The 72,089-nt window shown below is 37.6% G+C and overlaps 1 protein-coding gene across 3 annotated transcripts; it reads left to right on the top strand.

The window, feature by feature from the left end:
- Positions 1 to 6,265: 6,265 nt before the first annotated feature.
- rhobtb4 (Rho related BTB domain containing 4) lies at positions 6,266 to 57,592 on the top strand. Of its 3 annotated transcripts, none has more exons than XM_038269807.1 (12): positions 6,266 to 6,400; positions 7,029 to 7,138; positions 42,460 to 42,661; positions 43,459 to 43,562; positions 47,905 to 48,090; positions 48,261 to 49,080; positions 50,213 to 50,432; positions 51,266 to 51,384; positions 55,558 to 55,708; positions 55,921 to 56,009; positions 56,183 to 56,288; positions 56,525 to 56,703. In XM_038269807.1, the coding sequence occupies exons 3-12, from the start codon at positions 42,470 to 42,472 to the stop codon at positions 56,701 to 56,703; spliced, it is 2,166 nt and encodes a 721-aa protein (XP_038125735.1). In that variant the 5' UTR covers positions 6,266 to 6,400; positions 7,029 to 7,138; positions 42,460 to 42,469. The 3 variants fall into 3 exon arrangements, with proteins under 3 accessions (XP_038125735.1, XP_038125736.1, XP_038125734.1); XM_038269808.1 differs by lacking the exon at positions 6,266 to 6,400 and adding an exon at positions 6,488 to 6,941; XM_038269806.1 differs by lacking the exons at positions 6,266 to 6,400; positions 7,029 to 7,138 and adding an exon at positions 32,666 to 32,694 and having other exon boundaries at positions 56,525 to 57,592.
- The last annotated feature ends 14,497 nt before the right edge of the window (positions 57,593 to 72,089 follow it).

Below are 72,089 nucleotides of genomic sequence, written 5' to 3' on the forward strand. Positions count from 1 at the left end.
ACCACAAAGTGCTGAATGTTTGAGGTTTATTTAATGTGAATATTTACACAGACAAGATGAAGGGTGTTCTGGGGTATATTTTCTTGAACAGTCATATTTACTTTAGTTGTTTTTCAACTATTTGGTGGATTGTGAATGTATAGCAGGTGTAGCCACAATCAGGGTGGATGCCAGCTATGCTGTTATTAAGCAGACAAAGTATCTTAAACAATAGTAAGCAGAAACTATTAGTCACTTGTCAGTCGTTAACAGCATGTGGGGACTCTGTTAGTGATTTCCCTGGCAGGTTTCTCAAGCTATGCTTGATTTCTTGAATTTGCCAAGTCATTCTGGGAAGTGGAAAAGATTTAATTGGAAGAAATGAGATGGAAGTTTACAAAAGGTAGGTAGTATCCAAAAGTTTAGCATGTACTTATTATTAGACAGCTACTTATTTGAAACTAATATCTGTTTACAATGCTCTTCTAGCCCTGATACTGCTGGAATAAAACTTCAGTCTCCTCTGGAGCAGCCCTCTTAGGATCAAAGAGCTGGCTTTTGAATGTACTTTCTGTTTCGTTTAACTGTAGTGATCTCAAGTAAAGCTTCCAGTCAGACGAGACCAAACAAAAACACCCTTTCTCTTAACAAACATGAAGATTTCAAAAGATAAGGAATACTTTGAGGTCAAAACACTTCAAACAAAGGCGCATTTCCCCCCCAAAACCAGAAAAAAATAAACAAAACACAATGTAGTATTATGCATGTTTAGACTGCTCGGAATGCTGTCTTGTTACTTGCTGGTATTTAGATGGTTTCTAATTGTAGCCATAGAGACGTCAACTTTTCCATCCTATTCAGAACGTAGAGTTAAAAGATAAGCTATTGTCGTTGTCCAGCTTTGTTTGTTCTATTTCCAATAGAGTTGTTTTTGATTATTGCTCTGACTAAAGTTAAGAAAGTAACTGTTGTCTTATAGCTGTTGCATATATTACTGAAAATGAAAATTTGGTCAAATGAATTGCTTCTTTTTTGTTCTCCAGTTTTGAACACAGACTTAAAAGAAATATGGCTCTTTGTCAAATTGCCACCCTTGGGAAACACTAACTAGAGGGTTCTGGCTATTTTACTCAACAGTGGCACAGGAGATTTGGGGATGGTAAAGTCAGTATTTCCCTACATGTGATCATTGTTCCCTTTTAAAAAATGCACTCAAAATAAAGATTGGCTTCCAGAGAAACATAGCGAGAAAACCTACCATCAGACTTTCATGTCGGCTCACTGTCACAAAACAATATCCAGAATGTGGTAGAGCTGGCAAGAAAGCTTGAGCCATCAAGTCAGGGTCTCTTTTTGTGCCTGAATTTTCAAGCTCAATTGATGCAACAATAATAAAGCTTTGTTTGAGAGATCAGGCAGAAGAAAAACATAGGCTCTATAGCAGATAGAGCCCCATTGTAGTGTGTCAGCACCCAAAGTTAGGGGGTATTGTGGTCATTTAATGGCCTGTGTCAAAGGCCATTGTGTTGTGCAACTGTGGACTTAAAATCAGTGAGTGCCAGTCAAAGATTAGATCTAACTGTGCAGTCTGGGATTTTATTTAGTTTTTGGCTGCAGATTATTTGTTTTTGCAAATGTGTATGAGCTGGAGGTGCAACACCTCAAACCAGTTAAATGTATCTGGAGAAAAGTAGCTGATATGAGTGTTTCATAACCACTGGGATCAGCGGTTTAGCCCCCTCGGAAAAAGAGGATGACTGAGTGAGGGCCGAACCACGTGGATCCCTCATTGTACCTCTATTGTGCCCATGCGGCTCTATCAATAGTGCTATTGCCGTGGCTACAGGCAATAGAAAAGTGCTGCAGACAACACTTTGAGATAATAGCTTGGTACAAATAAAATGAAGAAAAGTGGAGAAGCCGAGCTTAGCAAAAGTTTGGACTTTACTCAACTAAATACTCACAGACACTGGTACTTTTTGATGTGACCTTTGACCTACAGTTGTCTGCTGGCTATTGCTCAAAGTCGTTATCCTAAACAGATTGGATAAAAAGTCACAGCAGGATATTTTGCTACTAATTTTTAACTAAGTTTGTCTATGTGTATTTTTATATGTGTTTGTCTGTGTCCATGTGTGCATGAGATGATTCCAAGCTTGAGGGCCACAGCTTAGGGCGGTTGCTTAGAGCCTGCATCCAGGCTGTTATAGGAGCAAGCCTGGGCAGGCTGCTCCATTTCTTTCACAGGACAATGACTGCTTTAATTATTTGGCCACACAGGAGTTTAAGAGGATATCAGAGAGACGTCAAGAGGTTCATAACATCAAAATAGAATTCAATTTGTTGTTTTAATAAAACTTGACAAAAGAACATTTGCTTATTGAAAAAAATTATTAAAAAGTTAAAGACTGTATAAATACTTACTTTTGTTTTCTCTTGTAAAAAATCAGTCCAATGTTTGGCTTAAGAGCTAGGCAAAGTTTATCAGTCTAAAATTGTATGACTCCACAGCTACACAAAGGAAACATCATGACATGAATTTTTAGTTAGGCTGTAAGTACCAAAAAAAAAAAAAAAAAAATCTTCATAAATTTTATATTTTAAAGCCACCTCTAAACTTACACTGTAAGTAAATAATACTGTTGCAAGCAATAGAGCTGATAGGTCTGCTTCCACTTTGCAATGGTTCTTTGTAATAAATATTCCAGCTTGTTACAGTTATGCATATCTTTTTAGCTCTAGACTGAGCTCCTTTTAGCTGTGTTGGTTCTGTTTTGGGTCATTTAAAAATAGAAAAAATAGAACGTTGATCTCACAATGGAGAAATTAACTCTGCATTTAATCCATCCCCTTTGATCCATTTGGGGAACAGTGGGTTGCCACTGTGCAGTGCCCACGGAGCAATGTGGGGTTAAGGGTCTTGCTCAGGAACCCAGAGTCTAGGCTGTGGGGATCGAACAGGGTACTTGCAACCTTCTAAGAGCACAAGCGCACTGTTCTAACCATTAGGCCAACACTCCCCATTTAGTGTTATTCACAGGATGGAAATTTAGGTAAAAATGTCGATTAGTTAAAATAATCTATTGCAGCTGTTCTTTATCATTCTCTGCTTGATATAGTTAATGACCCTCTCCCCCTGACTTCTGTGTGTGTTGTGTTAGTCTGTCTGTTCAAAATGGTAAATTGATAGATTTTTTATAGTACCTTCTAGTCATGCAAACAACACAAAGCGCTTTTCACTACAACCACATTCACATTCCATGTGCAGGCAACTGTGCGGTTTAGTGCCTTGCCCAGGGGTACATTGAAATGTGGTACGGTAAAGCTGGAATCTAACATAAAGCTTTCAGATTGCAAGACAACTACTCTTCTCACAGTTCCTCCAAACAATATTAGGAGCTCTAAGGATAGAGAGGTCCAGAATTGGTAAAAGAAAAATAAGTGTGAGACATTAAGGTAAAATTTGGAAAGTAGGGAACTATTGACTTGAAATGATGGTTTACATCTCCATATTAATTTTACTGTGTGAGTTTAGAAAAACTATTTAGGTTGGGCTGACATAAGTAAAACAGATACCAAGCAAAGGCACCTAGAAAATAGTGCTTCACAAAAGTATGAATTAATCTTGAAGATTTATTTCATATGTAATGATGCCTCAACTAAAACTAAGAACTTATCTGTGGTTTATTGCGAAAGTAATGAATAATGAGGAAATTAGAGGAAAATACTCCAATGTTTCCTGTTTTATTTTTTGTTTTTTAAATATCTAAATTGGGAACCTCTATTCAGCTCTTCTGAATGAATATTTTTTATCCATCTTTTGCTGCAATCACAGCTTTACATCTAGTGACTTCTACTCAATTTTGTTTTTAAACCAAAATGACTAAAGCGCAGCCTAGTTAAAGGAACATTAGGTTATCTATGAGCATCTATGACTAACAATTCCATTTAAGTTTGGACTAAAACTTTTTAAATTGCATCTAATACTTAGACCTAAATCCTTCAATTGCTACTTTGATTCTGATGTATTCATAGGTATTTATATTGTCTATCTATATGAGTCAGAAGGTTCAACTTTGATATCCAGCTGTTTAAAATGTCCCTAAAACTTGGCCAGTCTTTTGGCCATAATGTCAGTGACTCATTTGTCTAAGATATTATGTCTTCTCATTTGTGGTGGATGAAATATAAATGAGTTTGAACCAAAAGTGCAACATATGAAGTATATAAAACAAAAATAATTAGACATAACACTGACTAAAAAACTGTATTGGAAACCATATAGTCATACTGTAGTGCTGAAGAGTGACTGATGTGTTCCTGCTCCTACTCCTAGTGCTTTACAGCATAAAACCACACACACACCCACACAGGGTGACTACACCTGTGCTGAGCTGACATCCATCCATGGTCCACCCAGTAGTTTCAAAATGTTTTGCATCAGCATTGACATAGATGAAACATAAGCTTTGATGTATTGCACCTTGGTTAGTGGCCTTGCACAATAGACTGACTTGGGTGGACATGTTGAAGTTAGAAAATGTTCACAATGCTTTGAGCATAGGCATGTCACCTATAGAGAAGCTTGAGTACTCATCTGTCCCAGTGAACGATGGGCAAGGTTTTATCATACATTCCACGTTTGATATTCAATTCATGTTTTTCAAATGGTTTACCCTTGCATTAAATCACATTAACTGTTAATTAAAGCAGCTAGCATGGTACATGACATGACTTTTGGCTTAAATGATTAAGTTTGGAACAAACTTTTTATTTCAAGTAAGAAAAATGTCAAGAACCTTCAAGATTGAAAGATGGTTTGTTTGGAAGAATGGATTCAATTCAAACCTGGGAACACATTTGACTGGTTTTGAAGGAGACAAAACATTACCAAAAGGCTGGGATTACTGATAGAGGCATTTTCAGAAAGTATTTGAAATAGTCCAGTACTTATTCCTTGTTTTATTCCAGATATTATTGAACTATACTTTTCTTTTTTATGTATGTGTTGGTTATTTGGGTTGTAAATTGAATAGAAAAGGACAGAAACTGAACTTTATTGATCTCACAATGGAGAAATTAACTGTCTGCATTTAACTCATCCCCTTTAATTTATCCCGTCTGGGGAGCAGTGGGCTGCCACTGTGCAGCACCCGGTGAGCAGTGTGGGGTTAACAGTCTTTGCTCAGGAACCCAGAGTGCAAGCTCTGGAGATCAGCCGAACCACTAGTCCAACACACCCCACTATGTATGTCAATGGCCAATTAAACTATCTAAACAGTAAAAAAGCAACAACAACAAAGAAAAAGCAAACAGTGACATGCTAAATAGTCATCCATCCATCCATTATGTTACACGCTTGTCCCAATTGGGGTCAGGAGGGGTGCTGGTGCCTATCTCCAGCTGTCAATGGGCAAGAGGCGGGGTACACCCTGGACAGGTTGGCAGTCCGTCACAGGGCAGCACAGAGACACACAGGACAAACAGCCATTCATGCACACACTCACACCTAAGGACAATTTAGAGAAGCCAATTAACCTAACAGTCATGTTTTTGGACTGTGGGAAGAAGCCAGAGTACCCGGAGAGAACCCACACAGGCTCAAGGAAAACATACAAACTCCATGCAGAAAGGGAAGTGAACCCAGAACCCTCTTGCTGCAAGGCAGCAGTGCTACCCACGGTGCCACTGAGCAGCCCACTAAATAGTCAATTTTATTTTTTCTCAGCTTTATTAATTGGGATTTATCATGTAGAATAAATAATTTGTTCACTCCTTCTAATACTCTTAAAGCAGCTTTGCCATGCATTTTTTCTTATTGGGGCTCATGGATTTACTGTATTTTTTTTCCTTCCACTTAACTTTCCATTTATATTTTTAGATACAGAGGATGCTGTATCAGAGGAAGCATCCTCTTGGCAGGTGATATTTAATTTTAATTTAATATATTGTGAGAAACTTGTTTTTTTTCGATTGCCATTGGCTGGAAATCATTGTTAAAAATAAATAAATCTTAAATCACAAAGCTGCACTGTATGTGTGAAGGGATCTACAAGAAATCATATGATTACAGAAGTCATTAGAGTAGCACAATCATTGAACACTAAATGATGCATTATCTCTGTTACCAAGCTCCAAAGGAGCGCAATGGAAATAGTTTTGCCTCCTCTCTTCGTGGGCACTGTCTCCAAGGGGCAGGCCCTGGCTTCAATTTATGAATGGATGGGTGTGGCAAGCGTGTCTATAATGAGGCTGTCGTCACCGCGCTGGCGTGCTTAGAGTGAAGGCTGGCCCTGGAGTGAAACATAACTGCAGCTCTGCCACAAGCTGAAAAGAGACAACGAAGGGAAGGAGAGCAGGAGCGCAGCAGGGCGCCTTTACGCACTCCAGCGTGAGGATCAAACTCCTGGGAGGAATTCTGGTGAGGACACATACAAACGGTGCTCCAAAGCAAAAGAGAGACCGAGTTTTCCTTTGATATACTGTACGCTCACTTTATATTTAAAGTCTCCAAAGTGAAGAAAAATTGTGCTTCTCTGTTACTAGCTGAGAAATTCACTCTGCATTGGATGGGATATAGGCCTATAGGTAAAAAAATGTCAGACAATAGAAAGTGGATGGGAGGTCCCCCTTCTCTGCTGATCATCCCTCCTTGTAGGTGTGACAGTAACAACAAAGGGACGCGGAGAAAACTCGCATCAGGACCACAAGCGGGACAAGTCAACCAGACGGAGAGAGGGCGGGGTGTTGGGGGGCTGCAACCAGCGGCGCGTCTTTTGCAACATGCAGCAGTATTCGTGTAATTGCATTTCCCTTGGCGTCTCTCGGCTGCAGAAGTCGGGAATATATATTTTTTTTTTTGCCTGTCTGCTCTTGCAGACTTTCATCAAACACGAAACTGAGCCGATCATTTAAAGAGTTTTGCAAGTCCGGGCTAAATGGATAGCAAATAATAGCATTATGTGAGGTTTGATCTCAGATGGTGTCATTTTGGGAGGGATTGCCTTTAGGTTGGGGATGTGGCGATCTCATTTGTTTGTGCTTCGCAGTTTAATGGGGAGAGGCGAGCGACGCTCGGAGTAAACTGAGAAGAAAAGGAGCAGAGAGGAGGTGTGGATTCACAGAGGACGGCAAGAACACAGGCTAATGTGTTAAAGAGGTAGGATACACCTTACTTATGATCTTTGATTTATTTAATCCTGCTCTTCAGCCTAAATATAAACATAAACGTGTGCAGGACAGAGCAGACCACATGTGGACAGGAGGGCGAGCGAGTTGCATAACGGTTCAGATAGGGCTGTTCAACTATTGACAAAGCCTCACTGGATAAACCCGCTGCTTTGGAAAGTTTTACTCCAATTTAGTAATTTTTTTTTGCCAAAGTTTGAATTCTTTTAGGTTTATAGATGGTTTCAGTTTGAGTTTTGTTTGTATTAAAGTTTTTAAAAATGATTTGGGTGCGTCACTTGAAATGATTCCAAGACAAAAAACTGTATGAATGTGATAACATGGGGGACATGTCATAATGGTTTCAAAATGTAGTAAATCTATGGAAGACAAAAAGTGCCACAATGAATTAAATTAATAACAATAACAAATAAATAAATAATAAATTATTATTTAAATAATAAAAAGAAGAGTATTTCATTGAGTAATTAAAGGGTGCAATAGCTCCATTGATAATATATTTTTAATACAGAATCGGATAAGCCTGCAATACATACTAAGCCAGGAGTAACCAATTAAAAATCCGTGGGGTCCGAATAAAGAAAATCAACAACCAGTAAAGGTCCGGAGACATTTTTAATTATAATCTGTTACTTTAAACAGAGTTTAACACTGAAATAAAATGCATTCATGTTATACATTTAATTTTTAAATAAAAAATATAAATAATAGAATGTTTTTCCATTTTGAAATCTAAATTGTTTTTGAAGAAGAGAAGAACAGTCTTTTTGTTTGGTATATAGACAATTTCCTGACTCGCTTTTTTTTTTTTTTATAAAACACCTAAACTGACCGTTTTTTAAAATGTTTTTTTTTTTATTGCTTAATCAGAGCAGTGGGCTTTAGGCTGCCCTGCAAGCCTTTAAACCTGGGTTTGAGTGACAACAAAGCTATGCTCAAGAACACATAAAGGTGATAATTCATAGCCTGGATCAATATTGATTTTTGATTCTGTTCATGGTGGAGAATCCTGCTTCACAGCAGTAGGTCGAGCCAAACGTACTCAAAATAAGCAGGGTCCTCTTTGAGCACACCATTTCACTTTTCTTTCACCAGCTCACCGTGCTTCTTCCAGCAGTCCACACTTTCTCTGCTCTCTTATTCCTCATCGTCTTCTCTCTTTCCCATTGCCCAGCTTGCTACAGGTTTGCCTGCTGTGTCTAAAAGTAGCTAGCAGGAGCGACCCTGACTGACAGCTCATTGGCTAATTTGTATTATGTGCAGCCTGGAGCCGGACGCTCCGGATGGCTTCACCGTACAAACAGGAGAAGCAGGGCAAGTAACGTATAGACACTGTCGTCAGACAACATGCAGTAATTTATAAATGTTTTAAATCAGGTTGGGTCAAGATTGGCAAGCAGGCGGGTCTGGATTTACATTTCTTTTTTTTGTTGTTGTTGTATTTGAACTTGTGGGTGTGTTAATATAGTTTTCGCATTAATGAAAAACAAAACCAAATGACTCAGACCCCGTCCACACGAAGACGAACCCTGGCCTAAACGCACAAATTTTTCACCAAACCAGCCTCTCATCCACACGAAGCCGGCGTTTCGGGGGTCTGTAAACGATCTTTTTTTTATTCAGCCTTCAGAGTGGGAAGATTTCGAAACGCCGTTTTCGCGTTTCCATCTTTACGCCCTAACCGCATATTTTTTTTTACACGCATGCGTCATAGCGTCGCCTCTACACACGCATGCGCGACCAGTATTACAACAACAATGGCGCCGTTGCTAATGCTACTCACCCCGCTGTCGGGCTTACAACAGAATCTTCTTCTTCTGGAATATCTCCAGGAAGAACAGAGCAATATCGACGACATAGTTCAGCACCTGAATTTCACTTAACCACGAAAATGGACCCGCAGGGCAACCATGTATAAATATTAGTGCACATGCCCAACATTTCGTCGCTTATTTTTGCTTTGGCACCACAGCGCCACTTACAGGCCTGGCATACATTTTGCAGCGTTTTCATGCATTCGTGTGGACGCTCACATTTATTTTACGTCTGCGTCTTTACGGCAAACGTTTTGGAAAATATCAGCGTTTCGTGTTCGTTTTGACTTTGTGTGGACGGGGCCTAAGAATGAAGGAACTGATCAAGCAGCCTAGTTTTTTAACTGAAGATTTTACGACTGAACACAATCACTGACAAAGGGTTTTATTCCACATTGTCTATGGGCAAAAATTGTCTGCTTGGCCACAAAGCCTATATAATGTAAATTCTGTCAACCATATCTGTGAAAAAGTGTCTGCTAGGACTGACTGATGTGCATTTCAGAGTTTTGGGACCATGCTGGTTGCTGGCACAGAAAGTAATAGTAAAACAGAAAAGTATGCAATTCTCACTACAACCATTAGGTTGTAGTGAAAATTGCATATCTCCTATGGATACAATGTAACGGAAGCAAAAAATATTAAAGCAACAGTCTGGAATGTGAGATCATATGATGAAGAGTTAAAGAGGACTTGTACTACAATGAGAAGGAATTCAGGACAAATGCTGTTCATCAGGTGGTGGGATGGACATTGGACTAGTTAGAACCTGACTGAAAAGAAGCCTTTGATGTGGAATGAGTTTGAGGCATGAATTTAGTTTGCTGAGCCTACATACTTAGACTTAGAGAGACTTAGACAGATTTTATTTTGTCATTTTGTACACACAAGTGCATACAAAAAGAAATTTCATTTAGTACCGCTCTCTAGACTTTTTCATTTTTTTATGTGCAGCCTTACCAAAGGTAAGCAGCAGTGATAAAAACACTGTGGTGAAAAAAAAGTGATATAAACATACAACTGTTCCTACATTCAGGTTTTTATTATTATTTATTTTTATTTAATTTTTTTTTTATAGTACTTGTTATTGTAAAAATCACCTGAAGATTTTACAGTGTTGTTTTACAGCATATCTTTATGGTAAATAGTAAATTTGTCAAGGTTTTAGTTTTCTAATCACCATCATTTTGAATACTTTTATGCTGGACAGTGTTACATTCATTTTGACTGATGGATAAAATTGCACCCAGCAATGTATTTTATATATTTTTTGCTCTATTTTGCAAAACAATTAGTTTAACATCTTTAATAAATCTAAAATGAAACACTTTCACCCTACTTTAGTGAATTGAGCCCCAGCCTGAAGCAGCAGCTAGCAGTAGAGTTTGTCAGTGTTCACAGACTACAGTTTGGATTACTGCAGATTTTTGGCCAAGCATGGAAGGAAACTCTGTATCTGTGACAACAGCAAAAACACATATATCCATGCTACCTGCATAATATTTTTCTGGATTTTTTTCCCTCTTGCCTTCCTTTGTCTTCATCATTCCTTCCCTGCTAAGCCCAGAAAATGTAGTGGGTGTGGGGATGGTTGGAAAGCTGACATCAGTTCCTCCGCTCCAGCCCACTCCTCAATGTTTTTCTATCAGCTGTGGAATTTAAACCATTCTGTCTTTTGGGTGAGGCCGTCCCTCTGTCTGCCCCTCTACTCAGAGGAGTGCGTTGTTTCTGAAAAGCCTGTCTGTGTGTATGTGAGTGGAGCTGGGTAGGTAAGAGTGGGGCTTTCCAGTTGGGTTACACACCAAACATTTCTGGCTGTTGCATAGGCATCTAGTGAGCCAGATTCACACAGCTGGGAGTCAAATAAGAAGAAGAGTCTTTGTGTGAGCCGATCAATGTCCCACATACATTTAGAGTTTTCTTTAGAGCACTCCTTGAATTGCTTTTGCATGTCTGCATGGCTGATAATTATAAATACAGGTGTGCAGAGAGGCTGATTTGTAATTATTAAAGTTGCAGTATAAAATCCATATACATTTCTGCATAGGCTAAAATTCACTAGACGAGAGATAACTAACAGAGACTCATAGTGATCGTGCACTAGAGGCCTCCTTTCTCACCCAGACCACATGATGCTTTTCCTCTTGGTATGCTGTGAAAGAAAAGACGGAATAGAGAGGGAAAACAATAATAAGAGGAAAAAAGTAATTATAGAGAGAGTTTGTTTCCTACTAGGGTCTTAAATGCAATCTCAGTGAGCAAAACTTTGAATTTAAAGAGTAAAAAGTTGTGCAAGTCAGAATGAAGAAAGAGCAGGGGGTAGCGTCCTAAGACTGAAAAAGAGAAACAAATAAAACAGAAACCAAGCTGTGGAGGAAAGAAAGAAGGGAGTGCAGCCGAGGGCAGATCTAGAGGAAGGGGGACACCAAGGGGTTTTGGCTGCTGGAATGTTGGTGTCGAAGTTGTTGTGGTACTTGAAAACAGACAGCAGGGGAGAGCTTTGCAGACCTGATATGATTGTAAACATGATAAATTATAGAGAACTTTTTGTTTGTATGGAATAACTGATCTAGTCTGTGATGGTAAAAACATAATATACTCTAGAAAAAATTGCACTTTTTACCAACCAAATATAAAATAGACGTTGGTATATATGTGTCAAATTTGGTACAGGGTAGATTATATATAAACAATTTAGGACCTAACAGAGTAAAATGCCATAGTACCAAGCCCACAACCTGGAAAAATATGTAATTTTATTGGATCTGATCCAATTTTGATCCAGTAAAGTGGTTGAAAGACAGTCACCAATGATTACAAATGCCATCTTTCGTTGGTGGGCGGGGCTCAGGTGATGTCAGATTTAATTTTGTCTGAGACTAAATTTGAGTCATTCTTGGAGAGTCTGGTATGACTTTCTTTCCAGGAGCTGAAACAATTTTGTCTTTCATATTATTTATCAGAATCAAAACCTCTTGAAACTTCAAAAGTGCAACATTAAATAAAACATTCACATTTCCTGAGGGATGAGAAATACTTTGGCATTGAATATAAAATGGGCACAAATTGTGAATTTGGTCTAATATGGCTTACTTTCTGGATTTATTTTTTTGTAGCTCTGAAGGTTATACATAGTACCAAATATGCCTCAACACACAAGCAATCCAAATATACAGGGGATTGTTGCAAATTCAAAGCGGAGCTCACTCAGCCTGCCCAAATAAATCCCTGGATTTAAAACATGAATTTATGAATGGATGAAGTCAAGGCCTTGACAGCTTGTGCGTGATGATTTTTAGCAGCCTCTGTGGTTAGAGACACAGATAAGGAGGCGTTGCCTTATGAGCATGGACAGGGAAGGCTAGAACTGGGCCAAGTGGGTATGAGAGGATAAAAAAAATCCAGTTCAGTTGGGAGTGGTTGTCCCTGTCCAGGCATGGCCAATGAAACTGCTTTGAGCTGGAACAAGGCCAGAACCTGAGAGGGGTTGTTTCAGGGGTTCAGGAAGACTGCAATGAGAGAGAGGAGTATTACACAACATCCCTATTGACAGCACCTATTATGTTGCATGTTGAGTAATCAAAGTTATATCTGGATATCTTTTTTTCTCTTATTATGATTCTAGAATGATTAATGATGATCAGTTCTTATAAAGACACGTCCTCCATTTCCGTCAGATTTAGTATCATTAATTTTCTGCACTTTAACACTGAATAATTTCTATTTGGCCATAGTTTCGGCATTGCCTAATTTTAAAATGACACGTCATGAGAGGTCAGGTAGAATTACTACTGAAGATGAGTTCTAAACATGGCGAGGAAACTAATGTTAAAAACAGGCCTTGATCTATCTTTGGCTCTAGGGTTTTAGCCTGGAAACTCCTTCTTATCTATATAAAATGTTCTTAGTTATTAAATGAATAGTACACCCAAAACATGATTAGCCTTCATTTTCTACTCACCCCCATGCTGAACAAAACTCTGGAGTACTTTTTTGATATCTCAAATGCATCTGGAGATCTGGGAGGCTTCTTGCTGTCTGCTGACATTCAAATAATGGAGGTCTATAGTGCCCGAGACAGAAAGGTCCACAAAAGTCCACAAAAACGTGTCAATATTCCTCCATACTGCTCGTCCAATGTAATCCAAGTGTCCTGAGTGGGTAGCATCCAGAATTTACTCGAAACAAAGTCATTTAGAACGTTTTAGAGCCTAAACAGTAGTGTATAGGATTTCCTAATAGCGCCCCCATGCGCGCTCACGATTCTACGGAAGCCGGCAGACCAAACCGGAAGAAAGTGCGCATTCAGCGTCTGGTCTGCCGATAATGCAAGCGTAGAAGAAGAAATGTGCTGTTTACCTGTGCAAAGAAAGAAACAACGAAAGAAAAATGTCTGAGGACTTCAGTGTTGAGGAAGAGCATGAGTTCTTTGCCGAGCTGAATGCGCTGGTTTGGTCTGCCGGCTTCCGTAGAATCGTGAGCGCGCATGGGGGCGCTATTAGGAAATCCTATACACTACTGTTTAGGCTCTAAAACGTTCTAAATAACTTCGTTTCGAGTAAATTATGGACGCTACCCACTCAGGACACTTGGATTACATTGGACGAGCAGTATGGAGGAATATTGACACGTTTTTGTGGACTTTTATGGACCTTTCTGTCTCGGGCGCCATAGACCTCCATTATTTGAATGTCAGCAGACAGCAAGAAGCCTCCCAGATCTCCAGATGCATTTGAGATATCAAAAAAGTACTCCAGAGTTTTGTTCAGCATGGGGGTGAGTAGAAAATGAAGGCTAATCATGTTTTGGGTGTACTATTCCTTTAAAGTGGTCATGAAGTTAGGCCTTGCTGGAATTATTTTCTATATATTTTTGTTTAGAATATTTTGAAATCTAAGAATTTGCTGGTATATGTAAATTTTTTTTGCAAAGGTTCTCTTTTAAGGTTTGTAACATTTTATTGCACTTTATTTTTTTTTACACGTTTATGAGAAATGAGAAAAGGACTTGTGTAGTGATAGAAAAATGATGTGTAATGTAATGATGTAAAATGTTTTACTAGTTAAAAACCTAAAGATGTAGCATGCATTTTGCACTTCTACAAATCTTAAGAATTTCAATAGCTTTTAAATTATACATCTATCTGGTATTGAACTGGAATGTTGTAATTCATTGTTATGCTCTATTCTAACCCATCTCACTCTAGCTCTTCCAGTATATTTAAGGTGGAGGAGATCTGTACCCCTGTCTTTAGAGTTAGTTGTATTTAATGCCAACCATCTTCCCCTTAAGTGTGATTGCTTCCAGTTTCCTGCTGATAAAAAAACAAAAAAAAAAACATCCCCACAGCATGACACTACCACCACCAGATGTCACAATTTCTAAAGGATATAAGGAATTAGCCTAAATCGGGCTGCTTAGTGGAACAGTGGGTAGCACTGCTGCCTTACAGCAGGAAGGTTCTGGGTTCGATTCCTGGCCAGGAATTTCTGCATAGAGTTTGCATGTTCTCCCTGAGCATGCGTGGGTTCTCTCTGGGTACCCCAGCTTCCTCCTACAGTCCAAAAACATGATTAATTGGCTTCTCTAAACCCCTTAGGTGTGAATGCTTGTTTGTCACTTTGTTGCCCTACGATGGACTGGCGACCTGTCCAGGGTGGACCCCGCCTCTTGCCCAATGACTGGAGATAGGCACCAGCACCCCTCGTGACCCCACTTGGGATAAGCGTGGATGGATAGCCTAAATCAAATGATCAGAGGGCTTTATGTAAGGATATAATAGTGAAGTGGTCTGCATACAAATGTTTACCAACCTCTTTTTAAAGATACTTTGTACAACATGTCTCTCAATCTCCACACAAGAAAGAGTTGTGCATTATGGTACAAACACCAAGCAGCACTAATTTGCTTCCCTTTATTTTTGTTTGTGTTAGTGTCAATGTATGTTTGTGCAGGTGTAGCACAACAACAAACATATCCTCCTCTGTCTATATCCGTGCAAACTCTATACGCAATTTGATCCGAGGCCGTCTATTTTTTGGCATCTGCTCCACTCATTATGGCAGAAAGCTGATCCCATTGCCTCAATTGGTCCCAGCATCATATGACTGAGGGAATGACAACTAGGAATTCAAATGTGTGTGTTGAGCTTTCTCAGACTGAATTTGAGTTGATATGAAATTAACTAAGTTGTTTTTTTAGTTGAAACTGTACATTGTTGCTTATAGCAATGGGCTTGATTACAGACAAACAGGTGCGATTGTGTCCCCACATCCCCTGCAGGACCCTTGAAGATGACCCATACACCATGTCTCTTTGCATGTCTGCATGGATTCTAACGCTCACATATGTCTGGCTTCTGTGTTGTTCACACAGTTGTAATCTCTAGCGTCTCATTTTTAGTGCCTGTGAGCCTTGGCTGTCTGTCGGCTTATCTTCCTGTTTGTTTTCCCATCTTGCCTGCCTGCCTATCCATCTGACTTTCTTTTAAAATGAAGCTGCAGAACTCATTAAACCAAGAGTCAAGAGAGCCGCAATTAGCAGATATAGCAGCATTGATGGCATCAAGTAGAGAGGAGACGAGTTAGAAAAGAGCAGTATTTGTTACAAAATGTCAAACACAGATTTGGCTTTCTTCTATTTTAGCATTATTATGACTCTTTCTGACAGTATCAAGGTAATCTCTTAAATCATGCTATATCTGCATTTAAGAGTCCCACACCTAAAAACAGACACAATGACACAAACAGTAAAATATTTTAACTCTAAAACCAACAAACCTGTTGATATTGTAATGGCAATAACACAGTGAGACATACGTGCTTTCTTTATTTGTGGTCACTGCTAATCTGTGCTTCAGTAGATCGGAGGCTTAAAACTAATTTCTAGAGAAGGAAACACCCAAGGGTGTCATTCCAGTAAATCAGGGTTAGACTCGTTCTATAACCATCCCATTCACGAACCACAAGTCTTTAATCTTTAATTGTGATTGTGCTTCTATAAATATCTGCTAGTTAAGGTGTTTCCCTATTTGCACATGTTATTTTGGGTTTGCCTTGTTTTTTTAATGCAGTTTCAGGGTGTTAATCCGACCAGGTTGCCACCTCATCATCTACCTCTCAGCTTCCCTGTCTTATTCTCACACATTCCTAAATGAATGAGTCACTTATGGAAACCAATAGTAGCAACTATGAGGAAGAGCGCTCTGTCAGGGATTATCAGTAACTGCTGGGATCAAGCCTCTGTGATTTTCCCCCAAATGAGTCTTTGAAATTGACATAAAGCACATATGTGGAAACATTCACATTTTTAATAGCATACATTTTGAGATATGAAGCTCTTAATTGGACCCTCATCTTAAAAGGTCAACAAAAATGCATGGTATCTTTGCAGTGGTTTGCATACATTTTGTCATTTTAAACCGATAAGCCTGCATCAATGTATTTCATTGGGATCTGATGTTATTGGATATAAAAAAGGTGTATGAAATAGTAATTTATCAGCAAACAAAATTTGAAATTTACAAAAAATATCTAAAGAGTGATGCTAATGTTCACAAAATCTTGTGAGTCTCAGAAATGACATTTTTAGGACTTTCCACAAACTCAAAATTCGTATTCTGTCCTCAACTCGGAGATATTCCAAACCATAAATATCTTATCTATTAAAACTCTTCTATTAAAGCTCAGCCTTTATATTTTTGTTGTTGTCCTGTAGGAAAATAAAGGTCTGACCCAGATGAGATGTGTTTTACTCTCTGAATCTTTCTTTCTGTACCGCATTACCATTTGTTTAACTGAATCAATGTTCTTCTCATCTCAGATCAACTTCCCTAATCTTGTTGAAAACAAACACCCTGCAGCATCAGCGTTTCATAATGGCAAAGCCACTCATTGGGCGATGTTTAATAGCAACTAACTGGGTTGTGTAAAACTGCTAATTTGTACAGTGCACAGCTAATGAGTCTTCTGTAATTAAATTCTCATATCCGAGCTGTTGATGTCTGCAGCTACTTCAAGGTGCTTGTTTGATGGCATCTCCCCTTGTCCAGCAGTTTAGACGGTAAACACACCTTTGTTAAGTTTGCAGTTATACCATTCTTCTTACGTGATCTTTCATTGCTCTGTTGGATGTTTAGGTTTTTGGGGGCATAACTTACCCTATCTTTAAACTTTTCCACAACTTTATAGCTGACTCGTTTGTTGTCTTCCTTGGTCTTTATGATGCTGTCCTTGTGATTCTGTACAAACCTTTTAAGTTTTTCATAAATTATCAGCTTATGCACTGATATTAATCTAACAAAGGTATGCTTTATTCTTTTATGTGTTACTATAGCACCTTTCACTCTGAGGCTTAATGGCTTCAAAGTCCATCCATCCATCCATCCATCCATCCATCCATCCATCCATCCATCCATCCATCCATCCATCCATCCATCCATCCATCCATCCATCCATCCATCCATCCATCCATCCATCCATCCATCGTCTTTCTCTAATCTGAGTTAAGGTTGCAAAGGTAGCAGATTCAGAAGACTAAAGATAAAACAGTTACACAATAGTGTTACACTTATATACTATATATACTTATATACTATATATACTTATAATACTACTTGTATTACACTTTTAAACTTTACAATCTGATTTATTGGATATTTAAACCCCCCCAAATAAAAAAAGGCTGCATACTTTCACTTTGTCTTTTTCAATACATACATTTCCAGGGAAAGTTTGTATCACATGAAAAGTTTGGGCAAATATAACCCTTTGTCAGCTCTTCCTTCTCTTGTTTGTTTTTTTTATGCTACTTGGCAAAAAAACACACAAACATGCAGCCACAGTATGATGTAATTTTGTCAGGCTGTGTAAGATACCATGCAGCAGTGCAGACATAACTGGACACTGGTATAGATTTTTCCATCAGACTATTTTTAGGATAACGCGCAGTATATCAGCTGTGTAGATATTTTCTATCCATGTCGATAGAAGATCTCAAATTAGAGACTCATGATAATTCCCTTTCAGCTGATTGAAACTGAAGGTATTACATTTCATTGTATTGGGATTTTGATATTATTTCAAGCCATCTGAAGGATTACTTGCTTCTTTATTATTATGACCACATAACATGGCCACATAGGATTACAAAATCCACTCATAGCCCCTTTGAATAGAGTTAAAGTGCATTGCGTTTCAGATAAATGCCTTTCATCTCACAATACGTTTGATTTTTGTTTGTTCCAGTGGAATACAATATGAGGAACTCAATTTAGCGGATGGACAAACAACTTGCTGGCTATTTAAAGTTAGAAAACAAAAAAGGGACCTTCCTGTTATACCTTGTCTCTTTTTAAAATAATTTTTGTCTCAATGTTGCAGATATTTTTGCTGTTTACACTCTTATGGCACTTCCTCTTCTCTCTATTTCTGGATGTGTGAGCAACAGCTGACAAAAGAGATGAATATTAGATTTATGGGATAGGGATGCAGAGCTGCATAGCAGGGAAAAACATTTGAAATAGCTTGCTACGTCGAGGTTTCCAGAAGATGCCAAAATAACAGTGTCAGAGACTGGCATCCCCTGTTTGGCAACTTTGCACACCGTGAATATATATTTGTTTTTTGGAGTAATATATTCTGCATTAAAACAAATAACATTTATTGATATTTTTAATTTATAATTTACAGTATATATTTTTTTAATTTACTGGCACATTTAGTTTAGTATAGATTTCATAATATTTACTTATGTATTGAAGAAATAAATAGTAATTTATGTGGTTCAAGGGGCCTTTAATGTTACATTTATGTGTTTCAAGGAAAATTCAGATTTATTAAGTCCATGATATATTCATTTATTTAATATTAGCCCTTTCAGCTTTACAAATGCCTCAGGTTTCACATCACAATGATTCTGAAAATCATCTTGAGGGCCTTTGTGGGGTCCTGACTCTAACTTTGGGCAGATCTGCTTGGATTAATGACTTTATATGTTTTACTTTGAATTACTGAAATAAACAGACTATTAAATTATCTTTTTTGTGATTAAGCCATATGCAGCTTGAATGCAAAATTGGAAGTAGTGCATGCTGATAAATACATTTTAATGGTAGCCCTCCTCTTTTACTGTCATAATGTATAACCCTACACATTTAATAAAAAATAAGAAAAATCATAGAATCTAGAAAAAAAAAAAGAATCCAAACTGTCCAATAACTGAAATAATGTACTTATAATCACATCAACCCTTGATTTGGATACAAAAGCAGTTTTATTTCATTTAAAGGTGTAGACAGTGGATAGAGGACCTCTGAAAAGCTTTGCTCCATTGGAGCAGTGACCGTGTATGGAACCATCTCGGCCGAGCTAGAGCTCAGCTTTTCTGTCCCAGACTGAAGTCCAGAGGTGTTTGTCTTGGCTTCGCTCTCTGTTTGATCAGGCTGTTTAGAGAGTACTGACTGACCTGTGTTAAGGCCAGATATGTTGCACTCTTCACAACTTGTTCATAGAACCTCTTTTTTCTCAAGGTAATTTCTACTCTGATCAGTACTTTTCAATTATGTATTATCTATCTATCTATCTATCTATCTATCTATCTATCTATCTATCTATCTATCTATCTATCTATCTATCTATCTATCTATCTATCTATCTATCTATCTATCTATCTATCTATCTATCTATCTATCTATCTATCTATCTATCTATCTATCTATCTATCTATCTATCTATCTATCTATCTATCTATCTATCTATCTATCTATCTATCTATCTATCTATCTATCTATCTATCTATCTATCTATCTATCTATCTATCTATCTATCTATCTATCTATCTATCTATCTATCTATATCTATATATATAAACTAGGAATATTTCTGTTTCTCTTGTTTTTCCATATTTTCTACAATTTTTTTTCTACCAGTCCAGAGAGGGCACCAAGAAACTCTGAAGTTGCAGCGAGCTCTCAGTATCCTCCAGAGGAGAGAAAGTATTGTTTGACATTGTTGTTTATCATTGATCTGCGGTTAATGCACTGGTCGATAGAGCTTTTAGATGTGTAGTCTAAGCTGCACTGCATGAAGTTGGAGCCAACCGGGAACTTTCCATGCAGAAACACAGATAACTGCTGGTTTATCAAAGAATTTAGAAAAGGGTGCATTATTCCTAAATAAATGAAAAAAAAATTTTTTCCAATGAAAAACACTTTGACTGCATTATTGTAATGTAAATATTAATGTAATATTAATCATAACTTTTTTTGATTAACAAAAGAATTTTAGGAAAAATAAAGCAAATAGAAATTATATATAAAAAATTACAAGGTAAAGATTATACTATGTGTAAAATAGACATCTTAGCTTGTAACGTAAATCAAATAAATCACATCTAAATTTATGGAAAATAAATAACTGAGTGACTCCAATGTCATTTCTAGTGATCATGATTTTAGCCAATTCAGTATTTGGAGCATATACAAAAAAGGTTAATCAAGGAAAAAACTGTGGTTTACTACAGAAATAAAAAAAAAAAAAATCTTTTTTTTGCCTTTCTGCTCTCTGTTAAACCAATAACACATCTATGATGTTTGGTGATATGCTTTGATTTCTTGGCCTTGGCATTTTCTTTCATTTTGTAATTCACCAATCATATACAATAAAGGGAAAACAATCTCTGGTTAATTGATTGTTTAATGAAATCCATGTCACCGAATTCATTTACACCTGTTTTTTTTTTTTTTCATTATAGACTTTCAATAGTAAACGCTATGGTAGAAATTGTTGTTCTGATTTTATTTTATTTTTTTCCATTAAGAAATTGTGCATTATAATATTTTAAACAGAGCCCAACTTAACTCTAAGGAAATAATAAAAAGATTAAGATGAATGATTTTTCTCAGATGAAGTAGCTTAGTCATATTTCGATAACAGTATGTGTTTATTATTGACATGCACTAATACTGACAAATTTAGTCAATTTTCAGGATTACCAGAAGTGACTGTTAATTCCTTAGTTAGAAACAGACTAAACCCTTTTAGCTAATAGAATGTGTAACTGCAAAAAATGTACAGCATGGAGCTTTAATTTAATTAAATATTATTGTCAAATAAAGGTGTTTAAGGATATAAACGAGAGGAAAAACATAAGATGTAGGAGCCATGACTGCTGTTACTCAGGCCCCTACTTTTAAATAGGGAGTCAACTACTGCTCCTATTATAAATAATCATGACTCATAAAGGGAAGTCTTAAAAAAATATTTCATTGATTATAGTTCTTCAAGATAAATCTTAATATATCTTGGCTAAATTGGTATTGGCTGATCAGAAAATTGGAGCTGGACCCGAAAACCTTGATCAGTCCATCTGGTTTTTCTGTTGACTATGTTTTAGAAAACGGTACTGTGTGGGGGATAAAATGTGGATACATGACTGGTATAAAATCAGTTTATATGTCTCGCTCTGTAGGATGGTAAAGCTGCCTGCCTGCACTGTTATCGGCATCAGAAACATTTTATTGCCAGGCACTGTAAGAAACATTTTACAGGACTAGGAAAATACTGTGATAAATACTGCAAAAAAAAAAAAAAAAAAACACAAGACAAACTCAAAAGCGAAAAGAGATAATCTATTTAAGTAGACTGTTTACACTTGTACAGTAATGGGATGATGGAGTGGAGGTGTCAGCGGGGAGGGGGGGAGTTTGATCACGGTTCAGCATTAGAACTGCAGCAGGGCAGAAACTGTTAAGGTAGCATGTGGAACTGGTCCTGATGGACTGGCGTCTTTTGCCTGAGGGAAAGGGACTAAAACAGTGAGTTTAGGGTGAGTGGATCACTTAAAGCAGAAAAAACACAAAGCAATAAAACACCACATTCATATTTGACCCAGATAACTTCTTTTTTATCTGTTACTTAGTGTTTTTTTTATCATCACATATGCACTTAATTTGCAACACAGGCAATTGAAACAATTCCACAATGTGCAAAATAGGCAATGATTGCAACGTTGGTATGTGTGACATTGATTATCTCTTTTATACCCATTTTTCCCCTTCTCTTAGTTTAGTCTTCAATGGATCCAGCAGTCCCTTAGATTGCCTTTTTAGTTAAATGATTTAAATACAAATCCTGGTCTTATAGCAAGCCTGTTGACTCTTTTATCATACATTACAGATTGTCTTCAGGTTGCAAAAAAGCAACCAAGCTAAAATAGCTGCATCTTTTCAGCACGATCACTTTAAGAGTTTAGAGAAACAGCTGAAGAGAGTCTTAATAAGATTAGCCCTGCCACTTGCCAGCCACAGCTTATGATGCACCTCTACTGACCTTTGTGTCTCCATCTAGCAGAGATTGTGCCTGGGTGTTTGACGGAGAGCCTATTATCTTAGAGTGCTGGTTTAAAAAGGGGAATTAAGGTACCTGTTTCTTTTGCCCTACTTACACATCTGATTAACATGTCTGATTAAAGCCAGATATTTCCATTTTGTGTTTTCATTATTGCAAAGGCAAAAACACAGTTTATTCTTCAGCTCAGTGTTGTTGAGTTCTAAAAGCTTGCAAAGCACCTTCCATATTGGGGTTGAACCACTGATCTCTATTTATTCACTGGATTCCTGATAGGTCGTTGTTAGTACATGTTGCTGTGAAGTCACCAGCCGCCATATTGGTACTCCCTAGGTGAACCGGTTGGAATGTAAACAATATGTGTGCTACAGCATCAACCAACAATGATTTTCTCATAAAAAAAAAACTTACTTAAAAAAGAAAAGATTAATTAATCACTTGCTGTTTTATAGCCTCAGTAGATTACTGTAATTAATGGTAAAAAAAAAAATAGGCACATCACATTGCATAGTTAGTATGGAGTCTATGAAGTCTATAAATAATGTAATATAACATATACAAATCCATCACAACAAAATTTGTGCATTAATGGAGCATAATGATACTGTGGTCAGATATTAAGATTATTACACATGCACCCTCATCTCAAAAGTGAGATGAAGGAGGCTCCATCAAGACCACAGAGATGTATTTATCCCTTAATATTAACAATGGAGAATGAGGTTTTGAGAACAAAGAACATCTAACCAAGACTGACAATGTGGGTGATGTTTGAGCAAGAACCCCTCTTTACTGACGGTTCTGATTTGTACAGTAATTACCGAGCCTCACAACAGGACGACATTGCAGTTCTTAACGCCCATTTGGAAAAGTATCTTATCCAGGGAATTAAGATCCCTCCTTTTGACCATCCTGTACCCCTGTTTTAAATCTGACATACGATATTTGGTGATAGATGAAATGGGAAACAAACAAACACAGGTGCGATTGATGTAGCTGTTTTTCCCCACATGGAGCCAGAATCTTGCCAGTAATCACCTTATAGGCTAATCAACTTTAACTTTTGATAATCCAATGAATGTCCTGTTTAGAACTGAAAGGCTTTTTTTCAATCAGTTATAGAACTTTTTTTTCTCTTGCTTCTGTTTTGTAAACAGGTTGAATTGACAACCTGGTTATAGAAGAGCAGGACAAAATATGAAAATTATCCTTTGTTTCTGAACATAAATAAAAAATTATTATTAGTTTTTTGTTTTTAAAACTATAAAGATTAAATTTTACTGCGTATCATGAGTATCTATGTTTCTCTACATGAACTCAAGGACTGAATAATATTTCCATGCAATATCTTTTATATACTATGAATAAGTTAGCCTTGTTCAGTGAAGACTTATGTCACTAAAGAATTTAGAGCACCCATTCAGATCTTCACTATAATAAAAAATTGATGCCCATCTTGATGCATTTCAGCCCTTCTCTTGTCTCAGAATGTTGGAGAAGTTTAATACAATAATCCAAGATAAATAAAATAATAATAAAATAATAAAACACAAAACCAATTCAACAGTAATAAAGAAAAATGTTGCATTTTTGTGATTTTCTTCAGCTAACCTAAACTTCACCCTGAAATTTGTGTCCCACATTGTACCCACAAAGAAGGCTGTTTGATTTAATATGTACTGATGCTGGGTGGGTGGGGCTGTCTAATGATAGTTGCAACTGCACCCCTGATACTCCCGAACTCTTACAATGTTATTTTTTTAAACAGTGTGTTAGAAGTTTAGCATGATTCAAAATATACAGCACGTCTTGGTCACTCCAAATACCTATAGCTATCTCCCTTTCTATTTTATCCTGGCCTCTGTCTGCTATCGTCTAGCCTCATAGTCTTTGGAATCATACTTGAAGTCACTCTGCATTCCTCACATACTCCCCTATCATGGCCATGCATCACCAGCAGAACTGTATTGCTGATCATACATCACATTGATATTTTCAGTGAAAACTTAGTGGGATGGACTTATAATCTGCTTAAAGAAATAATACTTAATAGAAGAATTGTCTATCAGACATGCCTCCCAAAAGCATTCATTAAAATATTTCTTTTTTCTTCTCTCAATATTGCAAAAGTCTGTGATTTTACTGAGATTTAAAGTGACAGACTACCAAAATGTTTTGCATTATGATGAAGTGGAAGGTATTTATTTTCTTACAAATAATAATGAAAGTAGCTTTGACCACTTTACTTTGAAATACTTCATAATACGGTAAATCAAATGGAACCAAATGCCTTGAGAAAACACCTGATTAGTGAATCCACCTGTGTGTTCAGTTTAGTCTCAGCATAAATCTAGCTGTTCTGTAAAAGCCTCAGAGGTTTGTAAAAGAACATTATTCAACAAATATAATCAGAAAAACCAAGGGACATAGGCGACATAGAAAGAATAAAATTGAAGGGAAGTAAGACGCAAGGCTTGGTCATAAAGCAATATATATGAAGCTTTTACCTTCTTAAAAAGAACTATAAAACCTTGGTCTTTGCAGAAAAACCTCCTTAGAAAACATTTATTTCATTTCTTGTCTTTGATTGTTTATTCTGATTCAGCACTTTCAAATGTTACACATTTTGATCACATCCCAAATTCCATAGAAAAACACTAATTGTGATTTAGGAAAAGAAGAGCGGAATGTTGCTGGGTTTTTTTCTTTAAATCGATATTGATATTTTCATGCATTAATGCACCAGAGGGGCAAAATTTACATGAAATTATTAGCTATATTTTGTTGATTTTCTTTTTATTTTAATGCTAAGGACCTCTCGCATACCTTCTAACCTAAAACATTGTGTAAATGGCTAAAAGATTGGATCCATTTGGACCGGGGATCCTATGGTTGCAGTGTGACTTTTGCCTTTTATAATACTCTGGAGCGTCTGTTTATTTTCACCTTGAGGAATGCAGTGACTTCATTAGATTATAATGAGGCAACAACAACCAGAGTTTTAACAGACGAGTGTAAAAAAATAAATAAAATAAAAACAGGCTGCTGATAAGGCTACAAGTAAACAATACCATCAGCCACTGGCTTTCTATACTTCTTCAACCTTATCTAGCACTGAATTATTTTTCACTTAAGCTCACACTGTGCTACATGCTCATCATCCATTGCCAAAACATACTTGGTTTCATGACAGGGTGCCGGCTCTGGTAACAATCAGTCACATCTACATGTCAGAACAGTGTGGGTGTGATCCTAGCAGATGTGTTTGAATTTCACAGTACCGATTCATTTACAAAGGCTTTCCCCCACTAACAGTGTGGTATTTATTTTTTAATACCAAGCGTATTCATTTCTCAGTCATTTAATTCTCAATATTTAGATTTAACCTTTACAATTTCCTTATTAGGGAGCAAGGGAGAGCGCATGCTTCCCATTCTTTTTAATCCCTCTTTAAAACAAACCGACAAACAAACATTTCTTCAAATCTGTCTTGGTAAATGATGCTCTGAAGACAAGCTCAGACATGAACTCAAAGTGTGCACGTGTGTGTTTGTTTGTATGTGCTGATGTCAGGGCTAACAGTAGAATTCCATATTTGATATTGTTATCAGTTTCACAGGGATGAGGTGTGTGTGTGTCGGACCCACTGCAGCTCTGACCTACTTGGTGCAGTGATGGGCTTCATGGAGCCTGTATTTGTTGAGTGTGTGTGTCCTTGTGTGTTTGCTAAAGCTCTGGGATGGTGTGCGGACACACAGAGTGTGAGAAGCTGGGTGTTTTGACAGCTTTAGAGTAGTTCCAGCACAGAGCTGGGGCAGAAGGGGAGGACAAGTGGACCTGTTAAGGGTTTGGGTGAGCTGTGGGGGTGAGAGAAGGGTCAGTGGGGGAGCGGACAGGAGGGGGATCAGATGAGGGCGAATATGTTCTCCTAGAATGCTCTGTGGCCATTAAATTGCTACATGATATCTGTTCCTCGGTGATGGATAAACTCATATCATCCGAAGCGCTTCTAGGTGAGCCTCGCCTGTGCAACAATGAAAACAATGTTTTTACTGAAGCACCAGCAGGAGTAAACGGATATCAGTGAATCTTTCAAACCCATAAAAATAGAAAAATATGCTAATTGCCATATAAAACTATGAAGTTTATGTTGTAGATATAATCTTACTAAACATTTATAGTTTATAATAGAGCTGAAATCAGATTAATCGGTTATTGAAATAATCATCAACTAATTTAGTAACTGATTAATCATTAAGTGGAGTAGAGAGACTCTAACACATGCCTTTAGCTGACAGAGCAACTCACTTAGAGCAGTAATTATACCAAAGTTGTAAAACAATATATAAAGATTTTGCAATTAAGATAGAAAACCTTTTCATTTGGCAATATGTTTAGCTCAGAACTCCTGAAGTGGGAAAGTTTTAGTTTCACCTGGTTTTATTTTGTAAAAAATATTCTTTAAGGAACCTTTGGCTATCTGATTATTAATCGATTAATCAAAAAAAATATCGACAGATTAATCAATTTTATTTTTATTAAGATATTTTCTGATGGATTGAAACATGGCCCTTATACAGTTGAGAAAAAGGATCTAAAGAAGGTCAATTTTTAATCTAATCTTAAATCTTAAATAACATTGAACTGCAACTAATTGCCTTTAGAAACTCAGTTGTTTTTTCTGCGTGCCGGCTTGGCTGGTGGCTGCAGTTACCTGCAGCGTGTCACTCATGATTCTCATTTTCTCATTCTGCCTCTAATTCCTTTAGTAAAAGCTTAAAAAAATGCCAGGTTACAGAACAATATAATTTTATATCTTACTGAGCGAGGAACTGAAAGGGAAGGGATGTGGCACAACTGCAGATCAACAGAGCATGGCTGTTCATCTTACTGAAATTCTCGGTCAACATTAACCAGACAAGAAGCTTAGTGGTCTTGAACCCTCTGGGGGAGCTGCAGAGATCCACAGCTCAGGTAAGTTAAGTAGTTTACAGGATAATTAGTTCTGCAATCCACTAATCTAGTTTTTATAGAGGTATGTCAAGAAGAGAGAATGAAAACCTCTATAAACTGCAAGAAATTAATACTGCAACACCATGAAAGAAAATAACACAGAAAAAGTAGTGGCCAGATGATGCTTTGAAAAAAATTTTTTCAATTGGAGCAGGGATTTTAGGGTTAATGGAAAAATGCAGACACTGAAAGCAGGTTACAGAGAACTTGAGCAAGATATGAATATTTGCCTTTCAGCAGGATAACAACCATAAATACGCAGAGATCCACAGTGGAATGGTTTAGATATTAGTATTTTAGAACAGCAAGGTCAAAGTCTAGACTTAAAGCCACTTGAAAATCTTTTGCATACCTGCAAAATTGCTGCTCACAGATGTTCCCAATTCATTATGACATGGGCCATTCTTCAAAGAAGAAGGACAACAAGTTTTAAGTTTTTAAAGTCCGGTGAGAAAGATTTTGTTACAAATGAAGAGTAATTATTAACTATTTTACAGCAAAAGGCCATTCTAAGTAAATAATTTTTCGGGACCGGTAAATCGAAATAGATGCCAATTTTTTTTCAGATAGTTTTTTTAAACATTTAGTTTGTTTATTTTACTACTTTCAAAATCCCAGTCAAATATTCCTTATTGGGATTGTGTTGTTTGAGACATGTTAAAAATTTCAAGCAGGAATATTTGCAAGCTGTTCTGTCCATCCATCCATCCATCCATCCATCCATCCATCCATCCATCCATCCATCCATCTTCTACAGCTTTATGTATCAGGGTGGTGATGGGGGTGGTGCCTCCAGCAGTCTATGAGCAAAAGGCAGGGGGTGCCCTGGTCAGGTCGCCAGTCAATCGGAGCAAGCCAATGATATATGAAAGTTTACATACCCTCCCATTTAAGGAGATGAAGTGACTGAAGAAAAGTTTGTAAAATTAAATATTGATATTGAATTTTAGTTGAAATGACAAAAAAAAACCAACTGTCCCAGACCAATACATAGACTTGCTCATAAACAGTGAACCAAAATATCGGTCAACAGGTGCAGAAGTCTAACTGAACATTTCCTGCAAAGGAATGAATATATATATATATATATATATATATATATATATATATATATATATATATATATATATATATATATATATATATATATATATATATATATATATATATATATATATATATATATAATTTTTTTGTTTTTGTTCATTTTTGTCTTCCAGCCACCATTTTCTGAACTATTTTTTTTTTTATTTTTTTTAAAAGCCCCACAGTCTTCAAAGTCAGAGATGACTATTTTATATTCCTTCATCAAACAAGCCATCTTTTACTGTTATTCAGCTATTTCAGGCTATAATGGTCTAATCTGTCTGCAGAATCTGCTTTTGCAAACCTTAAATTAATCTTTTCTTTTTCATTAGAAAAAAAAGCCTTATAACCTCTAAGATTTATGTCGTTTTCACAGAAAACCTTAATTAGGTCTTATGCCCGACGTTTGAAACATCTTATTTCACCAGCATCTGAACGTAGCAAAAATTCACTCAAACATTAGTGATCTGTATTTAATTCTGTATTTTCTTTGAATAAACAAAATAAAGTTTGGATTCTTTCAGTTAAAGGGCAGTTTTCGTAGCAGTACTGCTTCCTCTCCCAACATCAACACACTCTTGTTTGTTGTTGAAGTAGTTCTGCCAAAAAGAGACCACAGCTTATTCACCTAACTTCAGTCTCATCCCAGTGTAGGATCTATGGGAGCACATGTCCCACTAAGTCCATAAAAGAGCGATAAAACCAGTGGGAAAAAGAAGCAGCCCTTTTTGTTCTACTGTAGCTGAAAAGGCCAGACATCACCTCAGACTGCGCGGCTCGAAGGTTCTCACAGAAGTTCTGCTTTCCAACAAAGGGGCTCCCTCTCCACGGCTTTAAGCCCTCTCAGTGCCAGTGGTGCTGAACCCCTGCTTTCTACCAGCATTCCTGCCCATCTTTCACGCTGTTCTTTTCTGACCATGCCAGCTAGGTCAGGGGGCAGTATTTTCTCAGGGCCACAAGACAGAACTGGACAAGAAGATTAGAAAATAAAAATGCCTGGCAGCAGATTTAGGCTCACCTCCAATTGTACAAATTGTGTGTTGTACAGCGACATTTGACGCAGCAGGGATGCTGTAAATTAAACAAAGAGGTCATGTAAATAAATAGATACGTTTTTGTTGTGCTATAAGCACATCTAATCTACTCTAGGATATACCGGTTTCTGCCAGTAGATGGCTGTCTTCAGTTTTGCTCAGATATTTGAATAGGGTTAAGAGAACACTATACAGATGCAACCACTAATTATTACAATACAATAAAACTACACATCTATTTGGTCTATTCTAAATGTAATGTAGCTCAGTTGTATAAGTAGAAACGAGAAAATAGTTCAGCCAAATTTCATTTTGATGATTGTCCTACTCCCTTTTTAGGCTTAAACTGGGTCAGTTAGAGCGTCCACGGCCTGTGCAAGGGAGGACGTGAGTGTTCTGCTAATTACAAACAGTCTGTTTAATGGTATTCAGAGAAAACGGGACAGACAAAGGAAAGTTTTGTGGATAAAATGCTATCTGCTCTTTGCAATGTGATTGGCTGCTGCATCCTGTTTTCATGGAAAACCTTGAAATGGCTTTCAGAGTCATCACACAATGATGTATCTAGGACAAGGGCTACAATTGAGGCATTTCTTTATATTAAGACAAAGGAATTTGACTTTTTTTTTTTAATTCAAGGTCTCAGATTGTGGTTGAAAAGTGGAGCAGCATAGAAACCTAGCTAATTTCCAGTTCGGTGTGATGTCCCCGCAATCAGTGAGGTTTTGTGGCGCCGTGTCATCTGCTGGTGTTGGTTCACAGAGCTTTATAAACTGCATAGTCAGAGTAACAATCCAACTGGAACTTTTGGATCATATAATGCTTCCATTTGCTATATGGATTTATTAAGATTCTAGTTATATTTTCTAGCAGGGCAGAGCACCTGGACAGAACTGAAAATCAATAGTTGGATTAGCCAGTAAAGTTATCCAACCCACAGCATGTAAAAAACAAAAACTGGGGAGTATTGTCAAAAGAAAAGTGGGGGAAACCAGACTTAACGGTGCTGAATGGCAACATTAAAGCAAGGTGTGGTTCCCTAACAGCTCAGTATAGCCAGAGGCTGATCACCTACAAGCTGTAATGTAATTCATACAGAAGGATCTGGTACTGAGCCCCTGTACACTATGAATTACAATGTTAAGATTAGCATCTGGAAGGTACTGCTGTATTAGAACTTTTTTTTTGTCTTTATGATTTTTTTTTTTTTTTTTTGGAGAAACTGAGTTGCATGATTTTTTTTAGCTGAAAGGCATTTAGTATGATTGGAAATAAATGCTGGAATTTTACCACTGTGTGGTGAATCTATATAAAATATATGTTGCACATTTTTTATGGAATTACTGGCACACAAACTTTAAATTATATTTTGATGAAAGCACTATTACATACATATAGAAAGTCATTGAACTGCACCTGCAATTTAGAATATTGTAGTTTGGTCCAATCCAGAACAATGACAAGTCTACGTACAGACAAGAGGTGAGCTTAAATGATGAATGACAGTGGAGATAGTGGTAGACTATTGTAGAATACCCCCCCCTCTTCCTCCCCTCATCCTCCGCAACTCTGCTTAAATTCACCTCTAGTTTATCGAAACAACCTTTCACATGACATGACCTAGCAAAAACTGTACTTCCTGTATTTCTCAAGAAATAAACCCTTCCAGTAGCTGCTGTTCAACTTCAACACTGCCATCAGTCAGTCTGTGAGATTGCAATGAAGAATTAGTTCAGCAGCGATGTTTACTCCATCCAGAACTTGTACTGCTCTAAAAACAGGGACACCTCTATCATCTCTGCAGAAAACACACTTCCTCCACATTAACTCTTTACATGTTTATATTAAGGTTGATGTTACAGACCAGTATTTGCAAAAAAAACACCTGCAACTGAGGAGAGAGGGTGTCTTTCCCAGGCTCTTTAGTAAACAGTGTCGCCAGAGTGTACAGATGAATACAGTTTTCCATTAAATGAAGCTCCTCTTCCTGTTTTCTAAAAACTCTGTACAGTATATATCCTTATTGAAAATTAAAACATTAATTTTCATGTCCCTTCTCACATGTTTATAAATGAATGTTGTCACTCAGTGCAAAGTGTCATCACAGGTCAATTTGCTTTACAAACCTGGTTAACAAAGCTGATTCTTAGCAAACAAGATTACAAGCATTTGTTTGGGAAGATGTGTCACTTCTGTCAATATGTTTTTTTGTGAATTGTCATTTGTAATTGGATTTATCAGCATATACTTGGGATTAAATCAGAATGTATGAAGAATATTTTGAATCTCTCCCTTATTTTGATTAATTTTGTCATTTTAGTGCCTGAGAAGATCTTTCTAGTGCACTAATCTGCATAAATTAACTGAATTAAATCGGATAAACTGAAGCATCAGGAGTCTACAAAGGTCTTTTTAAATCACAATAAAATTAAAGTACAAATTCATTTTTATATAAGATGCAAGGCAAGGCGGGCAAATTTATTTGTATAGCACAATTCAGTACAAAGACAATGCAAAGTGCTTTACATGATTAAAATATAGGAAAATGAAACAGAATGCAAGTAGGACAAAAATAAAATAAAAAATGCAGAAACAAAAAGAATATTAAAAACAGTTGGACTAAAGAAAATAAAAAAGTTGATCTAATTATGTTTCAGTACAGCTGTAAACAATGTTTTTTGAGTCAACTAGAATGAAGTTTGGCTTATTTAATCTTTATACGCCTGAGTTGCTTTTAAATGGCTTACTTTTGGATTGTGTTTAAGATTGATGCTTCGTTTCCTACCGAACGTGAACGCCTCACGGGATGAGTTTGGTGTCTGGGCGGTGACGTAGCGCCGTGGAGGCGTGTCTCTTGTGAAATCAGCTGGGGCAACAACAACACAAAAGGGGGAGGGCAGCGGGGCTCAGACGATAGAAATCAGTCGACAAGTTGCGCCCATATGTCTCTCAGAAAGAAACAAATCAGCAGATCAGATTTACGGCAGACTTTCGGTACTTGCTGAGCTCAGGGAGACACTAAAAGAAAGAAAAAAGAAGGTAGCAGAACGGAAGAAGAGGAGGAGAGGGAGGATGTTTCAGGGCAGAGGTCCTATCCGCAGCTTTCTGTGCTCCTTGTCGAAGAACGGAATCAACGCGGTTGTCTGTTAGTTCTCAGCGCGTTTCTGTCCGGTTTTCTGACCGGCTGAACCCCCAGCAGACTGGCATGTGGGTCAACTCCGGAACCGTCGGAAGGTAGGGACCACACCTCCTGCAGCCAAACCGAGTCACATGCCCCTCTTTCCACCCTCTTTGTGCACAAAGCAGCCCCCTAACAAGGTTTCCACCCTAAATGTGTTAAATAGCGTTTTCCTTTTTGCCATTTTCATGGTATTTAAATGCATATAGTCGCAAAAAAATCCGTTTGCAATTGAACTGCAGGTGGTTTCCCTAATGTAATTATATGTTGAGGAAATATTGTTATTTCTTGGATGCCACAGCGACCCTTAGATTCTCATCCAGTGTCATTGAGAAGCGGATGGGCTTGGCTCATTACGCAAGACTCCTCACCGCATCACTTGGGATGGAGAGGCTGCTGCACCTGCTTCGTGCTGCATCTGAAGGCTGGGTGATTCAGCATGTGGAAGGATAACAATAGGTTGCCTGTTTTATCGAGTCACTTAAAGAAATGAATGGGCCAGGTGGTTATGAATGGGCAGCACATCTTTTTCATTGATAACTGTAATCATCCAACAGCAGACTATTTACTGAAACCATGCAGATCACAATTAGCACAATAGATAAAAGGGCTAAAATCCTGCAAGATGCACCCATTATTTGCAGAATGCACTCACATTTGCATGCTGTAATGATGATCCTTGGGCTATGACGCCATCAGTGATATTATGTTACGCAGGTAGCGGTGTGGCTGCTGAAGAAGCCTCTCACTTCCACCTGGACATAAATTAATAATGTTCTCGGTGAGGCGTGCTTCTATGGCCTTTTTATTAATCTCCATTCAGAAGCGCATGAATCATATTTTGAGTTCTGAAGTTGCATAAAGATTTGGCAGAAACGGATTATTGCACAATGCTCGTCGTTTAGCCAATTGGGACCAATCTTTTCCCTTTGAAAACTGGTGGGACTCAGTGTTATCATTGGATCATCTAATTTTGTGCAACAGTCAGTTTCTATTCTTTTGTTTTTTCTTCATGCAACTGCAATTCTGGTCAACCCAGCATCCTAATTGTGTGTGCACGCACATATTTGGGAAAATGGTGCAATTCTTGGCCGTTATATCAGAACTCCACGTAATTATTTAAAAGATCGTATCCATGATTAAATGAACTGCCTGGTAGTGTTGTAACAGAGCTACCTATTGTTCTGATTAGGCATTAAGCTTTGACTGTGTCAACAGTTTTAAGGTAACAATGTGCTCCACTCACAAGCCCACATGGAAGAGTGAGCCTGCATTACATGGCTGGCTTGAATGTTGTGACCCTTGAATCAAGCTGCCGTGGCAGACACACGGGGGTAATAGAGCTTCAAATAGTGCACATGCTTTTATATGTCTATCTTTTCCTGCTTTGAAAACAAAAAGTTAATGATCAGGGTCCTCTTTGCTTTTTATGTGTTACTGCTGACACTATATTCTTGCAGATTCACAGTTTCCACCAGGTTCTCAGTTTTACTTTTTCATGTTTTGTCACATTGTAAGTACAGATCTTATCCATTTGTTTCATGTTGTAGACCAACACAATTAGTGCCATATTATCAAGTGTATTAAAAGGTATGCATGTTACTTTTCTTCCACTTTTATAAATGAAAATCTGAAATAAGCGGTGTGCACTGGTAATCAACCCCTTTGGCTTTTATATACCTAAAGAAAAGGCGGGACACCCCAATCCATAAAGTGCTAAATACTGCATGTGGTATATATATATATATATATATATATATATATATATATATATATATATATATATATATATATATATATATATTCCTAATGTTAAAAAAAGAGATTTTTCTTTAAAAACAACTCAGTTGGACACCTCCAACATTAATTATTTTATGGTTTGCAAAAACTGGGTGCAAAAATAAGAGATGTCTACAGAAAAAAAAAAACTCTTGGACATTCAAGTGTGGAACAGAAGGGTTGTAAACAGATATAGCACGATAAATGAGAGGAAAGAGTAGGTGGAAAAAATGGACAAGGAAAGGGGAGGATGAGCAGAAGGAGGAGGAAGAAAATGAGAGCACCAAGAGGAGTCTGCCTGTGTTTACAAAGCAAATAACATTCTTTTTTTTCTCTAGATCAAACTAATATCCAACTCTTCTAAATAAGAAAAAAAAAATTATTCAAAATCATCTAGATGTGCAGATAACACTGTCTGCCTCTGGCTGGTCATTATTACCGATACCATCTGTATAGTGGGTCAGACAAGTACATGCAGGCATTTGTGTACATGTCTGTGTGAGTCTGAGGTCTACTGTCAGCCATCCAGGGAGGGATGCTGCAGCTATGAAGCTACAAACCAGGTTATGTAACCAGTCTGTGCCAGCTGTGCCTGTGGCAGTCAGGATCTCAAACATCCACACACACACTGTCACACCTAACTGTTTGAGCAAAGGTTTGCGGGGAAAGATAAGAACTTTAATTATGGAATGTATATTTGTTAAAAAAAAAAAATAGTATTGCACCATAACACATTGTTTCCGCCTTTAGTTTACTTCACCTTTGATTCTGTAGTCAAGCCAGTACTGCAAAGTGGTCCATGCATCAAAAGAGTGTTTGATGTTTGGGTGACAGGGAAAAAGACTGGTGCGATCTTTAGCGCCAAGAAAGTAGACAGAAAAGCTGCGAAAGGGAGGCATGCAAGGTTTAGGATGAGTGGCCGCTGACAGTAGATCACTGAAGTTGTTACATAACAGAGAGACAGAGGAAGGGTAGGTTGGGACGGCGTGGGAGTTTTTTTTTTTTTTGCTACATGTCGCTTCTTGGGTACAATTGAAAAAAAGTCTGAGCTCACAAATAGGCAATGGGATGCAAAGGTTGAACCCAAAAAACAAATATTGGAGGAAAAGATTAATACACTGGAGTGATGTAAAGAAATGAGCTGGAGCCTTATGTGGAATTACGGTTAAGTAGCTTCAGCTGGGAAGGTGTCAACAACTAAGAATTAACTGTGCAAAAACTGAAACCAGAGGTTGGGATTATGAAAGACTTTTAACCATCTGACAATTCCTATCTGGCCTTGAAATAAATTTGCAATGAGACACACTTTGGGCACATTGGATTTCTTTGCTGCTTTCCCTCTGAGTTTGCAAGAAAATCTGTAAGAGAAGAGTGAAATCTATGAGATGACAGAGTAAACGCAATGCCTTTGTTTGTGTTATACAATCATGTCCCTCTATTGTCATTTTCAAACATTTTACTGTTACACCTCTTTGTCCTTGACGCCTCGTTTTACTGTCTTAGTTAGAGCGAGCCAACAGATAAAGTCTAGACGCCTGTGAAAGGCTTGTTAACTGAAAATGAAACCTGATCTGTCCAGCTTCTCTTTCTGCTGCACTGCTCCCTTAACATTGCCTTTTGGTCTCTGCTCATGTACCGCTCATGCATAAAAAAAAGTAAAGTATGAGCAGGCATGAGAATTAAATGAGTGAAGAACTATTGTGCAAATCTGCATTGTCTTGCAAAAGCATTCATAACCCATAACTTATCAATGGTTCATCACAACCAACAGTTTTGATGTATATTATTGGTATTTTATATCGTACACTAATGCAAAAACGTACATAATTTTGATGATCAAGGAAAATGATGCATGATTTTCTATTTCTTTTACAAAATTGAACCCTAAAAAGATTGACTTTATATGTATAAACATCTAGAACTCACTTTCTTAACTATTCTTCTCTGTAGAATAACTCAAGATGAACCAGACTAGATGTATAGTCTCTCTAAATATCAATTATATTACATAAATTCTCAATTTGTTTTGGCCTGTGCTTTGAATTGGCTGCCAACTAATCAGCATTCTATCTAAATCATTCTATTGTATGATTAGGGTCAGGATCTCAGTAGAACAGGAACATCCAGCTATTAACTTGCGTGTTTTGCAACTTCTAACAAGTTTTCTATAATTATTACCGTTATTTGAACTCCTTCCATCTTCCAATCAAATCTGACCAGTTCTCTTGTATCTGCTGAAGAAAAGCATCCTCGCAGCATGATGCTTCCACCGCCATGTGTTACCATGTTAAGAATATCTTGCTGGGGTTGGTGATATGCATGGTTAGCTTTCTGCCACATACCAAATTTGCATTAAAACCAAACAGTTTTATTTAGACTTTTGGTGAGTTCTGAAGGCAATTGGTTTCACTGGATTTAATTTAGGTAATACGTCCAAGGCTGGGTAATTAATTGCAATTGCGATTTAACAAAACACAATTTTCATATCACAGAGGAACTCAGTTTTGGTCATATTACATTTAACCGAAGTAACACACAGACTTTCTCACTCCAGTCCTGTAGGTGGTGTTAAAACACTTAAAGCTACAGTGTGTAATAATTACAGGGATATACAGTCAGAAATGTAATATATTATACATAACTATGTTATTTATCATCATCTACGAGCTCAGCCTCTTAACCTTAATATTTGCGTTGCCTTAGAATTCGTTATTTATAATTACATAGGAGCGGGTCTCGCAGCCATGGAGGCAGACATCTTTGCGCTATGGCAGTGCAGAGCCAACAAACTAGCGATTGCGAGATCGCCCATTACGCTCGAAAGTAACTACGGCAAGTTGAGAGAGATGAACTGAAATCTATACCCTACACAGACTAATGAAATACTATCTGTAAAATTATCTATGAAAACAAACCTCATCACTTGAGAAGGTAGGTGATGCGGACGTCGTGGAAGACATTTTGTCCCGTAACGCTCGCCGTACTGTATGGGGGAGAAGCAGTGGGGGGGGGGATGTTCATGTTGCTGCGGTCTGCAGTCTGGACGTTAGATGTCGCTGAAAATTACACACTGTAGCTTTAAAGCTGGTTTTCTGCCCCAAAGAAGGGTAGAAAGAGTTGCAGTTCACACAAAGATTAATGCTTGCAAACTTTTCAACACAACAGTGGCAGTAAAGTCCTTGGACGATGGACAAAAGCATATTTTCAAGGTCATGAAAACAATAAAATTCGGAAGAGAAATTTCTACATACTTATCGTTGGTGTAAAGTAACATCTTTATAAAATCCCAGTTAAAATATTAGTTAAAAAAAAAAAGATTTTTCACAAAATCTCCTGCCGCGTTTTGTGAATAATTATCATACAATTACCCAATTGCAAATCCTTAAATAGTTTAAAGTGCCCTGCAATGGACTGGTGACCTGTCTAGGGTTTACCCCGCCTCTCACCCATAGGCACCAGCACCACTTGTGACCCCAACTTAGACCTAGCGTGACAGAAGATGGATGGATGGATGGATGGATGGATGGATGGATGGATGGATGGATGGATGGATGGATGGATGGATGGGATATATGCCTAGGAAACCAAGGAGCTGGCTGAAGTTCGAGGACTACTGGAGTTGGGCATATAGCCCATTGGGCCTGAACTATGAGCTTTTACTTTTATGTGGTAACTGATGCTTAGCTGTGACATCCCCACACTGCCAGCGCTGCCACCTTCTGGTAACATCACTGCACTGATAACCCTAGGCTCATTACCACACTTGAGCACATGCATCTCTTGTATGTTAGTGTTGACTTCCAGACTCAAAATGGGTGACAAAGGATTATAGACTGCACTCTTTATTTGACTTCTCTACTTTTCTCCATTTATTTCTCTACATGAGGGAATTAAAACTTTCATGGAAGAGACACATTAGATTGAAAAGCTGGGATTTGTTCCCTTGTGCTGCCTTGGTTATTGCCAGTCCTGCGCTTTTGATCCCCTTTGGCATGACTTAATTATATCTATTGTCAAACAGGAAGAACTGGGATTTAAGCAAAGTAAACATTCTCTTGCCTGGGGTCTTTCAGCGCTGGTATCATTTTCTCACCACTATGATGTGTCCTTTCAAACAGGTGAATAACACAGAGCATCATTTGAACAACTGTTGCTTTCATAACTTGTAGTTCTTGTCATATTTTCTCATAACACAAAGATGAGTGCTGCATTGGCACCTGCCTTCAACATTTGTCTTACTGCTGTTCGATAACTGCAAGGCTGCGCTACTTTTATTGCATCTCCTGTCTCCCAGTAGTACGTGCCTCTAAATGTGTCACAGCCACACAGGTGGCAAAGGGAAAGGGATATTTATAACTCCCAAAGTCATAGTCGGGCAACGTGCTGGGAAAAAAAAAGCACCTTTTGTTAACTCTTTCTCTTCTTTACCAGATAGATAGGTATCATACACTATATTGCCAAAAGTATTTGCTCACCCATCCAAATTATTGGAATCAGGTGTTCCAATCACTTCCATGGCCACAGGTGTATAAATTCAAGCACCTAGGCATGCAGACTGTTTTTACAAACATTTGTGAAAGAATGGGTCGCTCTCAGGAGCTCAGTGAATTCCAGCGTGGAACTGTGATAGGATGCCACCTGTGCAACAAATCCAGTCGTGAAATTTCCTCGCTCCTAAATATTCCACAGTCAACTGTCAGCTGTATTATAAGAAAATGGAAGTGTTTGGGAACGACAGCAACTCAGCCACGAAGTGGTAGGCCACGTAAACTGACGGAGCGGGGTCAGCGGATGCTGACGCGCATAGTGCGAAGAGGTCGCCAACTTTCTGCAGAGTCAATCACTACAGACCTCCAAACTTCATGTGGCCTTCAGATTAGCTCAAGAACAGTGCGCAGAGAGCTTCATGGAATGGGTTTCCATGGTCGAGCAGCTGCATCCAAGCCATACATCACCAAGTGCAATGCAAAGCGTCGGATGCGGTGGTGTAAAGCACGCCGCCACTGGACTCTAGAGCAGTGGAGACGCGTTCTCTGGAGTGACGAATCGCGCTTCTCCATCTGGCAATCTGATGGACGGGTCTGGGTTTGGCGGTTGCCAGGAGAACGGTACTTGTCTGACTGCATTGTGCCAAGTGTAAAGTTTGTTGGAGGGGGGATTATGGTGTGGGGTTGTTTTTCAGGAGCTGGGCTTGGCCCCTTAGTTCCAGTGAAAGGAACTCTGAATGCTTCAGCATCCCAAGACATTTTGGACAATTCCATGCTCCCAACTTTGTGGGAACAGTTTGGAGCTGGCCCCTTCCTCTTCCAACATGACTGTGCACCAGTGCACAAAGCAAGGTCCATAAAGACATGGATGACAGAGTCTGGTGTGGATGAACTTGACTGGCCTGCACAGAGTCCTGACCTCAACCCGATAGAACACCTTTGGGATGAATTAGAGCGGAGACTGAGAGCCAGGCCTTCTCGTCCAACATCAGTGTGCAACCTCACAAATGCGCTTCTGGAAGAATGGTCAAAAATTCCCATAAACACACTCCTAAACCTTGTGGACAGCCTTCCCAGAAGAGTTGAAGCTGTTCTAGCTGCAAAGGGTGGACCGACGTCATATTGAACCCTATGGATTAGGAACGGGATGTCACTTAAGCTCATATGTGAGTCAAGGCAGGTGAGCAAATACTTTTGGCAATATAGTGTATCTTAACATCCAGGGTTAGGTTATTTGACTTGCTTTAGAGGGAAATCTATAAACACAAATATGTCTCAACTTTTGATGAAAAAGGTGTTTCAGTAGAATGAAACACTGTGTTTTGCAGATTGAATGGAGGTTCTAAACATACAAAAAAAAAAAACTAGGTTATGACTGGATAACAGGATGCATGGTTTACATATCCGATGAATAATGCTCATTTTTAGCTACTAGTGTCTGTCACTCCTGGACCGGGTTCAGGCTTTGTGCTGGCGTTCCACGTCAATGGAATAACTAGTGAAGTCCTTTATGAATGTTTTAGTTGCTCTATTTATGGGGTCCCGCTGTGGCTCTTGGAGCGAGTTTGGAACGACGGATGGGCTGACTAGATGATTGCAGACTTTGAACACGTCTGGGGTGATTTTTTTTTTTTTTTTTCTTGTGCAGCCTTTTTTATTGTCAGGAAATCTTCAAATGGGCAGCATTAGAGAGTATTTGCACATGTCAGAAATGTTTGTAAGCTGTTTAATGATAAGTGGATTTTGATAAGCTTTTTACAGCGTTTGTGCAGTTTAAAAGAGGAAGTCGGTTAGGCTGTGCTTCTTCCACCTTGGACTGAGGTTAAGCTACAAGGTGCTCAATCATGCATTCATTATATAAGTTTTCCTTTAACCCTTGAGAAGACGAATACCCGGACGCAACAAAGTTTTGGAAAGTGTAAAGGAAAACGACAAACATAACTTTAAGGTGTGCATAAATTTATTTTATGGATTTATCACATTTTTTTTAGTTTTTGTAAAATCTTTATTATTTTTTTTTCAACAGCTCAGTGATATCCATTCTTCTGTCTTCTCATTACTGCCAAACTAGCTCACTGTATAAAACTAGTAGCTGCTGGTATGCTTTATTTTCATTGATTGGTGTAAAACATGATCTTCTTAAAGGGATGTTTTACAGATGGAATTTCGTTGTCCTTTAAATTTAGGTAAACGCCCGAAAGAGATGTTGATATGTAAATTAGTTTTTAAAAATAACATCTTTCATTTGTCATCTGCTATTATGAAATTCTAGGGAGAAAGAAAATCCAAAAAACTATTAATTTTAAAGCCATATTAGAACAATTTTTGCATTTCACATTGTAGGATTAGACAAACTGCATTTTGAAAAGATAAATGTACTTCTAAATTTTAATAGTCTAAATCATAAAAAAGGTTATTATATTATATAAAGTACTTAGTAGCTTCGATAAGATAGAAAATATATTTAATGAGTTCTTCAGCCCTATTATGCAGATGCTAGAGATTCACATTGATCTAAATACAGTAGACTTTCAATGATGTGGGAGGAATAGAAAAAAAAAACTTTTACTTTGTAAAATTTGTGCATATATATATGCATAAGATATAAATGCATATATATCAAATATATATGAAGTTTCTGCATATATATTTGATAACTATATTGGATCTAACAATATAACTGCATAATTAAAATTTCTACTCAAGTATTTTTATGTAGTTGGACTATTCACTGTTTCCTCACACTCTCATAAACTTCCTATCTGTTCCTACCTGGTGAACTGTATTATATGTAGCTAAAACTAATGAACAACTGTTAAAACTACTGTTATGTCACCTGTTTTATAGTAAGGTGGCCAGCTGTCCCCTCTCCTTTCAGCCATCATAAACAACCTCAGGTGCGAGCTGAACTAGATGATCCTCATACATCCTAATCATAACCAAAGTAAACATATTGTTTAAACTATATAACTTTAAATAAATTTTCAAAGCTGTAAAAAAACTTTAGATGGAAAACAAAACCAAAGCTAACAAAGCTATTCCCCGTCACAACTGATGGACACAACCTATAGTTTGTGAGGTAGTTAGATGGTTTCTTTTTTTTTTTTTTTACATTTTGCTTAGACTAATGTGAAAATGCTCATGGGTGTATTAAAAGGGTGGCAGACTGGGTAAAGATGGCACAAGGGAAGCTGAGGATAGTGACCTCCAGGGAAGTCTCTCTTTGTTCATCCTTCTCTTTCTCCCTTTGTGCTGATACAGAAATAGCTCTGCAGTCTCTATTGCTCACCCTGTGACTGGGAACCATGTGTTCTGTTGTGGCGTTTGACAGAGGTCTCTGTGCTCTGGACAATGCAGCATTGGGTGCTTTGATCCAATGCTTTCTATTGGTTGGGACTTTGATGAGAATTACTGCTCCCGGTGCTCCTGGCTGTCAAATAAGAAAATGATTTGTCATTCCAGCTGTAGGGATTTCTAAAACTTTCCATTTTTATTAATATTGGATTAACCTGTTCTCTTCTTTTTTATTTTGCTCTTGTGTCTCATGTTCTCCAGGGCCCTCTCCATGGATATTGACACAGACTATGAGCGGCCCAATGTGGAAACCATTAAGTGTGTGGTGGTGGGGGACAATGCAGTAGGTAAAACCAGGCTAATCTGTGCCCGGGCCTGCAATGCCACGCTCACACAGTATCAGCTGCTTGCCACCCACGTGCCAACCGTTTGGGCTATCGACCAGTATCGAGTATGCCAGGAGGTGGGCACACACACACACACCCTCACACATGCACACCTTGTATACATTTCCATTGACTTCTGTTCATTTTCTACCCTTTCTACAGCCTAACCATGACACTTACCCAAAACCTAACCATTACTGATACATACCTCAGCCTAACCTTGACCTAAACCTAAATCACACCTTACCCCTAAATCTAAGCTATCAAAGTGAGGACCAGTAAAATGTCATGGCATAAATGTCCTCATTTTACAAGTAAAATGAGCCAAAAATCTCCTCACTTTGCAGTGAGTTAAAGTAAACACACACCCAAGTAAAGACTTATTTTTGCTGTATGTAGTAAGGACCATGTGTCAACTTCCATTGACTTTTAGTCATTTTCAACCCTTTCTTAACCCGAATGCTGACAGTAACCCTAAGCCTAACCAGCACCAGTTTATACCCCACCCTAGCTCAGAACACTATTTGATTCACTAATTATAGTTTGACCAGGAAAATGTCCTCGCTTTACAACAACGTGACCTGCCTCTGCTGATAACATAAGAAAAAATGGTTCTCAATCAGGCCGGAAACAGGAAAACACGCAGGCAGACAGGAAGGAAGGAAAAGAAGTCTTAGATAGACAAAACCTTCCTATGACTAATTCTGTTATTCTGTCAGTTAAAATATTTCATATAAAAAGCCTCTGTACATCATCTATTCTGTACCTTGTTTCTTTTTAAATCGTATTCCTTTAATCCCACTAAAATTCAAATCTTGCAAATAAATGAAAAAAAAACTTCTCCTATTTTTTTCTGATATTTCTCCACATATAGGTACTGGAGAGATCTCGGGATGTGGTGGATGAGGTCAGTGTGTCCCTGAGGCTTTGGGACACATTTGGAGATCATCACAAAGACAGGCGATTTGCCTACGGCAGGTGAGCGTGCATATAAGCCCTAGGCTTGAGGCTGTGCACAAGCCTGAAATTAGTTACTGAGCCTAAAATGTAACTGATGGTAGAAATCAAGGTTTGTTACCTAAGATGGTTTTAATGTAGCTCGGAGCTTAGTCTCCAGTTATTTTATCAGACTGACTATTAGAGGTAAACATATATTAGACTTGTTTTGGAAGTTTAAGTTTGTCCCATGAGGAATAATAATAAAAAAAACAAAAGCAAATCAAATCTGAACATCAACGAATGGGGTTAGTAATTTAGTTCCAAAAGAGGATTGAAACTATATGAGGGATGAACACTTTTATGTCAAACCTCTTTCAAACTGTTAAATTCTTCCTCCATAAGAGATGAAAGGATGATCCCTGTATCCTCCTGTTATACCTTCTCTCATCAAAACTGCCTTATTGACTTTAAATACAAAATCTTCTTTTGTTTGAAAATAATCAGTAAATTGCAGATATGAGAGCAAAGTTGCAAGATTTTACTGACCTTACCTCGAAATATACTAGAATTACATGGCAAATAGATGATGCATCCTGCCCACCTTTTAGGTTTATTTCATCGTAGACTGTTAATAAAAAGCTGGCTCCCTTTTTAAGAGGCATTTTGGTATTCCTTTTAAGATGTTTTATTCTTGTGTACAATAAGATTATGAATTTTCTCAGTAATCAGTACAGAAACATTTTGTGCTCATTGGACTGCGAATCCTGTAAGATGTGTCAAAGTGGTTTGGAGGGAGTTTGCATAAGGTGTCACCTTGTTCCCTTTTACATGGAGGCTTTGTACGTGACAGAATTCATTTATGCATTTGTCAACTGCATGTAGGTTAGTTTGCAGTTCAAGATTCCACCCTTCTCTTGTGTTTACCCATTGTCTGAATATCTCTACATTTGCTTGATGATCTGCTCCTGTTTGCGGGTGTGTGTTTTGTTTGGGTGTGTGCATGTTTGTGTGCACATATATCCACCCTGTGAGTCTGGAGTCAGCTGATTAGAAACACGGTGCCAGCTCAGCTGGTTTTGCCCTGCATGAAAACAACATCAAGTATTCTTTCTTACTCATCATCCGTTTTTTTTTCCAACCTGACTTATACTAGTTTGTCTTAGTCAACATTGCACCCCCTTTTCCTTAATGCTTAAGACTAATTCAGTAGCATGGCTAGCTCCTTTAGCTGCTCTTTGACCCTTCTCACACCTAGATATGGTTTTGTTGACATAAAACTCAGAAGTTCATATCATCACATGCCTTATTAGAAGGAGTTTAGGAAAACAAGAACTGCTAGAAAATAGGTCAAACCAAGTGTTAGATGAGTCAGCGTGTTTGTTTCCTTTTCTGCAAATCATACTGTATATATAATATCTATAAAATGTAATAGATGCATATGTATGTGTGTTTATGTACAGGTGCTGGTCATAAAATTAGAATATCATGAAAAAGTAGATTGATTTCAGTAATTCCATTTAAAAAGTGAAACTTGTATATTATATTCATACATTACATACAAACTCATATATTTCAGATGTTTATTTTGTTTAATTTTGATGATTACAAATGACAACAAATGAAAATCTCAAATTCATCATATCAGAAAATTAGAATATTACTGAAGACCAATAAAAACAAAGGATTTATAGAAATGTTGGCCAACTGAAAAGTATGAACATGAAAAGTATGAGCATGTACAGCACTCAGTATTTAGTTGGGCCTCCTTTGGCCTGTATTACTGCAGCAATGCGGCGTGGCATGGAGTCGATCAGTCTGTGGCACTGCTCAGGTGTTATGATAGCCCAGGTTGCTCTAATAGTGGCTTTTAGCTCTTCTGAATTGTTGGGTCTGGTGTATTGCATCTTCTTCTTCACAATACCCCATAGATTTTCTATGGGGTTAAGGTCAGGAGAGTTTGCTGGCCAATTAAGAACAGGGATACCATGGTCCTTCAACCAGGTACTGGTAGCTTTGGCACTGTGTGCAGGTGCCAAGTCCTGTTGGAAAATGAAATCTGCATCTCCAAAAAGTTGGTCAGCTGCAGGAAGCATGAAGTGCTCTAAAACTTCCTGGTATGTGGCTGCGTTGACCCTGGACCTCAGAAAACACAATGGACCAACACCAGCAGATGACATGGCACCCCAAACCATCACTGACTGTGGAAACTTTACACTGGACTTCAAGCAACGTGGATGAAGTGCCTCTCTTCTTTTCCTCCAGACTCTGGGACCTTGATTTCCAAAGGAAATGCAAAATTTACTTTCATCAGAGAACATGACTTTGGACCACTCACCAGCAGTCCAGTCCTGTTTCTCTTTAGCCCAGGCAAGACGCTTCTGACGCTGTCTGTGGTTCAAGAGTGGCTTGACACAAGGAATGCGACAGCAGAAACCCATGTCTTTCATACGTCTGTGTGTGGTGGTTCTTGAAGCACTCACTCCAGCTGCAGTCCACTCTTTGTGAATCTCCCCCACATTTTTGAAGGGGTTTTGTTTCACAATCCTCTCCAGGGTGCGGTTATCTCTCTTGCTTGTACACTTTTTTCGACCACATCTTTTCCTTCCCTTCGCCTCTCTATTAATGTGCTTGGACACTGAGCTCTGTGAACAGCCAGCCTCTTTAGCGATGACCTTTTGTGTCTTGCCCTCCTTGTGCAAGGTGTCGATGGTCGTCTTTTGGACAACTGTCAAGTCAGCAGTCTTCCCCATGATTGTGTAGCCTATAGAACTAGACTGAAAGACCATTTAAAGGCTTTTGCAGGTGGTTTGAGTTAATTAGCTGATTAGAGTGTGGCACCAGGGGCCATCAATTTTGAACCTTTTCACAATATTCTAATTTTCTGATATGATGAATTTGAGATTTTCATTTGTTGTCATTTGTAATCATCAAAATTAAACAAAATAAACATCTGAAATATATGAGTTTGTATGTAATGTATGAATATAATATACAAGTTTCACTTTTTAAATGGAATTACTGAAATCAATCTACTTTTTCATGATATTCTAATTTTATGACCAGCACCTGTATATATATATATATACACACACGTATACATATGTGTATATGCTGCATATACACCTCTCTGACAAAGCCGAGGACTAGTCCTTTGAAAAAAGTGCTAATGGCACTTTATGTGCGTGCATATGTGTGTGCTGTGATTAAATTCCCTGCTGTTGTATATTATGTCCTTGAGAGCGTTTCAGAGATTATCTTGGTGAAAATAAAGAGGACTTTGAAATTGGAACAGCTAACATATCCCAGCTGATTACGTCTATTCTACAGAGGTGAATGAACTTGGCTATTGAACATCAGGTTCCCTTAATGTATTGGCTCTATCATATTAGTTCACAAAGCCTCTCCAAGAATTTTCCAAGATTGTGAAATAGCACTACATCTAGATTTCTACATTTCTTCAACAGCACAGCATTTGTTGTCTAATTAAACACCTCATAACTTCTAGCATGTAGGTATTTTGCTCAAGGAAATTAGCCATATATAATTGTTACATAATGCTGCTCTAAAGTTCAGTAAATTATTTACCTGACATCCGATAAGTGCCGGATGCCTGGCAGTTGTCAAAAAAGGAAATATAGTCACAGAATTAAATTGCCCCCAAGCTACCCATGATGATAAATAAGGCAACATTTACATAGATTTTTCATTTGCTGCACTTTCTAAAATCTTGCATTGCCCAGTGTTGCAAAAGTTGATAGGTTACTAATATCTTTAGTATTTTCAGCAAAAGTTAATTATCCACCCTAAACAGTACCTAGAAGTAGGAAGACTTGCATCTGCTTGTCAGGGTTAGAGATCTTATGTCAAAAGTTGCAGTCTGCATGCTCAAACACATGTGTGGAATCTGATTGTAAGCGTAAATCCAGAACTATTCTTAGAACACTTTTTTGGCCCTTGTTGCTCTTAAGGTCTTATAAAGATTTATGCACCAGAAAGAAAGAGGCTCAGGCACAACAAATACCTCCCCCCAGCACACACAGACACACACATACCCACACAAACACACACACCTACACTCTCCAAAGCTCTCACATTAGCTCTATCAGGTCTCCCTCTATTCCTTGCAGAAGCCAAACAACCTTCCTCCATAAGCCCTTTTCACCACTTCTAATACAAACTGACATCCTGTTCCATTAGTCAGCAGCAGCTCTTTTTATCCCTTTTCTGTTCTCATACATCCATCAAAGCTCGAATGTCCTCTCTTGACTGTAATTGCATGCTCTCGTCAGAGCCAGTCAGCGTCCCCCGGACCACCTGTGTCTTTTCTGTTATTTTGTTTGTACACAAACCACAGAGTTTTCTCTCTCATTTTCCTCTGTAGGTCTGACGTAGTGGTGCTCTGCTTCTCTCTGGCTAATCCCAACTCCCTGCGCCATGTTCGCACCATGTGGTTTCCGGAGATCAAGCACTTCTGTCCCCGAACACCCATCATCTTGGTCGGCTGCCAGCTGGATCTGCGCTATGCTGACCTGGATGCAGTTAACCGTGCGAGACGGCCGTTAGCAAAGTGAGACCCTTTTCCAATTAAGAATTAACATTTAGACTGAAACAAACCCTGCAACAACTGTCTTTCTGCCCTGCTTGCTTGTAAATTTCATGCTACCTATGATTCTGAGTTTAAAACAGGTTTAAAGGATTCAAATCTGTTTGGTTTAACTTTTCATGTATGTCTCTCAGGCCCATCAAAACAACAGACATCCTTCCTCCAGAGAGAGGCCATGAGGTGGCAAAAGAGCTTGGAATTCCTTACTATGAGACCAGCATTGTAGCCCAATTTGGAGTCAAAGATGTGTTTGACAATGCCATCCGTGCAGCCCTCATTTCCCGTCGACACCTGCAGTTCTGGAAGTCCCATTTGAAAAAGGTCCAGAGACCCCTTCTCCAGGCACCGTTCCTGCCCCCTAGACCACCATGCCCCATCGTGGGTATCCCAGACCCACTGCCAAATGATGGCAAAGACCCTGACGCCCTTTTCTGTCAGCCTCTTTGTGCAGATGTTCTATTCCTTTTGCAAAGTGGCTCTACTCGTGTCTTTGCACACAAGGTCTATCTGGCTACGTCCTGCTCCAAGTTCTACGACCTTTTCACCCTTGATCTTGGTGGCTTGAGTTTTGGGGCAATGGGAGAGGAAGAGAACAGCAAGGAAAACACAGAAAGTGGAGAAGAAGACGAGCAGAGCAGGAGAGGATCCAAAGAGCAAGCTGGGCGTACTAAGAGCCTGGACATTGATAAAGAGGGAGTAGATGGAGGAGTTCGGTGCCTGAATCGACCTGAGCTCCTCCAACAAGGCTCTTTGAGGACTTCACAGAGTGATAATGCACTTCCCTCTCGCGCCCAATATTCAATGGGAGCAATTGGGACAGGCCGAGCCCTTTCTGGATGGGGTAGGGGGTTCCTCAGTGTGTGTTTGGAGCATGTTGATGATCCTATGACTGGACGGCCTCGTCTCATGACTGTGGTTGCCATGGATGAACTGATACAGGAGGAACCGTTTAAGGTATAAGTCTAAAATGACTGTTGTTTAAAGTTCTGTCAAAAAAATTCTCTCTATTTCAGTTTCATGTTTTTATTTTTTAAGTCTTTTTTTTATTCTCGAAATACTTTCACATTATATATATGTCCCAGAACCTTAGTAGTGACTTTGTATCTAAAAAATACAAAGACTAAAATATGCCACTGACCTCCTTTCCCATGTGCCTATGGGGCGTTATTTGTTGCTTTTTTAACCCCTTGAACCCTACGGACCCACCAGCGGTTCCAGCTGCTACGTGACCTCGTAATTTTACCAAACCCCCAGTATTGATGTAAAAAACATATTTGGCACAGTTTGGTGACATTTATGGATAAATGTGCCAAAATGGCCTCTCCGCCTAAGAAATTTCTCACTAATACCATTCTAAAATAAATATGATTAATCTGATTGAGTCCACATTTTGTATATTTTTACACAACATTTAGATTTGAAAGTCTGTACTACTTTTTTGTGCTATAAATAATATTTTGGTAGTGTTTTGCAATGTTTATTTCAAAGAAAATTTTGGCGAGGTTCAAAAAATGCAAAATATTTTGTATTTTGTCCCTAATATTTCAGGCAGGGTCAAAGCTACAATGGTGCTGACACCAGAAAACCATTCTATGACATCTTACCTTTACAGACGTACCAAAAGTTTCTTCTTAAATCTAATAGCTTTGAGGGTATAAGTTATTTACTTTTGTGTGTTTTTGTCAGGCAGAAATTTATTTATACCCCCTTAGGGTGTAAGAGGTTAATCTTGTGGCATGTGTTATTTTCAGATTGATTCTACAGCTTTAGCAGTAAATAGGTCTTAATGTGATTATTGTGGGTGATAAAATACATTTTGTTTTCTTTATTATTATTATTATTATTTTTTTTACATTTATTAATCTTTCTTAATAACAGAGATCCTCACTTGAACACAGGAATTATAGTAAATACGTTTGTATTCACTTTAAATTACTTTGTCCTATATTCACATTTATTTGAATATTTATTTTGGATAGATATAGCAAAAATGAGAGAGACGTTTATTTCTCATCAGTTGGCACTGTGCACTACGTGCCCTTTACGTTTTCAGTGAGTTTGACCTCTGGGTTTGCTGTATTTCCAGGCAGTGCTTCAGTACCTTTACACAGGCAGTCTGGATGAGAGCCGAGGGGATCTGATGCAGGTGGCCACCATTGCGGAGTTGCTTGAGGTGTTCGACCTTCGGATGATGGTAGCCAATGTTCTAAACAGAGAGAGCTTCATGAATCAGGAGATCACAAAGGCCTTCCATGTTCGCAGAGCCAATCGCATCAAAGAGTGCCTCAATAAAGGAACCTTTGCTGGTATGACACAAAGCCAGTCATTAAACATTAAATCATTTAATATAGTGTCTGTGCCTTTTAGATATTGATGTCCTCAGTATAGTTTTTGCAAAGAAAGGCCAATGAGTTTCTTTGAACAGGGGTTTTATTATATATAAAATGGATGTGAAGACTATGGAAGGTTAAATTGAGAATATCAGAAAGGCTGGGCAAATGTTGCTAGTTCTTTGCAGTTTATCTCAGGTTCATTTTCAAGATGTATATAAATTTTTATGTCTTAAAGAAATTTTGACAGACTTCTTTCACAGGCTTCATTTGACATTGTGACTGCCTGCTGTGTTAGTCTGCCTTTTTATGTTGATCCTTTATACTGTATCGACGATGCAGTGTGGTCTCTCCCTTTAGTGTTGTCTTTGTGTGAGTTGTTTACCCCTCTGAGCAAAACTTGACATTTCCCTCTCTTTGTGATGTCTCTGTGATCATACTTATTGTTGTTCCCTTGAAGCTCATATGAGTTTTGATTAAGTAAATTAACAAATGCATAGAAAGTAAGTTATAAAATATCAACACACAAGCATAATCACTTTGTTTTTCCCCACCAGCTCACTTTAACAGATCTGGGTGTGCTGCATAGCTTAAGACCCTGTACCTACTTTCCCTCCCTCATGGTTCCGTCTCCCCGTCAATTTATCTCTCTGTCTGTCTACCTGTGTCCATGTCTCTTTGTGTCTGTCTGGGCCTCTTGCTGCCTGTGTGCGTGTCTGGTGTTCTGTCTCGTCTGTCTTTTCCTTTCTGTAGTTTGGGCTTCTGTGGCATTCCACGAGATGAACGTTCTTTTCCCACCCCGGTTTCAGATGTGGTGTTCCGACTGGATGACGGCTGCCTCCCGGCCCACAAGCCCCTGCTCATCTCCAGCTGTGACTGGATGGCAGCCATGTTCCGTGGCTCCTTTATGGAAAGCTACATCGAGGAAGTGAGTTTTAAAAATAAGACAGAGGGATATAGGTACCTTTCATCTTATATATTGGATTGAAATTCTAAATCCTGATAAACTGACAAAACATTAAAAAAAAACATTTTTCAAGAATTCCTTATCACTCGTAAGAGTTTAAAAGCACAATGCTGTTAAAATAAATTATAGTGGCTAATTCAAAAAACTTGATTTTTTCTCAATCTACTGCCTGCATCAGAGCAACAGACAATTATAAAGCTGAAGTTGTCAACATCAATTTTTTTCATGTAACTTATTTTGAACCTATTCATCTTTCCTTTCAGTTGTACTCTCATTATTTGCAAACACAGCATTTAAATAGATTCATTCTTTCACCTTCAATCAGCCAAGGAGTGCCTCCCATTCACTGCAACATGGAAGTCGATTTATTAGGGGAATGATTAGGCCAATTAACACTATAAACCGAGTTAGGGTGTTGGGGAGTACATTTAAGATCAGATTAGACTTTTTGATTTGTTTTGACTTTATATTTGTTTATTTGTCCAAATACATTGGCACAATCATAACACTTTATTAGATGCGCTTTTCTTATTAGGTACCTTAGGATGATATTTGTTGGGAACTGGTGTCAATTAAGGTTATTTGAAATAAAGTTTAGAACCATATCTAAGCTGCAGCAAGAATTGGAAATCATATATTAGAGCATTAATCTTAGATTGCACTACAACCATTACAGTCTTAAAGTGTAGTAGAGAATCAAGCTTTGTACAAGTATGTGCTGCAATGAACTTTCAAGTTGCAGGCCAGGATAAGCAGGAAGAGAGGAGGAAACAAAAAGGCCCTAACGTCTCAAAAATAAAAGCCATTATTCTCAGTTATGTGATGTATTGGCGAGCTGTACTCGGTTTTTCGCCCATAGACTGCTGCAAATAGTCACCAGCTCCGCCGCGACCCTGATGGAGTAAACAGGAATACATAGATTGATGGATTATTAGTTATAAAACCATATTCAACAATTTCTTCACCATTTTATAAAGATACTGAACTCGGGAAAATGTGTGACTGTTCCGACACTGAAGACAAATAGTTTAATTTGTATTAATGCAAATATTTTTTTCGTATCTGTATCGTACTTGCAATATGAAACCAAAGTATATCAATCCACTCTCGAGAAATATGGCATAAACAATAGTTTACCAAATAGAGCAGAATGCCTGCTTTATTTGTTTCAAAGCTAAAGTCTGTTGATCAATTTCTTTTGGTTGCTTCAGAATATGTATTATTTCCAACCCTAACTGTTTTAGTTTCACTGACCCCAGGTGACTGAAAACATGTGTTTGTGTTTAAAGTCCAATTAAAATGAATGAATTAATAAAAATTTGCAGATAGTTCCACCCAGTATGTGGTAATTTAAAACAAACTCAATACCTGCCTATATGGGGTAAAACATTTTCTGACAGTTTACCATACTATTTTCATTTCAGTGAAAATAGAAGCGCAATGTAGATTACCCACAGAAAACTCTCCTAGTTGTTATAAAAAGGTTAGGTAACGTGCCTTAGATCACACAGAGGTATACAGCTTGTAACATCTGACAATATAAGCATAACAATATCATACAAACAGAGGTGTTATTTGGATGGATGTTATCACTTTGATGACCATAGGGCTGTATTCAGAATAAGCCTCTCTATCAGATCGACCTACTAATCCTTGTTAGACACTTTGGTGTGGCGGCGTGGTTAAAGTTCTTCAAATAACCACAACCCTGAAAGACTGACACATGATCAGGATTCACACAGTTCCCAACATATGATTAAATGCTTCCCCTACACAATAGACTGCCCTGTCAGTCTTTGAATCACTGTCCAGCACTTTACTACTGTCTTGTTTTGTTTGAAGTGCAATATCTAGTTGTAGAAATATGTGTTACCATGGAGATAAATTAAGCTAATTTACACATATAAACACATGCAGAGCAATGCTTCCGGACTTCCTGTTGTTCTTTCAAGCAACATTCTGTACCTCAGTTAAAACCACAGCTACTGTTATGACAAATTGCTGCCTGTGGCCTCATTTTGGTTTAGTTTGTGGCTGCTGTTTCCCATGTGAATTGTCAAACTCTTGGGTTGATAACTGTGAACCCTGTTATGAAACATTGAAAAATAGCATGGAGGCCTCCAAATGATAATAGCTCATAAAGTGCACTGCTCTTATGACAGTAGTACATCCTCAAGCAAGCAAGAGTCCCTCCTCTAAGACCAGCATTTCCCCACAGATAGTTCCGGCTATCTCAGTGGTCTCCCCTTTGGCCAAGTATCTTTTGGCATTTTAACTTAACCTAACCTGATCCGACCAACTGTAAACACTGCCTTTAATATGAATTTCTTCTGGCTGTGTTACATAATCAGAATCTACAATATCTTTTTAAAGTCTGCCATTAAAGGTAATTAGTCTGAAAACATGAATCATTCAGAATTGCTATAAATAAATCATTTCCACTGATATAGTTAAAGTTTAATTTGTGATAGGATCCCAGCCAACAGAAAATAATAAACAATACATTAACTGTGATTTTGTTTTTATTTTCATTATTTATTTTATTATTTGTTGGAAGGTCATGGACTTAATTAAATACTAAACACAGTGTACTTGAGTATTCGTCATTCTTAATTTAGAAACAGTTCTATTTATTATTAGCAGTATTTGATTACTTTGAGTGTAATAATTATAGTTCCTGAGACAATACAGTACATGGTATTTGGTTTATGAGAATAAGAAATGATTTTATGCATATTAGAAAAAAAACTTTTGGAGTTGCGAATTAAAAACTCTTTTAAAGATTCAATATCAGATAAAACTATCATAATACATCTTTGACCAGTGACAGAGTTAAGAAATTTGAGGCCCAATGTAAGGGCAGGCAAGACATTTTAGGGGGGAATCTGCAAAAGTTTAGCAATTATATATGTATTGATAAATGTATCATTATACGATTTATCCCAATTTATTTCAATACAGTAAAAAAGATGATATATTGCGGATTTCATAATAACATAGTTCCTTTTTTTTAATCCCTGGTGGGACAATAAAGGCTAAATCCCCAAGAACAGTGATTAGAAAGGGGATGTTTTTCCTGCACATCTGTCATCCGCTCAGCAAAGTTTTTCAGCTTCTTAGGTGTAGCCTTGCAATGGGATGTAAACAGTGGCCAAAGCAAATATAGATAAAAGGATTTAAAATGACTCAGAGATGACTGCCGGATGTTTAGGATTTGCTACCTGGGGAACATAACTGTAATATAGCAGTAAAGTACTGTGTACATGTTGAGAAACACTTTTGATCAAGAAGCCTATAGCACTCTGGCTATGCACAGCACCAATCAAACAGGTCATTATCATTCAATTTTTACCCCCAAGTAGTAAACTGATAAAAGTGGTATTCTAAAGGGCTAAAATACCATTTGTGCAGATTATGGCTTCTATCATAAATGTCACTACGTCAGAGTCCATTCATCAATGCAACGGGTGGCATAGCTGGAGTTTAACCTCCAGAAACCACCCTTCTCTGGGACAGCAAGAGGTCGCAACACGGTGACATTCTCTTAATTGCTTATGAAAGTGGAGTCTATAAAGTGCCACAGTGGGTAGGCTTAAAAGGATACTGGAGGGGGTCGGGTCATCTCTATCATAATGGTTTACCTTCCTTCCGTCCTCCTGGGGATTACACTTCATTAGCTGCTGATGGATTTATACATATCATGTGTACTGTAATTACAGTGCATCCTTTTAGAGGATTGTGGAGTATATAACGTCTCTACATGGACTAGGCCACATTAAAATCAACATGATATCCTTTTTGTTTTTGTATAAATGATCCTGGTGTGGTCACCCTGTGATGGTTAGCCATCTGTCCAGGGTGTCCCCTGCCTTTAACCCAAAGACTGCTGGAGATGCACAAGACCTCTGTGATCTTAAAGAAACAAGCTGGTGTAGAAAAAAAAGTATAAATACAACTGCATTTATGTGTATGTGTTGAGTAATTTTAAGGGAAAGTATAAATAAAAAATGTAAAACAAGTACTAAAAATGTTACTCATCCATAATTCGTTTTGAATCTAACACATATTAACTGCATTATTCTGCAGGATGTTAAAGTTTTCCCTCCGTCTTGTCTCCCTGTAATCATATCCTAGGTATCGATTCCAAACACCAGTACAGCATGCATGCGTGGAGTGCTCGAGTTCTTATATTGTGGTCTCCTGACACCATGTCCTGGACTGGAATCAATGGAACTGATCATTGTGGCAAACCGTCTCTGTTTGCCACGACTTGTTGCCCTCACTGGTAAGGACTTAAGAGTCTGAAGCACTACAAACACAGCAGACTTATGCCCCATTACTTCAATATCCCCTGCAAAGTGAATGCAACAGAACAGCTTGTTTATATGTAGTTGGCTCTGATGCAGTCTGACACAAATGATGACAGAGTGACTTGTCAGTGGTGCACACAAACGCTGACACGACTGACACGATTCTGTTCATTTTGGGCCTCTTTAGAGCAGCATGCTGTGGATGAGCTACTTCAGCTGGCAGCAAAAGGAGTGGACATCGATGGGCAGGTGTTAGCTTATCTTGAAGTTGCACAGGTGTGTTTCCATCTTCTGTGTTTTGACTTCAAAATACATCCCTAGTTATTTTTGTGCAAACAGATCTGTTTAAGTTGATGCAGTAGTAGTTGTGGTAATTTATGGTGAATTTGTATTCATTTCATTCATTCAGTAATACTCTTTTATTTATTTATTTTTTTTTCTTTTCACAGTTCCACAATGCCAAACAGCTCTCTGCTTGGTGTCTTCATCACATCTGCACAAATTATAACAGCATCTGTCGCAAGTTTCCCAAAGACATGAAAGCTATGTCTCCAGGTACGCTGTGGTCTCCTTGTATCTCCTGGCCCTAAAGCCTGATTCACTAAATCATTTTTTTTTCCTGTTTGCTGTCATGCTACAGTTTTAGTGTCAACCAAAATGTAGAATTTCCTCCACATTCTGGAGCTACATTGACCTCCTACCATATACACCAACCAATACCAGTTACACAAGAGTTGGAACAAGCAATTTTTTTTTTTTTTTTTGAGTACAATTTTGCTTCTTTCTTGCAGAAAACCAGAGGCACTTTGAAAAGCAGCGTTGGCCTCCTGTGTGGTTCTTGAAGGAGGAAGACCGCTACCTCCGCTCTCAAAAGGAGCGTGAGCGCGAGGAGGAGATCCTACGCAAGCAGCACACCAAACGAGGCTGGTGTTTCTGGAGACACCCGTCTTCTTCTCCGCACGTCTCCTAAAGGGTTTTCCCTTTTTATGGCTCTTGGATTCTCCGCTCTGTGAAAGCAAACCCATGGATAAGCGCTTACAGAACAAAATGCCTCTAAATCCCTCCATCTGTGGAGACATAACCCTCAGTGCTAATATTCCTGAAAGTTTGCATGCTCGCGAGGAATGTATGTGCCTCTTTGTGGGTGGTTGGTCTTGGGATGGATTCGGACTCAACGGGAAGGATGTTTTCATGGGTGAGTGAGTGTATGTGTGGAATATAGTGATGCTTCCAATGGAGACACAGTGATCTCTAACAGGACATATGCAGTGAGGAGCCACCCCCCCTCCTCCTGTCTGTAAATGCTTTTTTTCCCTCCATCTACCAGCACTCAGTTGCCTTGGAGTGTTGGGATTGGAAGAAAGGGCTTTTTCTTCTTTCTGTTTTCTCAGTCTTTAACCTTCACGTTGACCTTAATGACTTTAACACATTCAACACCAGAGCTCCCTTTGAGGTGGGTGGGGGAGTTCACCTTTACCTTGACTAATTATAGGGACTGTTAGCTTGCACATGAGATGCATTCCAACAGTTTAGTCTCTGGAAACCAGCAGTAGATGCAGGAACCAACCTTGCTATTCCTTTTTTTTTATATTTTTTTTTTTCAATCTCTTCATCTACATCTTTGAGCCCTTTGGGGTACTATTACCAGGGTAAAAAAGTGCATAGAACTCAGAGGAAGTCAGTAATCATAATGCAACCTTAAACTAGATCTTAAAACATACGAATAAGTAGGAAAGTAAATGCAAATAACCTACCAGATAGTCTTCATGTCTCTCATCTATTATCTGAACCTAAGCACCATATTTCTGCGCACAGAATGCTCATTGAGATCCATATGGAGTCATTCTATAGCGCTGATATTTTCTCTGTTTTAAAAAGGGCTAGCCTTACTTAATACCTCTGCAACAACAGTGAAATCTAATAATGTATAAAGTCTCTTTAACCACAAAGTTGCATTGATCCACTGGAACAAGCTTGCCTTTACAACCCTACACCACCAGGGCCCGCACTGCTCAGGGTCCCAAAACTTCCCTCCAGGTGTTTTATTTTATCTATTGTCTACATAAATTTTCCCATCATAGTATGTTAAAAAAAAAAATCAATAGACCAGTTATTAGTCGATTTAAAACATGGTATTCTTAGAAAGGTTTTCAGCTGATTCTAAATACCAAAGGTGTATTTCTTCCTTCGGTCTGTACTACTTTTTTTTTGCGTTTTGCGATAGAAGAGAAGCAGTAGGAGAAACTAGAACAAGTTTTAGGAAAAGAAGGCAGTATTAGATAATTTGTTGGTGGTATTTTCAATATTAGTTACAAGCAGAGCCGACCCAAACCCTAACTGAAGGGGTAAGCTGCTTAATGTCCCAAAGCTTTCTTGGGGCTGATGAAAAAGCTAAAAATACACAATGTGAACAAATTGAACACAATTGGCATAAAGAAAGTTGAATTGGAGATGAAACAATGTGAAGGAATGCAGGAAAGTTGATATGATTCTGAAGCATATCAACTGTTGTTCTGAGTGAAAATAATTTCACTATCTTAAATTAAAATTCCTTTCAAATATAAAAGAAGTGGTAAATTTATAAGCTGTAATCATTAAGATGAAAATCTTAAAGGATTGTTCGGCATGTTTTACCTTGATCATCTATGATCATGGAGCAGTAGATCAAACTGTTTAAAAATGTGTTACTTCAATATCCTTATTTGGAATTTTCCCTCATTCATTATTATGTCAATGCTCGGAATTCCCACACATACGTAATTGACTTCAGAAATTTATATAGAGTTTATGCATTTTGATGCACAAACTGCAAGAGTCTTAAAAGTAAATTCTTAAATTCCTTTGTGATTCAAAGCTATTATTAAAGAACCTGCAGCAAGGAATTTGCAGGTCAGAAAATGAAAAATTCTAATCCGTATTTGCCAGAAAAAAACCCTAGTTTCTCTCCTGGGTTTGTTTTTTGCTAATTTAGCACTTTTGCAAAAATATATAGAGTATAAATTAATAGTATTTAATGATTTGTGTCTTTTAAAAATTGCTCCTCCTTCATGAAACTTTGATGTTTTTTTTTTAATTAACCTGCTTTACCGTAACATCTGCCTTGCCCACTGAGAAAGTCAGAAACTCTGCAATTACATTAGATCCTTAATGAACAAGTACTATACTGTTCACATTCCATCATGTAATTTATAAGAAATATCTGTGATGCTTTAGTTACTGGTTGGGAACAGGTTCAAAATTGGCTCTAAAATCAGTTTACCCTTTGAACCCCTTACAACTTGGGCTGGCTTTGGTTGTAAAGAGTAAATCAGGTCAATTGTAGATATTGCCTTCCATTTTCTTTGCTAGAATTAAACAATGGTGCTAAAAACCGAATCCAAATGAACACAGAAACGCAGATGGATTTAATAACTTCAAGCAACCCGACAGAGGTCAAATTTGATAAACCTCACTTCTTTTCTATTTACTGCATCTTTACTGTAAGGCTGAGGTTTGCTCCAAATTCTTGGATGCTTTTTGCTGCTTTTATACTCTAAAAAAATCTGACACATTCTTGCTTTTTTGTTAATATGTTAAATAGGCATTTCTTTTGATGGATTTTTAAAGTAATGCTTGTTCCATCCCTTCTGAGTACATTGGATTTTCTCATTAAGGGTGCTAATTTTTTCAGGCTTTTTTTTTTTCGGAATTTGGAAAAAGTGCTTTGGCTTTGAGTTTTTATTAGCACATTTTCTATTTCTGGGTATCTGCCCCTCAGATTTACCCAGGCAAACTCCCTGAGATGGATAGATCATGTGAGACATGTGGTGCATGATGCTGTTTTTCAACAGGAGGTGTGCAAAGCAATTTTCAGCTACTAGAATAGAAGTCGTATAGGTTCTCACTTGAGCTGAGTGAAAATTGAGCAGATTTAGTGTAAGAAAGTGAAAATGAAGTTATAGTGAGGAAGCCTAAGTTAGAAGCAATTGCTTTCCACGGGTTGTGGAATGCCTCCATTGATATTGGGAGTTATCCAAAAAGCAGTGCTCTAGAAAATAATAAGAGGAGTTTTTTTTTCCTCGCTAAAAAAAGTTTAAACTTTGTGTGACCTGTTTGATCCCGTCTGTGATCCTGTGCCTTATGGTTCAACCTGCAGACTGGTTCTGCAGTCACTGGCATGATAAAAGTTGAAAACAAAGATAAGAGTCTGAACTGCAAAGTCTTTTTTGGCATTGCTTCATACAGCAGGTGCCCTGCCATTACCTTTGCTCTTTTGAGGGAGATGATTTTTTTATTTTTTTGTTTTTTGTTAAAGCCAGCCTGAGCCAAGCCATTGCAGATCTACGCATATAATATTCTATGCAGCTATTTTGTTGTTATTATTCTTTAAGCAGTGATTTGAAAGAGGATTGTCCTTATGAAATGGCCTAATTGTAGATATACAGCATCCTCCACTATTATTGATAGACCTGCTAATGATATGTACAAGACATTTTGTACAGAAACTTGGCTCAAAACAAGAATTTTAAAATAATTAATTTTCTTTGTGTATTCACAAGTAAGTTATTTTTTCCTTTGACAAAAATAACTCCTATTGGATCTTTAATCCTTGAATATTTTGCAGTATGAGCTTAGGTTACTGCAATAACTTGTGTAGGATGCTGTCCATCATGGCTGCATTTCTTTACAGACCAAGTGATTAAAAGGTAATCCGTAAACAGAGAAGCTTTGCTCCTGCAGCACATAAACACTGACTGTGATAGATCAAAGTTTTGTTTAATGCACGGGCTGGCCTGTGCACTGGGTGTGTGCAACCACTTTTGGAATGCAATGAATTTGCATGCCGTCCCGACTTAGTTGGTGTGTTGCTAGCGTTAAAATGCAATTTTTGTCAATGTGCTTCTGTAGTTAGCATGAAATCTTCCTTAAATAAGTTTGTTCTGAAACCAGATGAGTGTAGCATGAAATTTCCACTTAAGTTATTGACATTTTATTTGAAGTTTGCTCTCTGTGAAGCTTAAAACAGGCTCTATTTAGTGTCTTTAAGATCTTTTTAGCTCTGAATCTGGATTCTTTTCTTTCTGGGTGACTTTATTCACATGACAGGTAGCATTAGAGTATTTGCATTTTAGGGGAATATTTGAGGATCTGTCGCTGCCATTTGATGCCACATTCATCTCTTGAATGCTGTTCCTGTTTATATATTGACCTAAGAATGAATGATTTCAAAAATATGTGATGGTAGGGGTATAAAGATGAATACTTATACACTAAGAATTTAATCTGTTTCCAAAAAGCTTGCATTTATTGATAAAGGAGTCATAAAATGTAAGAAGTTATTTAGTGGGACAAATTGTAGAAATTTTTTATTCTGTTTTGGGGGTTTATTACAATTACCCTTACCGAGATGAGGATATGGGAGTTTTTTTTAACAAAAAGCACCTGATGCCAACAAGCCAAAGTTATGCTTCTAATGTTTTGATTTGGACTTGTTTTCATCATATTGTTTTTTTTTTATTCTCATTCTTTGTCTTATCCTTAATATAGTCCTTCTAATATCCCCACTTTATTCAAAAGCCTGGTAATGGGGAGAAACCTCATAATTTTCTTACTTTTGTGTTTCTTCTCCTGTGCCTTTTGTTAAATCTCTATTTCAGTTCTGTACAAGATGATAGCAATGCACCTATAGCCACCTAAGCTCATGTGAATGTCAATTAAGCCAAGAAATGTACAAGCATAAGTGTAAAAGTAAAATGCAAATAATGTTTTGTTTTGTTAAGATTAGGCAACGTAGATAATAAGTCAATTGTTGTTTTTTTCTGTTATTGAATGATGCTTGTAACTTTAAGTGATAATATGAGGAGCTTAACTAATTCAGTGTGTATTGTCATCTATGCTAAAGCTATACCATAGGTGGCTTGAGTGCTGAAATATGTAGGAAACCAGCAGTTTCTTCTGCACTCTTCCAGGTGCCTACACTTTGTTGTGTGTAGCCTAATAATACTTTTTTATTCTTTCTTTACACTTTGATCAACATTAATATATCATGTTGTTTTTGTTTTTTTTTCACTTTCTCTAAGCCAAATACAGCTATTGCTCCTACTGTTTATCTGCAGTTTATATTGCAATTCTACATAACTTGGTGTCATTTTATTTGGATAAGAGTAAGTTTTAAGAAAAGGTTGGATTGAAGGTGAAATATTGGCAGTGACTGCTCTATGTATTATGCTTTATTGAGGATAGTAATTATCCCAAGTACAGCACAGTGTTGTATATTTGACAAATCCCTACTGAAAGTACTTCTAACCACACTGTTTATATCTACTAAGTTAGTGTGATTGTAGGATTGTATGAAGTCGTTTATATTGACAGACTTGCTGTAATTAACTCCCGGTCAATACTTTACTTGTAAGTGGATTGTATCTTTGGTATAGTATTGTTATGCACTTTCGTTCCAATGGATTATAATGGTTGTTATATACATTCAGTACTTATGTTATTATGTCATAAAAGTTAAAAAGAAAAGCGCACACCACTCACATATAACTAAGGGCTTTGAACTAAAAAAAAAAAAAAAAATCAGAATGTTTTTGCTGCTTTTGCAAAAAAAAGTTTTGAAACTAAAATTTTGTATTATTTCTTAACAACTGTGATTTGTAAAAAAAAAAAAAAAAAAAAAAATTAAAAAACATTGGAAAAAAAAGTTTTCTGCCATTTCAGTATTTTGATGTCTGACTTGAATTTTATTAAATCTGTTAACCTTTAAAAATGTCTTAGGTGTTGTTATTATTTAGTTTTTTATACATGCAATATCCCTTGTAGGGTTAAAATTGCAAATTTATTAGGAATTAGTTGCACAATTGTTATATTGTTGTAGAATCTATAATCTAGTCAGGGTCAATTCATATTTTTAGGCTAAAATAAGTATATACATTAAACATTACGGGTGCGCTGATCGCAGGTTTCTAAATGATCACTGATTCTTGATCTTTAAAAAGCCAGACATGCCGATTTCAGTTTTGAATGATACAGATTTGTTTCTATAACTGACACTGTCAGTTCTGAGAACATAGAAGATATTTAAATCTTATCTTACTAAATAAGCATCAATCATTGCCAGTGAAACAAAATAACTGTTCTCGAATATAAATTAAAGGCATTGAAAGTGGGTGGTTTTCAAACTCTTACAATAGCAGATCAGATTGGTGGACAATAGGTTTCATATCTACATGTGCTGATCACTGATCTTCCAATATTTTTTGTTTTGAGTTTTTATGGCACTATTGGCTCGTTTTTCTGACAGTAGGCTGACAGGAAAAGGAGTATGAGAGAGGGGGAGAGACATGCAGCAAAGGACCACAGGCCGGATTCGAACCCGGGTCGGCTGCGTCGACGACTAAGGCCTCCGCACATGGGTCATGCGCACCAACCACTGCCCAACCTACATGCCCTGATCTCCCAAAATTAGGAACATCCAGGTTTCCAAAAGCCTTTTTGATTTGACAGGAAACGATTAGGCTAATGTAACAATCTTTTTTAGGTTTTAACCACATAAACCCAACTGTTACTGTCAGATGGAAGAAAAATAGGTTTCAAGGTGATGTCACACAAAGTAGCAAAAAATATTAGAGGAGGATTACCTCTTAATTCTTCATCTCAAATCAACAACAAAGTGGGTAAAATTCAAGTGCAACTGAATGTTTTAGCATAATGATAAAATAAAAAGGTTGTTTTAATAGGTAACTGTGACTGAGTTATTTAAATTCTCCATCTCTGATGCACCCTACTGCAGATTTTTGTCTTGTATTGGAGGTCAGAGGTGTACACAGTAAATAGGAATAGTGAGAGTATCATCCCATGTGGTGCTCTTGTCCTGCTGAGTACCTGGTTGGACACTTTACCATTCAGTTTCACAAACTGTGGTCTGTTTATCAGACAGTCTTTGATCTGGTTGATTTTGATGCCTCCACCTGAGTCTTCTGAAGTTTCTGACAAAATAAATCAGGCTGACTGAACTGATGACATCACACCTAGTGTCTGCAGCCACAGAGAGTGGAATGTAAACAATTGCTAAGAGAACACTGGTGAATAGTCTGGGGATATAATGTGGATTAAAAATGACTAAGTAGGATGCATTATGAAACGGCTGATAATCTCAAAAATGTACAGTTTCAAGTAAATGGTACCTCAACATATGAAGCAAAATTTTTAATCAGATTAAAATATATACTTAATAGTTCTACTGAAGAATCATAAACAACATTCAAAACACTGATGTATAAAAACATTCTTCGGGTGTTACTAAACCTGTATCAAGTATAAAAGAAATCTCTGTCACTGAAGTTATAAAACAATATGATCTCCAACAATTCAGAAGCCAGGAAGACATCTAGACTGACAAGTATTTTTTTAAGCCTTATAAAGAGGCACAAGGAAGTCCAGTAGCATAATGTAATAAAGTATTAAACACAAAGTAGTCTCATCCAAGGGAAATTGCTAGAGTTACCCCTATGTTAAGGACAGGGCACAAAACAAAACCTTGATCATTATATAATAAATATCTTGCCAGTCCCTTTTACAATTGCAGACAAATGGGTTGCTGTATACTTAACAGAATATTAAATAGGACTCTAGTCCTCTCTATCCCAGGCAATTTGGGTTTAGGAAGTATCACTCTATAGAGACTGATGCTTGCTACTTTCTGGAAAAACTTTTGAAATCAGGGCCACTTTGTGTGTGCTGTGTTTCTTGACCTGAAATGTGCTTTTGAAACCATCTGTTAATGTTCTTCTTGCTAAATTAAATCATATCAATTTCTCCCAGTTGCACTCTGCAAGAGGAAAGCATATTTGGCAGAAACAAAGTATTACTAATAAAAATTCCCAGTGAACCTTTCTTACCTGCATATCTGGTTCCCATGCGGTTCAATACTTGGACCAATCTTGTTTAGCTTATATGTTAATTATTCAAAAATCTCTGCAAAACTACAAATCCAACTATAAGCAGATGATAAAAAAAAGGTCAGTATATATTTCTTTCAGCTATCTGCAGATGGTGAGCAGCCATCTGTGTTGTCTCTGATGCTATTGTAGCAAAAATTTTAAGAACTATGTAAAATAGTTTCAATAATGATTAAACTTATTCTGTCAAACTATAAACACCTTCTCTGATAACAGAATCCGCAAAGGCTTATATGCAGGCAAATATTTTATAAGCCCAAAATTAGCTTTAAAAAAACCAAAAGTGTATTGAAGATATATTTTCTAATTATTCGCAGCACTAATATCAGATTTATGTCTCCTCAGTTAAAGGATGATATAATATTAAACATTTTTCTTGTTGATGCTTACTGTAAATGTTTTTAGAGGTTTAACAGAACCTATCAGAGCAACAGGTTTCCACATCTAGTCTTTGAAAGCTAATATCCTACAACTTTTAGATGCACTCCTTTATCAACACACAGGATTTAAAAGGAAGTTTGTAACCAGGCTCACACAGAGCTAGCTGATGTGTTAAGAAGGGAGTTTAACAAATCAATCTATGTGCTGAAGAGGGGGAGCCGAAGAAGTGGAATTCAAGTTTTTAGGTAACTTTCTTTAAATCTTGTCTGTGTTCGTCTAACAAATCAGAAACTTAAGTTGTTGCTTTAATGCAACACATTGCAGAAACTAAAGTAGATTAAATGTCAAAATAAAAGTCAAAATCTATTTTAAAATCCCTGTTATTCTGTTGTCTTGTCTTTGTTCCATGTTCCCTGCAAGCATAAACTTAAAAAATACAGATGCATAATATTTGGTGCAGCTTTGCCACCTTGAGGCCAAGAGGAGCTATGCAACCATCATGTGCTACATAGAAAAAGCATTACAAAGGAACAGACGACATGCATTAAAAAAGATCAACACTCTGTCAGCTCACTTTTAATTACAAAGAAAAAAAGGTCACAGAGACCGACAGAAACATGGGGGAAGAATCTGTACTGACGACATTTAATGATATAGCTGATAATTGATACTTTAAAATGGTCATGAGGGAAGGTAGTACCCTACTTCAAAGTAGAGGAACATTTGAGTGCACACGCTATTTTTGCACGTGGCTCTTAAAGTCACACTTTAGCTCCACTTCTTCTGGGAAAATGTGCCCATTCAATTTTTAACTAGTAGATTTTTACCAGACGGTGACATGCTTCAGTTTTCCTTTGATTCTCTTTGAAAGTAAGCAATCAAATGGCCCTGTTGTAGCAACCGTTATAGCAAGCCACTATCATCAGTTTTACGCTGATTACAGACCTCTCCTCTGCTTTACACGCATTGGATTGTGTTCAAATTTCCCACAAAACCGTGCCCCTGTTTTCCCTACACACATCTTTAGGAGTCAGTGAGACGAGCTGACATCACAACATCTGGATGTCATTTCCTTTGGTTCTCTTTAGAAGCAGATAACATAAGTTTAAGTCAGAGCAAAAGACAGTGTTGAACACTGCTTTAAGTCCCTCTGAAGCCTTCATCTGGCAATTTATGTTTAGAGTAGAATAGAATAGAATAGAATAGAATAGAATAGAATAGAATAGAATAGAATAGAATAGAATAGAATAGAATAGAATAGCACAAGTGGAAACATACAGAGCCTTGCATGAAAAACTATAAAGAAAAGTTGAACGACAAGAGTAAAATTTTCAAACAGAATTAAAAAATGTGCATAGCTTGTGAAACATTGGAAAAATCCACAATACAAAAAAACAGAAAACAGAATGACTTTATTAATCCCTCATTTCTTGTAGTTCAACCTTTTACAGGAGAGAGAAAAATAACATTGTAAGTATAACAGAGCAAAAAAATATATAAGACAGAATACGTAAAATTGGTAAAATTACAACCCACACAGTAAAATTACTAAATAAATATTGTGTTGTTACCAAAAGGACATATTTATATTAAATTTTGCAAAAGATCAAATAGTTGGGTGACTGGAAACCACAAAATGCACATCTTTGAGGAAAAAGAACAACTGTGTATTAACAAACAGAAAAACATGGAACAGCTGTCCAAATATAAACATGGATGACAATGTGAAGATAAAAGCTGTGCAAATAACATAATTGATCTAAAAACAATCATGGAGAACATACAAGTTACACAAATAACCACACGATTAAAAAAACTGCTTGACTGAGCATTATGATTTAACACTGACCAACAGCATTGTTATTCTTGCCTGTCATTTTTTCTCTCCCCAGCTGCACAGGCTTGAGGGGGGATTCCTAGGACACCGCTGGACTAATAGGTTTGTCTAACTGCTTCCTCTCTGATATAGATAAACCGCTGCTTCAACAAACTGCACCGTAGAAAATGGCTGATGCAACGACAGTCAACAAAATTCTGCAGGAGCTCCCATGAAAAGCCCAGTTAACTTCAAATCTGTAGTCAATAAGGACCTAGAATAAAAATGATTGTCAAACTTCATTCAACATGGTACCAAGGTCCAGATTTTCTTCTCTGTAAAGATTTTTTTTACTTTTCACTTTAGAGTAAGGAATTACTTTTTAAATTGGTATTTCACATAAAAGTGCACTAACTTACTAAGAAGGCACTACCTGAGGGAGGACAGCAGATTTATTGACAGCACATTCCTTCTCCAGTAAGTTCATTTATACGATGTTGGTTCAGACCTCCCTAGGTTTTACTCCATAAGAAAAATAAAAAAAAATAAACAGAAACACATCATTAGATGAGACCCTTAAGAATCTGCATGTTTATAGCTGTGACATCTTGATCTATTTTAGAACAGTTTTTTCCAGGTAAAAGTTCCATAAGCTTTCAGTTATTTAGGCCCGTCATATTTCATAAAAGGTAAGTGATCCATAAAAACTACAAAGAAGTGGTTCAGTTTTGTTGGCAGAAAACAATTTAGCAAATCCTTATTTTGTATTATAATTAAAATAATATACTTTCAAGGTAACTGTGACAAGCTGATCTACCCAAATACCCACATGTTTAATATGTGCACACCAAAGGCCCAAGGGAGTAATTTCTCAAGGTTAGTGTGAAGGTGCATAGCTAAGCACTGAGCTCACCTGGGAGACTAATGAGACGACTTCCAGATTCACAGAATGTGTTCAGTTCATAGACAGAAGATATGCCTAACTTTGTTGTCTTTCTTCAAATCTTTTTTTTTTTTCAGCTTTGCTGTACATTTGTTATTTCCCCCTCATGTTATCACTTCTGTCTCTAACTTGACCTTAATTGTCTTCAAGAAAATGTCCTTGTGGATTTTACCCCCATCTGACCTTTAAATAGGTCCCCTTATGACAGAGGGATGGCAGTGGGATTCTTCTACTGGTATAGGAGATTTAGAGATCCACAGCTCAGGTAAGATATGTTGACTGGACATTGTTGCTATACCCACTGTAATGCATCGTAGTGGCAGTATCATGCTGTAGGGATTCGATTTTTCAGAATGCTATGGAAGCTGGTCAGATATAATAGGTAGGTTGATTATTCTATATTTACTTAAAAAGGCCCAGAGATAGAGGAATAGGTTAACAGGACAACAGCTTTAAATGAACAGTCAGAGCTACCATATGTTCTACAACAACCCAGTCAAAGCACCAACTTATCTCAGCCTGTAAAAACAACTGTATATAGACAGTCTGAATTGAAGCTGATTTTGTTAACACTACTCAACAAAAAATTATGTAGCTGTGAAAAGCTGGTAAATGCAAGAGACTTGGTAGAGAATTACAAAAGAATGCAAAAGTATTATGTTTTATTTCATTATTAATTTAATTTAAATTGTGTAGAATTTTCCTTCCATCTGAGCTTTAAAAATTACTTTGTGAAAGTGAATCATAATCATGAATTAAAAGACAGACCACATCGGCTTTCTTGATTTCTTGCTTCAGATGTATGTTACCTGAAGAGCACAATGAACGAAAAAGAAAACAAGGGTGGTCAAATAGCTTTTCTTCATGACAGTTTATTTTCAAAATAGAGTACACTGAAAATATTAATTATTGCAGGACAAAAAGTGAATGATTACAAGGATCTATAAATAATTGTGTGAGCCACTGCCGCTCTTAAGTACAGACATATGCCTGAATGAATGAACTGATCATCACCAGGAAAAAAATCTGGCTAATAAAAGTTTGAGGGGGCCTTGACTCAGAGGAACAACAGTCTTTGTTTAATCTGAATTTGTGAAATTCAAACTTCAGGCCTACTACATGAGAAAAATGCCCTTTGCAAAATAAATGAGTTAAAGAAAAGAAAGAGTGCAAAGCACTTCATAACATTCCAATATAAAGCAAAGCTTCATTGGATAAGTTTTTATCATTAGATAAGTCTTTAGCAAGATATATATGTATTTAGCATATCTGGTGTATCACTTTTATTAAATATCCCAACCCCAATGGATTGATGTCATGTAGTTTAGAAGGGCTTGTCAAACAAGAACACAACTTCCTTCCTCTACTCCCAGTCATCTGATAGGGACCTGGCCAAAAGGATTTCTTCTTTAATTTTTCTACTTCAACAGCAGCCTTTTGGAACAATACGTTTACCCAACATCAGTGGTAAAGCATGAATTAGAACCAAACCTAATCTCGCCAGAATCCAAGGACTGTATAGTCAGGGTAAAACTGGCCAATGGGCACACAGGGCATATGCTCAGTGGGTCAACGCCCATTTTTGGGGTCAGTCCAAGATAATATCATCAAAAATGTATTTAACATTAATTATTTCATTTATTAATCTATATTAAACAATCTATCTATTTACTAAATGATTGATAATGAAAAAGAAATTATATCCACTGCATGTGGTGCATTTTTTTTTTCACTTAACTGATTCTTTCCCTATATAATTCCTTTTAAAACAATTTAACATGTGTATATGTCTTCTGGTATGCTGTGTGTCTCCACATAAGATATAACTAATCATGGCGGCCTGCCACAACCAAAAAGGGCTCGGCCGTTTTTTGGACGCAGACTAGCCCTGACATGCACAGATGTACTTTTGACACAATCTGATGAATCTCTATGGCCCACATGCAGATCAAAACCAGCAGTGCTCCAGGGTACAGGTTTCATTTTTAACAAAGTTTATTTTACAACAAAGACATACAGCTCTGAAACGTATTTGTGCTGTGTTGGTTCCACTGTTTTGAAAGGGAGTAGAGCAGTTAATGGAGATTCTGGGGAGGAAGCTTCTAAGAAGGTGGAGACGGGGATGAGCGCTTCTCAGGTGAGTTGATGATCCAGGAAGGGATACTGTGATGGTAATGGATCTGAAACAGAGGGAGAAAGGGATTTGGGCTGGTGACAATCACAGAGACAGTGGAGAGAGAGCAAAGTCATAGGAAGCGGTCTAGAGGTCATTGTCATCATGGAGTTTAAATGAAAAAAATCCTGGAAACTTCTTGTCTTGCCAGCCTGGAGAAATGCTATGTAGGTTTGAACAAGATTGACTGTGAGTATGACTCAAAACAACAAGAGGGCTTGACTTTCCTAAAAATGTGGGACCATCAGCTCAAAAATTATGGTCCAGTTGCTCCTTATAAATGCTGCAGGAGATAATAGATCATATCTAAGAAAAATAAAAATCTCTCACAAACAAGTACATGTAAGCTGATTTCAAATTGTGCAAGTTTGGACCTATGTCCTGTTCCTAGCTCCTGTCCCTTCACCTTTCAACAGTAAGAACACTATCCTTGGTAGGAAAGGAACTCACAACTGCTTTGCAGAATCCTGACAGCCTTCAGACAGAATCCAGGGGAGTGTTGGCCTGGTGGATTAGAGCAGTGTGCTTGTGCTCTGAGAAGGTTGCAAGTACCTGGTTCGATCCCCACAGCCTTAACTCTGGTTCTCTGAGCAAGACCCTTAACCCCACACTGCTCCCCGGATGCCGCACAGTGGAAGCCCACTGCCCCCCAAGGGGTTGGGTTAAATGCAGAAGTAAATTTCTCCTGTCTGAGATCAATAAAGTTCAATTATATTCAGCCTTATGGAAATAATTAGTCGACTGAGATGAAAATGCACTTTTTTTTTTTTTTTTTTTATCTAGGGACTGTTTTGGTCATATTCAGTTGACTCATATGTTGTGTTACTTTTACCTAGATGGCTCTTGAGGTCCTGATGCTAAGTAAACTATCGATAGGAAGCATCTTGCTTCCTCTTCCCCACTTCTTCATTACTGCCAGGACTTTGCAGATCTCAGTTCTGCTGCCCAGTGACACACTCCTTCCTTAGGCTTAAATATCCTTAACAATTTACCTGATTTGGATAGAGTACCACACTTAGATTACTTAAAAAAAGACATATAATGCTTTCAAATCAATCCTTTTTATTATTTAAATCACTTAGTTTCAGTCTATGTCAAGTGGAACTGCAATGCTTTGGTTTAAATTTGTCATGAATGCAGCTCTTCTGCCTTTCATTTGAGGGATTGTTCTAACTTGCCTCTCTCAATAACTCCTGTTGCTGTGGTCCCTTTAAATCCAAACAGGCACTTCAAACCCTGCCCCCTTTCCAGTTGTTCCATGCCCCATATTTGTAGTTTAATAGCAGAGATTTGGTAATCTACTGGCACTTTTTTTTTTTTTTTTTCACCAAAATGTATTTAAAAAAACATCAGAAGCCTGTTGAATTCAAAGTCTGACCAAGAGATAGATAGATGAGTTAGCTAATGCAAGTTGTAAGAACATCACATAATGTATTTGGATAGTGTGTTCACTGAGATAAAAACAAGATTAAAGATTGCAAAACTTTATGTGCAGTGTTGTTAAGCAAAGCACACAGTAAGGGTATGCTCTGAAAGACCTAAAACCAAGCACACAGGGCTAACATTAGGAGAAGGTATGATGCTGTGCTATCAAGACAACAACCCCTAACTTATAGCTACACTGTATTAAAGCTTGATGTAAATTTAGCTTTATCTGCAGGTAACATCTTTCCTATATGTGTCATTTCCATCATCAGAAACAACTGATCCCTTAGATAGATGTAGTATATCTGCTCATCTTCCTTTGTGCTGGCTAAGGCTTTAGAAGCATTGGTCCCCTGAAGTGCTTTGCATAGACAGGCAGACAAGGGATGGGGGTAAAGTCATGATATTGAAAAGGTTCCGGTACACTATAGCGTCAAATTAAGAACGGATGGTACTGCGTACCGTGTGTACCCGTCCAGTTGAAGTATTGCTTTGACGCAACAGAGAACTAAGCTTAATAGACAATAGAGAAAGTGCACAGATTGAAACATAGGACCCAAACAACATCTATATACATCAAAACGCAACCTCAAGAGACCACATAAACATTTCAGGAGATTCAGAAACTACACAAAAACTACACAAACAAGTACACAATACATAATTAACATTACAACAA

This window comes from Cyprinodon tularosa, unplaced genomic scaffold, assembly GCF_016077235.1.
Source record: "Cyprinodon tularosa strain WSP-4 unplaced genomic scaffold, ASM1607723v1 ctg74, whole genome shotgun sequence".
NCBI classification, from domain to species: Eukaryota; Metazoa; Chordata; class Actinopteri; order Cyprinodontiformes; family Cyprinodontidae; genus Cyprinodon; species Cyprinodon tularosa.

Bases quoted from the DNA above. Each gene is read 5' to 3' on its own strand.
- rhobtb4 (XM_038269806.1), top strand. From the start codon at position 32,666: ATGTGGGTCAACTCCGGAACCGTCGGAAG. The intron at 42,662-43,458 runs GTGGGCACACAC...CTCCACATATAG, and splicing joins AGTATCGAGTATGCCAGGAG to GTACTGGAGAGATCTCGGGA. The intron at 50,433-51,265 runs GTATGACACAAA...CCCCGGTTTCAG, and splicing joins CAATAAAGGAACCTTTGCTG to ATGTGGTGTTCCGACTGGAT.